Source organism: Anoplopoma fimbria, chromosome 2, assembly GCF_027596085.1.
Source record: "Anoplopoma fimbria isolate UVic2021 breed Golden Eagle Sablefish chromosome 2, Afim_UVic_2022, whole genome shotgun sequence".
Lineage (NCBI taxonomy): Eukaryota > Metazoa > Chordata > Actinopteri > Perciformes > Anoplopomatidae > Anoplopoma > Anoplopoma fimbria.
Window position 1 is genome coordinate 8,473,281 of NC_072450.1, and position 52,614 is coordinate 8,525,894.

Here is a 52,614-nt window from a genome sequence, read left to right on the forward strand (position 1 = left end):
TCAACTCAGGGTGTGTCACGAATTATGTGATGCGTTAACACTTAATGATCTTCAGCTAATGAACGCAAAGTTACTTCATACATTAATTCATATGCCCTGAATCAGCTGGAATCCAGTTACATACAACGGCATTGCTGGTCTGTAAAAAACGTGCATCTCCAAAACTTCTATTCTTTTACTCTAGCTCTTTTCATGAGCAAAGAAAAGCTTGTTTATCTACTCTGTTGTCAGCATTATTAGCTAATAAAATCTGTATTAAGTGGCTTCTTTAGCGTAATAAATCCAATTCATTTCCATTCATTCATATGGGCTATTTCTCCCTAAAAACCTAATACTCTACTGAAAAACCTATGAAGGTAACAGGAAAAATAAAAATCTCCCAATCTGGATACAGGGTTTACACGTTGGATAAGAAAGGATATTTTGTACCCATGCGTTTGATCAGCCTCTTTGCAAACAGAACAGTAGCTTTTCTTATAGAATAATCAATGCTAACGTCAGGATGCTAACATGCAGATGTTTATCAGCTATAATATTTATCATCTAAATTCAGCATGTTAACGTGTACTAACCAGCACTAAACACTAACTACAGCTTAGGCTTTTTGCAGACTTAAAGTACTGGAAATATTAACACTTTGGCCTGATGGAAGCACTAAAGGAGGCAGAGAGTCTGACCAAAGGCAGCTGGATTTATCCTCTGGGAACAATGAATGTCTGTACTAAGTTTCATTGTAATTTATCCAATAGTTGTTGAGATATTCAAGTCTGGACTAAAGTGGTGGAGCAACCGACCTGAACTGACCTCACAACAATACAAGAGATTATTTCTGATAAAAAGTTTCCTAAAAAATAAATAAAATAATTAGCTTCATATTTCTATAATAATGAATACTGCCCTTTTTCTCTGTAACTGGATTCCAGCTAATATGGTGTCAAATAAATTCCTGTGTGAAGTAACTTTGAGTTAATCATTCATTGATATTCCATTAAGCGTTAACTAAACGCATAAAGTCTCCCAGAGACTTGGTGAGCAACAGGAATTCATAATACATCCGGAGTGAATTCATAATGAAATCATCATGAGTCATTCACATATTAATTAAACATGTGCTTTGTGTCCTTATTATGCGTTACTCATATCAGCTCCCGAGAAAATACACAGAGGCATTTCCATGATGAACAACTAAACCGTACCCTTTTTGAGAAAACTGCTGTGCTGACAAAGAAAAATAATAAAAAATACATATTAAATAAAAAGAGTGAACAAAAACAACAGCTCCCGAGTGACAGTGACTAACACGCTCGCCCATGGAAATCAAACAATTTAGTAAAAATATAATTCTTAGAAATAAGAATACAAAATAAATTAAAATACTGCACAACACAGGAAATACACAAGACTGGTTCCGGTTCGGTGTGAGAGAGGGAGGTTGGTTCCCATGAGAAGAACAGGGAGTAAAGTAAGGGAGGGAGGGAGGTCATTTTGGGTGAGTCTCCCAGTTAGTTGAAGGACAGGACACAATGTCAGGTGATGCTGTCAGAGGTGATCATCTCATGGCGGTCGGGATAATTAGGCTTTGAAGTGAGCTGCTTGCCTCGGACGTCTGATGTGGATAATCGAGGAGAAGATGGAAAGAAGGGGACGTTTCAAGGACACAGAGGACGGAGGAGGACGTTTTGACACTTCGGCATCGCACGCCGACGAGCTCGCTACGATTTGTTCAATCACAGACGGTTCATGTATTTTTTAAAGCAGCGGGCTTTGTGCCCAGTCTAAGTTGGCGAGCTGAGATCTCCCTCTTTCACTGTGGCAGTTTCCCCCAAAGACATCAGTGACAAGTCAAGTCTTCAGCAGAGGTCGTTGGGTGACAGTTTAAGACATTCTTTTGAGTTTGACAACCGAAACATCCCAAAACAAGCTGTGGAGCATGCACACAAACAGGCACTAGTTTAAGCTTGGTCACATGCCGTGGACGCCTGTGTCTTTAAAAGGCTGCTACAACAGCTTGACCCTCATCGCGATTCCTTTTTCAACAGAAAAGCGAGAAAACGATGAAACTGAAAGACATTTGAAGTGTCGGAAACAGAAGAACTGGACACTCGGACTGGAAACACTGTGGCACACAGATTCAACTGCACTCTGATTATTGGGAGAATTTTCATAGGTACCCTATCTTCTTTTTGGCATTGTGCAAAAAAAAAAAAAAACAAATAAAAGAAACTCTTCCAGCTGAGAACTGTAAATTGGCAGGTATAAATAGTTTAAAAGTCTCCATTTCTAAATGCTTTATGCCGGCAGAGTCTCTGTGAGGAGTCGGAAATCAAGGAGTGAAAATGAAAAACCAGAAATGGCTAATTTCCACCGACACACTCCCCACACAGCATTAACCTGAAGGTCAAAGGGAATGCATATAGATATTCAGAACTGTTTAAATATACATAAATTAAAAGCTTAATAAAATCATTAGTACATGAAAAAACTTTAAAATTCAGTGTTCTTGTCATTGAACAGAGAAATAAAACATCATGAATTTTTAAAAAAATGAACTTGAGCAAGAGAGAAAGAGAAAGAGAAGGAGAATTTAAGTTTATGTTGTAGAAATTAAAAATAAAGAACATGTGAGCAGAAAAAAAAAAGAAGAAGAAAAAAAACATAACCACATGGCAACAGGCATATGTATAAGCTCTGTGAGGAAAAAACGAACCCTCAGTCACTATTGAAGCAGCTCACTAGACTGAAAATGTCCCGATTTAACATACAAAAGTAAAAGAGGAAAATATATTTTGTTCTCTGTACACGGTGCCACTCCTCGTTTTTGTAAAAAAAAAAGAAAAAAGAGCCTCCCTCCTTTGTGTTTCTCTGCTCAGGTAGCCTCTTTGCTGTTTGTGCCGGGTTCGTACCAGTATCACGGTTCACATGCTGGACGGGTTTCTGATCTGAAGTCAGTATACAAACAGAATGTCCACAGCGGACCCCTCTCAGTGATGACCCTGTACTGTTCTCAGGTCAGACTAGAGAAGGGAACCCTCAGGCCTGGATCCACCTCCTTATAGTAGTGCTCTTCTTGAGGCGGTCTTGGGGGGCCAGTCTAGTTTCTGGATCAAAACTTCACCCTGGAGTCAAAAAGTGTTTGTCACTTGATCACAGCTGGACCCAAAGTGTAGTCTTGACCCTTCTCGAGTCAGTCCAACGATATAACGTCAGGTATCCCGCCGTAAATAGCTGCCACCGCTGCTTCAGCGCTGCTCCGGCCGGCCACCACCCCGGGGTGCGTGTGCGAGGAGTGTGAGGAGTGTGAGGACGAGTGCGTGGAGTGGGAGTCCCGGTGGCTGCTGGACGACACCAGGCTGCTGCTGCTGCCCGAGTTGCTCGCCCCGTTGGTGGGCGCGGTCAGCGAGGCGGCCGAGGAGGCTCCCGATTGGTCGAGGAACAGCTGGGAGGAGGAGGAGGTGCTGTAGGGCAGGAAGCGGTTGAGGAGAAGCTCGTGGTCGTCCGAGGCAGAAGCGGCGGCCGCGGCTGCCATCACCATGTTGTAATGCTGAACCGGCGGCGGGAAACACAAGAGAGGAGGAAGTGTTGAGGTCACTCAGTTCAGATGCTTGTTTAAGAAAGGATGCACTTATGAACTAGTAGTTCTCTTGAATACCTATGTTGAATACACTTCCTGTAAGTCGCTTTGGATAAAAGCGTTTAAATGACTGTAATGTAACGTAATGTACTCAGTTCAGTTAGAGGATGTGAAAGTTACCGGGGGGCGTTTTCACCAAACAGCATAACACAAAAAGGAGCTCAACACTGGCTGAGTTTGGATCAACTCCTGAAGTCAAGTGTTTTTAGTCTAAGAGTAGCTCACAAATCATTTTAGCACTAAAAGTAAAAAAAATACAAAAATACAACATTAATGAACTTTTAAAGCATATAATGATGGATTCTGAGGTAATTAGATTCGAATCAGCTCACTAATAAATCAAAACAATCTAGTAAAACCAGAAATGATCATTTTAACAACTATGCATTACTTGTAAAATTATAAATGTTATTCATCAAACCAATAGTTTGCTATTCAGACCCCGATTTGTTTGACAAGTGTACATTAAATACACTGCTATAGACTGCTATAATTAAATAAATCTGATATTTGCTGGGTGAAATTGATCCTATATGTAGAATAACTTAGTCAAAGATTTGTTTAATAAGCTGGAAAATAAATATTATACTGCCAACATGAGGACGGTGTTGAAAGGGAAAAAGATGATGTTCTCTATGTTTCTGTGTGGATCTGTTGTTCTTCCTGCATTCAGTGACGTCGTTGGAGGCAAGAAAGAACTACAGATAATTTAGTTCTTGTTCTCTGTGCTTATATTGCAATCTAGTTAGACGAGGATTTTAACAAGGTATATTTTACAGTGTACAGTTTTACAAGTGTTAATTTCAAATAATAGAACTCAAACTGAGCAGAATAAAAAACGAGGATCCCAGAAATAAAAAGATGTCTGAATTTATGTTTACTGCCTCAGAGAATTCAACCCACCAGTAACCGTGGGAAGACGACCACCATTTATCAAAAGAGACGCTCTCAAGTCTCCAAGCAAAGACAGAAACAGTGAAGCAGATATACTGTGTACCAGCTGGTTGTGTGACATTTCATGGCCAATTCCACCAAATATCACACAGATGTTTTTTTTTGAATTCTTAAGTATTTGTCTCTGCGTGAGGGATCTTTGTTTACTGCAGAGAGGCAGTTTGTCATCAAGGACGGTTTGTTTGTTTCGTGAGCACAAGTAGAAAATGTGGTAACAGGTGGAGCTGTATTATTATTCTAAAATGAACCATTGTCTGAGGCTCCAAGGACTTCACTGAAAACAAAAGTGTTTCTGCTGGTAGATTTTGTGATGCACTGTTGACGTACCTGATGATTGTCGCCTTGAAGAAAAGAGAAGAAGTTCAACTCTGGAAATCAAGCACAGGCAGAGTCAACGGAGGATATCAACAAAACATCTGTATCACAGACGCAAAAACATGTGTTCTAAAGTTAGGGGCATATTAAACAGCCAGCGGGATCTAAGATTTTTTCAAATAGATGCATTTTTATAAAAAAAATAGCATAGACCTTTTATAGAAAACAAAATAATAAGAACAAAAGTCCCTTTGACATCTTAAACCTTTTAGTTTTCATGTCAAATATCCCCAGGAGTTAATACAGTAAAATAGAAAATACTTTTTCCACACTCTTTGATTTTCTCTCTAATTGTTTATCTGCTTGTTTGGACTCTTTATGAAGTCACTAATTCTTATGGCTAAATAAATACATTGAATAATAATTTCATAATTTTATATATGGAATTTGGGATCTTAAGTATAATATGAAAAAGATGTAGGAGAGTTAGCCTGGCTGCAAACCAATAGGGTAAAGATTTAAATATGGACTTGCTTGGTAAGAGTATTAGTAGATAGGTTCATAAAATGTATTATGTGTTTAAATGTCATCTCGCTCCATTAAATCCTGTTTGTCTTTACCTGACAGGTCGTTGGGTGTGTGGTAGTAGGGTCTGTAGTCCTGGATGAGAGGGGGGACAGGAGGGATGTAGCTGGTGTCCACGGCTGGCATGCTGGGAGTTCGGCTCACAGGGGAGGCCTGGTGGTGCAGGTTCAACACTCTGAAGGCAGAAACAAGGGAAGAGTTTTAGAGACGAGGAGTTAACGAGGACGCTTCATCTATAATTAGGCGTTTTTGTTTTTTTTCATGTCATATTCATTTGGTAAGTCACAGGGCGGGCTGTCTCCTCCTCTGACCTCGAAACACAAACCTCTGAACAACAACTGTCACAGGGTTCATTAAATTCAAATGAAGCAGCACACGTTTCTACACAGATGTACATAATTAATTTTAATTTGTCATAAAACTTGGGAGATAAGAGTTTCAGACAGTTTCTCTTTCAACAATATCCCCCGTGTTGTTTAAAGCAGAATGAGAGATGACATTTCTTGGTTGGCACTACCTCCACGGCTCAACGACACACGGAGCTCAAAGTCTGACCGATCCGGCCTGACAGGATCTGTCTGATGCTGACTTTAGGATTGTGCTGATGATCTGACACTTTTTTAATAGAGGATGACGCCCAGGAATGTCCCAAACAAAGCAAAATGAAAAGAGAAAAGAAAATACAGGCAGAGGGCAGAGTCTCTGCAGACTCAGACACCGTTACACACTTCTAGAGGGTCATAAGTGATGAATGAGACCGATTCATTTTAAATCTAAACATTGTTTATTTTAGGAAAATCCTCTCATTCTGCCTTTAACATAGAAACACAGGACTCCTCAAGCTGATGTGAAGATAATTTAAGTTTACGTTGGAGCCCCAAGTTTAAATGATTTCAACTTAGTCTCTGAAAAATAATCATCTTCATCAGATCTTAATCAGATAATTATTATTCGTCAGTTTGGCACGAAGGATGTCTCTCAATACTACGATGCCCAGATGAACCAGTCAGTCGTAAATCAGAAAAGTAGCCAATTAAAAAACGCTTTGTTGTAAAAACCATCCCACAGTTGATGAATTCAACCAAATTTAAATATTGAAACAGGACTAATTTAGTTTCCTTTATAGCATATTTTTGCTTCCACTGTTAGTGGGAGGTCATTTTAAGATCAGTGAGTGTATGTTTTCAATACTGAATTGCACTTTAGGAGTCGTAGTTAACTTCACCCACTCTAGTTTTTATGTACAGAAGCTTGAACCTTCTACTCCAAAGAACCATTTTCTAACATAGTTGCTATTATTTAGGCCAGATGATTAGCTTAGTTACAAATCCTTTCTGATCCTGAGAGATTTGTCAAGCTTTTAACTCTGTCTTGACATTTTATATACATGTGGAATTACGATTGGCTTAACTTTAATCCTCTGTTTTTTGTTGCTCAAAACAATTTTTTTGCAACCATTTCTAGATCTATACATCCAATTTCAAGGAGTAAAGACTTTCTCCGTCAGCACTCTTTGCTTACTTCGGTGAGTGCTGCAGATGTGAAATGGTAGAAGAAACTTGTGCGTCGAGTGCAAAACTAATTAATCATATTCTAGATACATAACTACCCGTCTGAGCAGCTAAAATCCGCCTATTTCCATATTTAATGAAAGACAAAACAGAATGTGGAGATGAAATCAGAGGGTCTTGGGCGGGTTTGAGTGTCTGACCCTTTGTTGTTGATGGGCGGCGATGTCGGTGACATGGAGGGACACGATCTTTGGGGCTGCGGAGGAAGCGGCGGCGGCGGCTGCGGAGGCGGCGAGTCCTGTCCTTCGTCGTCTGAGGAGCTGTCCAGTGTCAAGTCGATCACCTCCACCTTCTTGCTATTGCTGCCGTCGCTGCCGCCGTGGCTGGACGACGAGGAGCTCCGCTGATCCGAGCCGCCAGACGTCCGACACGAACCTGCGGAGCGGCAACAAAACATCAGTTTGTGTTTGTGTGTTTACGATTCACCGAGGCTGCAAAGTGAAAATCAAAGCAAAGCTGAATACTGTGAGGGGGCTAAAAGGCCCACATCAAACATCACCCTTCTCTCATATGAGATACAGTTTGTTACTATGGAGACTAGCAGTTGGCTGAGTAGCATCATGATTGATGCGTCAACAAATTAAAACTGACAACGCATAAACAAAGACATCTTACCTCGTCTCTGTAATCCTATTTTAATTACTTCTGGGCTTCTCCTGCTGCCTTCATATATAGACCTTCATATAGACGCAGACTTTCTGTTTCTTACCCACCCCGTCCCTCGTTCATCCCCCATAACGTGTCTCACCATCCAGTCCGTTATAGGAAGCAGAGGAGACCTCCTGCACTTCCCTCTTAGACCTCATGGGGGCCCAGCTGCCATCCTCCTTGAACTGGATCTCGTCGCAGTCCATACAGCTGTTGAGGATCTCCACGAAAAGCCTGAGAATAAACAAACACGTCATGTATTAACCCATCCCAAGAAAATGTACACAAACACACACAGAATATTTCAAACAAAGGCTGAGTGTCTAAAGACAAGAACTCTACTCTAAACAGGTTTATATCAACACTGTGATTCAGTGATCTGAAGAAAAACTCAGTCTTTTTGTATTTTAGTCTGTGAGTAAGAGTTTTGAACAAACTGAACATCAATGACAGAAAAGTGGATTGTGCTGTAACGAACACGTTTCAATCGGCCCATAGATTCTGCTGTGAATCAAAACTGACTACACACGTAGCTGCTGTCCTCCATAAAGGGAAAAGCTACAAACTTTTCAGAGCCACCTTCAAGCCTACAGGATGCTCATGAGAGGAATGTTCAACTCTTTAAAAGGCCTCACATTATGATTTAAATTAATCATGTAAACAAGTTATGTTAGTGCTTCTGTCAAGCTCTGGATTTTGAGATGCGTGTATATAAATCACAATGTATGAGTGCAGAATATCCTTTAAAAAACACATCATTTGAACTCTGTGGAGACTGTAGTCATAAGAAAGTAGTAAAAAGTAGTAATTACAAGTAAAAGTTGTTCTGCATTAAAAGTATAAGACAGGCATCAGTTTAGATAATGGAGTTCAACACTATTATTGTTTCCAAAATCAAGAAATGAACTTTTACGCCCAACAGCTAAATTCGGTTGTGTGTTTATTGCTAAGCATGCTTACATAAAAATAAATTTCCTTGATGTTTTAGTGCATTAAAATAAACAAAGAAAGAGAAAAGAAAAATAACTAGATTTACTGCCTTGCGGTTGTTTGCCTCGGCTAACTATTAAAGTTCACAATCATTTCAGCCAAAAATGGCACTTCATAATTTTATCCTATTAGACATTTGGGGGAATGTTCTTGTTGGCCAAAAACATGTTTTGCAAGTGAGCTTGACCTTTGACCACATTCGATTCAGTTCATCCTTGAGTCCAAGTGAGCGTTTGTGCCTAATTTGAAGACGTTTCCCCCAGGCGTGCCTGAGGTCACATTCACAGACGGATAACCGGAGGACATGCAAGTACGGCAACAGTCAAGATTCATACATATAAAACAGAAAAAATGACATTATAAAATGAAAAAAATAAAATATGTGAAAAATATCTGTTTTTAAAAGGACAAGAACTGTGCAGTGTTTGAAACGAAGAAACCAATTTATTTTTACTGATTGGTTCCTGCTTCCTGGTTGGAAGACATGACAACAAAGTCAAAGGAAGAGTTCAATATTTTGCCGAGAAGATTGAGTCCATTCTCACATGAAGCTACATCCAGCAGCTGATTAGTTTAGCGTAGCATAAAGCCTGGAAACAAGGGGAAACATCTAGCCTGGTTCTGTCCTACCAGCACCTCTAAAGCTTACAATTCAACCCCTTATACATCCTGTGCACTATATCCTGTCAGGTCATGAGAAGGATGGACAGATGCCGGGTCGGCTGTCTTACCCGTCGATGATGAGGTGTTCATAGGGGGCCTTCTTGTCACAGACAGGACACACCCAGGTGGGCTTCTTCTCGTTCATCTGGATGTACAGTGTGGCGTCGAAGCACTGCAGGTGGGAGCACGTCAGCGCCCGGCATGGGATCATCAGCCGCATCTTCCCCAGCTGCATGGAAAAGGTGCATGACAGGGGTTTGAGAAGAAAGATTTGACAGATGGATCGTGTGCACAACCCGAAGAAAAATGGCATGTGGGCATGTTGAGACACAAGCAGAGAAAAGAACGGACGGACACGTCTTGGCACGACTGAATCTCTAAACATTGGCTTAAATTCATGAAGAGATGTTTACCGGGCAGAGCAGCGACACTCGAAGGCTGGTCGTGGCTATTTCACTGTCTGGGTCTGCTGTAAGCTTCTCTTTGACTGCAGAAGGAAAGTTAAACACACACACACACACGAGTGAGAGAGAAAACAAACAGGAGACATGCCCAGTTTCTCATTTGAGACAGCAACTTCTCTACGCGTTTCAAATCAAGGTCACATTTAGTGTTCGAGAGCCCCACCTGCTCCTCTGCACCTGTATCTTCTTTTATTACTTCCCATACAGTATCAAACATATGTACATAAACAATGAATGTGTGTCGAGCAACTTAAGTAGGAATTCTTAGCTTATACCAGTCGCATGCCTTGTTGCAGACCACAAGAGAGTATTTATGTTTTTTAAATCTAAGACAAGAAGTTATGAAGCATGAACACATTTTTCAATTTTGCTCATGAAACACATTAAATATACATTTAAGAAAAAAAAAAAGAAGTAAAAATTTGATACTTTTACACATATTTCACCACACTGTCCTTAAAATCATATACATACATTGGCAAGCTAATTGTTATCTTCATAATGAAAAGGAGGAGCATTAAGACTTTACTCTCCAAATACCTCAACTCAGGGAATACTGAAATTGACTCCTGATCAAACATAAGTGCTCTTTTTTTCCGCAAATTAAAAAATGTGGATACATCATTGTGTGAAACTCATTCGGGCATATTTATGTAAAACAACATGAAGCCAGAGATCTGCTTCAAAAATAAGTTGTAGCAGAAACACTGAATTTTGTAATGAAACTGTATTTAATGTGCTTATGAATAATGTAAATATCAGCCTTGGTATTGATCCGGCATACAGGATCAGTGCATCTCAGTGCAAAAAAGAAAGGTTGACTGTTCTTACTGAGTGCTCTAGAGTGGTCCGGGTTCCTGATGCCTTTTGCTCGTAGTCTCTGTAACAACACTGTGGATGACTGCTGCTTCACCAGGTACACCGCCATGGAGTAACTCTGTGAACACACATGAACACCAACAATAATGAATAATGTGAGAACCAATACTTTAAATCTCACCCGGTGACATTTCTTTGTTAAATTCTGGGCCAGTTACAGAGAAGGTCCCTGAAGAGTGTTACTCAAGAAAAACTTCAGCCGGCAAGATGTTTAAATATAATGTTATTATCATGTAATGTTAAGTTAATCTTACTGCTCTGAGGGAAGTGTGTGTTCAGCCACGTGTGAAGATGCACCGAGGGGAAGGAAGCATTTGAGGCCAGTATGAACTTCTGTTGTGAGATGGTTCCTTCATCGCCCTTTACTACTACCACCCAACTTAATATAGACAATATATACTTTTTAAAGTTAAATTAACAGATTAATTTGGTCTAAAAAAAGGTGATTTTGTAATTTATTTAAATCCACTCAGCGTCTATTTTGACCATTACGGGTTATATTTAAGGGCTTTCCCTGACGTTTTGGTTTAAATGTATACTATACACGATTCTTCCTCGAAATAATAATAAAAGAATAATCCCTCTAAATCATCACTTATGATCCACCACAAGTGTGTGGTGATGTCTGTATCTGCAGAGACCCTACCCTCTGCCTGTATTTTCTTCTGCTGTTGCTGTGTTTTGTCTGTTTTTGGTGCTGGGTGTGTAGCCCCCGTGCATGTGCAGGCACACGTCCAAGAGGAAGCTACAAAAATAGTGCACACAGTGCCGAAAAAACACAAATATAGGGAGCTGCAAGGCCAAGACAGACCCCAAAAAAAGTGAATCCGGGGTTGGCTTTCACTTTGGCTGCTGAATGTGTTGCTGCAGGTGGTGAACTGGTCTGTGTTCTGGTCACAGCGGTCGGAGGACGTCTGCTTCTAGTGTCGTTCATACTTTGAGTGTTCCTGCATAGTATGCATTTCAAGTTCTCTTACTCTGCTCCACCATTTAATGCTGTTTGGGCTGAAAGAGCTTAACACAACGGCGGCCAAAAATCCCACTTCAAACTGCTTCTCAAACACATGAATGTGATGCACACACACATAAATTTAAAGCACACACACACACACACAAACAAGTATTGTAGGCAATGATGTTGAATTAATAGCGGCTATATTTATAGTGGAAGTCTGTGTTAAGTGCACATTTATTTCAAACTAAACGTTTGTAAGACTTTTTTGTTGGCGTGGTGGCGTCTCTGTGTCTGTCTCATTTATTTGAACACAATAACTCAAGAACATGTGATGATTCTCAATAGACAGTACTCGATCTCAATCAAGTTTGCAGCAAATGTTTGTATAAGTAGGCATATTCATTTTAAGAATGATTTTCAATAATATGATATAAAAACGAGTTAAAAATTAAGTCATATATTCATTATTGTCTAGCATAATTGGATAGATTAGATTAAAGATGATAATCAGGGCTGCAAATGATTATTTGTATAATCAATAATTCTTTAAACATTAAAAAAAAGCCCATAATAAGTAAAAGCATGACGTGATATTTCCACCAAATCTATCTATTCTGCCCCCATAAACATAATCAAGACAAGAAAAAAATAGCAAGCATTTTATTAGCAAATGTTCATTAAACTTTTACTTGATGACTCTATTATTTATCAAAACATTTATCATCAAAGAGTCCCTTGTTAGAAACCGTGACACTTTGGTTCTTACCCTTCCGATCTCAGCGGTCCACGACACCACGATGGTATTGGGAACTGTGGTGGACAATCTGACCAGTGAGGTAATGTTGATGGGCCGACTGGGCCGCTTGGGCTCTACGCCGTTTTTGGTTGGAGGAAGATAACCCTAAATGTCAGACATGAAAGTGAGAGGAAAAAAGAATATAAATTAGCCTTTTTTGTTGCGATTATTATGAAGTTAAATTCAAATGGGTTCAACAATAACACGAGGAACAAGGTAAAAAAAAGTGTAACAAGTGAAATTTAAATCCTGTCAGATCCAGTTAAACAGTGGTATGTTTTGCTGGTTGTTTATCTGATTAATGCAGAGTTCTTTACCGGCAGGTTACATGGCTTCCCGTTGACTTTCACACACAGATTGGGTGGAAAATGGTCTTCCTGAGGACAGCTGGTCTCCGACAGGCAAAACCGCAACTGGACTTGAACTGAGAAATCACATTTGGTCCCCGAGATGTCCCTTTGAGCACAGAAACAAATGTATCACCACATAGCTGCAGAAATCATGTACAACTTTGAATTATTCATGAACGTCATCCTGCGTCGACTGGGCTGACTGTGTTCGTCTTACATCGAGCTGCTGATCTGCTGGACTTGTTGTGGCGTTAATGCAAAGGCGAAACACGTCTCCTGAAATCGCTGGCTGCTGTCTGAGGCTGCAGAGGAAGAGGGAGACATTTTTTAATAACCAGGAAAGTCACATACATGCATCAAGATTTTCTAACAGCGAAACAAATGTCAGTGACCCCAAGACCGAGTGATAAATAAGACCAAGCGTTACAGTTAAGTACAGTAAAGCACAGCTTTAATCTACAGACGAGCATCAAACAAAGACTAAAGGAGAAGAAGTGAGTGCACAGTAATGTATCAGTGGGTGTCTCCTGTATAAATAGCATTATTGGTTAGTTCTTGTAGGCACGAATTTAGCAAAAGAACACCTGGACGTCAAAACCAGAATGCCTCACACAGAGGTGAAGAAAAGGAAGAAAATGTGTGTGTGGGTGTGTGTGTGTGTGTGCGCTCTATTTATAGGCCCACTGAGAGGAAAGTTGGCAAGAAAAGTTGGTGTGTACATGTTAGAAAGAGGTTAGCATGAAACAAGGAACTACAAGGGTTCAAACCCCAGTGTGTTTGACCTTAAAGGAATAATTCAACATTTTGGGGAAATATGTTTATCGAATTTCTGTCCGAGAGTTGAGGATGAAAAGATCGAAACCACTCGCGTCTCATGATGAGCTAGAGGTGGAAAGCGATTAGCTTAGCTTAGCATAAAGACTGGAATCAAGGGGAAACAGCTAGCTTGGCTCTGTTCAAGGGTAATAAAACTCACACATTAACACATTGTGCACCGTTTCTGTAATCTGTACACAAGAAGAATGAGTTATGTGTCGTGACTATTTCTGGATGGACAACTGTTTATTCATTTGATAAAACAAAATCTTGATGAACCTTCAAACTCAGTTTAACCTAATTGGCAGAACAATTGAGATGGTTGCACATTTTCGTAAGCCCTAATTTCATATACTTTACTTTCCCTGATAATATTCAATAAGATCCTTTTTTTTTTTTTTTTATTCCAACCCTGAGACAGATGTCCAAACTCATTCCCTGCAGGAAAACAACTTTGTTGTTTGCAACAGATTGTCTTCTCTGCTGAGCAAAAGCTTTTATCATTCACCACAAGAGTGCTGCGTTCACCGGTGAGATGGCATTACAGAACAGTCGAACCTTTTTTTGACGACAGAACTCCTTCTGTGTGTGCATGTCGTGTTTTCAGGGACATGCTGAATAACCTTTTGGCCCAAAGGCTAAGTGAGGGGGAGGATAAGTTACAGAATTGAATCATGATTGTTGCTTTAATTAATTAATATAATGCTGAGCCGTTGGTGAGTGAAAGATAAAAACACATGCAGAGTATCTGTGTGCATGCTCGATCAACACACACACCAAGCAGGAGAAAGTACAGGTAGGTCATTTCTTTCCATCTAGGGAACAATGAAGTGGATGATTACTGGACCAATTATGTTCCTCCTTTCAAACAGCCATTATTACTGTAATTACGGCCCAATCCTTCCACCAACATGGTATATGTCATTTCTATGGCATGTTTATTTTTTTATGAAATCTTCTTTCTGTTCCTGCATCTTTGGAGCAGCAGCCTGTGTACTGCAGAACAAAATCATACGCACCAAGTGTGCTTTCGAACTACAGTCTTCCTCCTCTCCGGGCACACGGGCTATAAATAGAAAGTGCTCTCTCACTCTGTCCTCTCTTGCTCTCTCTCTCTCACTCTCCCCCATCATCTCTCCATCGCTCTATAACTCACTCTCTCTCTGGCAGTGGGTTTTTTTCAATGTGTGTGGTTGGGAGAGATATGAGAAGCGTTGAAATGAGCTTTGATGGATGTCTCTCTCTCTCTCTCTCTCTCTCTCTCTCACACAAACTCCCTGAGTGGCCTCTTTAACTCCGGTGATTTAAGATGCATACACAGTGTTTTTCTATTTGTCTGACACATTGTGGTATTAAAATTATGGCTTGACATCAGACTGTAATATATTTCTGGTTCTGATCTATTGAGCTGCAACATCAAACGCTCAGATTATACTTTACATACCCAAGACCAGGCAGGGTCTGAGAGTTAAATATTTATTTTGCCAAATTTATCCTGTATTTTATTTTAGCAAAGTCCTTGTATGGCTGCTTATGCAAGTAATAGTTTGAGATTTGGTAAATGTGTTTCTTTTGCTTTCCTGCTGTTAAATATGAAGCCATAGCCGGCAGCTTAGATTATTATAAAGACTGGAAACAGTTAGTCTGGCTCTGTCCAAAATGTAACACAATCTGCCTACCATCTTATTTTAAGCTTATTAATTAGCACATTAGATCATGTTTGTTTAATCCGCACAACAACTACAGTGTAAGTTTTACTGTGGAGTTATGTGTCAGACTATATAAAGTCATTATGCTAAGCTAAGCTAACCGGCTGCTTGCTACAGCCTGATATTTAGCGCAGAGAACTCGCAGCAAGAAAGCAAACAAGGATATTTCATTAAGTGTCAAACTATGATTTTAAATTTGAAATGTTTGGCTTTTAATGTTAAGTCAAAATACTTTTTACATTCCTCAGTTTAATTTTTTTATTTTTTTTTAAACAATCAGTATGTTATTATTACTCCATCAGTATCGAAAAAAATTAAAAAACATACCCAGCCTTAGTAAAAAATGAAAATACTGTCATATGGAGAAAAACATTTGGCGTTTTATGTCTGTGTGAGGGAGATTAACTGAGAAATGATGGACAGTTTTTAGAACTAATATTAAAAAATGACTCCACTGACACATGAGCAAACAGAAAACTGAAAACTATCAGCAAATCCATCTTCTGCTCGTGCAAACCAAAAGGTTACGTGAGGAGAAACAGGCTTCAAATATGAATGATCTTATTCTGATGTGTCTAAGTCTTTTTTCTCTGAAAGAAGGAAACCTGATAGAAGCTGCAGTCTTTTTTAAATATGAAACATGTTTATCGGTGAAAATATAAATGCAGGTGAAGAAAACGTATTTGTGAACTGCATGTTTGACTTCAGATCATTTGATAAATTAAACATAAGACTGACATGCAGGATGCTACATTTGATTTTATCACATTTAATGGAGGCAGAAACTCACTCACTATGAAGCGTCGTTATAAAGAATGAGTTGATGACACTGAATACAGAATTTGTCTTCAATGAATAAAGTCTCTCCTTAACTTCACTGAAAGAAGACACAGATATTATGAAGCTATAAACAGAACTGTAATTACTGGTATCGAGTCCATTTCTGTCCCTGCATGTAATCTTATTTCTGCTTATTGCTGCTTATTAGAATATGAAAATGGAGGAACAAGAGTTTGTTTCCAGTAAAAGCCACAGCTGAAATTGGATATTACGATGCTTAGAAATGTATTTTTTAAGTCGTCTTGAAGAGAATAGACTTGATATGTCAATAATGAACATGTTTATTTTGCATTTGTGATGAACCGTATGCTACTAAAATCAATCCAACTGTTTTGAAATCATGCTTTAATCATTATGAATTATGCTAAACGTGTTGTCATGGACATTAGAGATCATATTGTATGACATGAAAAACCTGCGGACTCTCCGTCCTTCATGGTACACAGTTTGTGTCTCCTGCTGTCTGCTGCACCAGCCATTATGCTGCATATGACTTTGTTTAATAATATAAAATGTATGTGTTGGAGAGACAGATGGTGGTGGGCAGAGTGACAGATGGGAAAATGATCTCCAATGGGTTGATGTTTACAGTGAAGAGGAAATAAACCAGGGAGGACACAAAACATAGTTAGTTGTCATTTTATTAGGTTTCTGTATGAAACTATAGTCTGAGAGGTTTATTTATATTTAGTCAAATTAGGGAAAATAATAGTCTAGTTAATCAATTATGAAAATAATGTCTGGTAAAGCCGTAGTTTGTAGTGCTTGTGAATTGTATTGAGTTTAGTGTTTTTAATATCTAATCCACCCTCACTTATATAAATGGGGTTATATAAACACCTGTCAGTACAGCATTACAATATATAGAAGAATAAACATCTTTCTAAAGCTGTTTTGACAAAGACTGAACATTTCAACCTTCATGAAGGATTTATTGCCTGGCGGCTGCATTAGTTTTTACCTTAAATGGCATCAGAGTGTACGTTTACTTATCTTAAGGAATGTAAGAAAAGGCTCTATCACGGCAAGCGTACTGATTTGAATCATTTGAAGAAACACTGTGGGAACAAATACAAATAATGACACTTTTGTGATGAATGAATGCAGATGAAGACTAGTGGTGGACATTTACTGAAGTACAAATTAAAAGGTACTTGTACTTTACTTGAGTATTGAGTATCTATATTTTATGCAGCTCATACCTGAGAAAATGATCCTACTTTTAAAAGATAGATAGACTAATTAAGGTTAAGCTGTAAAATGCTTCTTCACCAAGCCAAAAAAAAGAACTGTTTTTTTTATTTTTTTTAGCTCATGCAAAGACGACTTTTTAGAGATTTGTGGTTCTCACAGGACAGCGACGCTACAAACATATAATCATCTTATCGAATATGATGAATTGCTGTAGATTAAACTACCCATCAGTTAATAAAGAAGGTAAAATAAGCACAACCATAAACATCTACAACAGTAAAGTGCAACATACTGTACACATTAATACAGCGGTAATATTTATCTTGATTTAAAACATTAATTGTACTTGTATCATAAATACTATAAAACACTGACCATTTTACTCCACAATGAGTACTTTTACTAATTATACTTAAAGTGAATATGCAGACGTTGCTTATATATTTTAACTCTGTTTGTACAGTTGAGTGTTTTCACAGTGTGGTATTAATACTTTTACCGCAGTAAAAGATCTAAGTACTTCCTCCACCACATGCTAAAGACTAGCATTACTGGTCACACTGGGATGAAGGGTGGGAGGAACTAAATGCTTGTTATTTACATTTTCAGGTCCAACTAAAATTCTCTACACAGAAAAAAAAACTGTGGGTAACTTGTGTAATATAACAAGACTTTGTACCCTGCACATTTATGTTCAAACTAGATTTTATGGTCCAGCTTGGATGAATGATGAACATAATTATTCTGACAATGCAGATTGTGACCCTACAGTCCGTAAAAAAAAAACCTTCGGTGCTGAGCTCAGTGCTCGTTTTAAAGAGAAGACGTGTGAGCTAAGCCACAGAGAATGTGCTCAGCTCTGAAGCTCCGTCTTCAGCGCAACAAAGCCCAGCTGGAGTTTATTAACTTGTTAGTGGGCTCTGCTACTTTTTCTCTGTTTGGTGCACCACAGGCACACACACACGCACACGCAAAAACACAACATACAGCAACATTCACAGGCAGAACAAAGACACAAATCCTTTCAACGTCACTCAAATTCAAAACTACAATGCTAGAAGGATCTGAAAACAAAAAGGCCAGATCTGGATGTTACACCCTCTCACACACACACACAACTTTCCAGAAGTATTACTTCCCCTCCCTAACAGCAGCAATTATCCTTTATGATATGTATAAGGGCGTACAGTTATATATTGACAGCGCTCATTAAGGCATTCCTGTGTGCTTAAGGGACAGCTAAGGCTGCAGCTGAACCTTTCTATCCTTATGAATGTATATACTATAGCGGGGATTTCACAATGTCTGTAGAGCTTGGCTTCATGCAGCACACGCCATGCCACAGTCATTATTTCATGGAACACGCCAACAGTAAAGTTACATAGAAAGGAAACAACAATGGTTTTGTTTGAGATCAGATACAAGAGCGAGTAATGTTTAGTTACAATCAGGGGTTTCGGGTCCGTCTAATCAGGGATGATGATGATGATGATGATGATGATGATGATGATGATGATGATGATGCGCCGACTTAGAAGAAAACAAAGTCGGTCGTATTCGCTGTGAGAGACTGGAAGCCATTTTGTGCAGCGTGTTTATAGTTCGGAGCAGCCAGAGCTCCTTTGTTGATGTTCATTTTGTTGTGAGAGCACCGGGTTGTTTACAGAGAGATAAAGATTTTGCTCGGGATCACGCGGCGGTCAGAGCGAGAGGCGGTTAAATCTCAGCTCGTGTTTTTTTCCGATGACGAGTGAAAAGGTGCTTTATTGGTTTCTTCCACCACAGCCTGTTGCACGGAGCTGATAAATGTATGCGATATCATATCTTTATTGATGCACGCAGGGGACGTACTTGAATCTACTTTATGTGTGACGCCTATTTGCTTGCAGAGGGCAAAACAAGACGTACAGAGCGACTTAGACCGAGTGTGTTTGCTCAAGGAGACTCCAGCAGGGAAGATAACTGCTTTCATGAAGAGAACAACTTCTAGATAAGTCTGATCTGGTGTCCCACAATTCAATCAAGTGGTGAAAACAAAAGTGTTTATGCGTCTGTTGCTTAGTTACTCTTGCATGGGGTTGATTAGATCTATTAATTCATCTTATAACCATACACTTCATGTGTGTGAACCACTGAAAGTGTTTCTATGTGAAACAGCAGAATGAGCCAATTAGCACAGCGGAGGAGAGCGGATCATAAAACAGAGAGGGTCCTTAGACAAATATAATCAAATATATATTTAATTAGAGATAAAGGCTCGTCTCTACTGGCAGCCGATAAACGCACAGTTTTCTTCACCTTGTTTTCTTTTTGGTTTAATGACAACTTCAGATAGAATACAACATATCATGCTTTGTCTAGGAACGAATGATTAAGTCCTGGACTTATTTTTGTTATTGTACCTTGTGATTACCCAGCAACCTTTACCAAGACAGACACAGGCCTTCAATGTCTGAAATATTACAATATAGGAACAGAAGGAAATACGAAAGGCAGAGGTACCAAAAAAAGAATAAAATCCAACTCCTCACTGGTTGGACTCTATGTTACGTTATTACAGGTTACTAGGGATGGGGGAAAAATCGATTCAGTTACGAATCGCAATTCTTGTGTGTGACGATTTTTAAATCGCCACGCTGCCTCCCAAATCGATATTTTGTCTGTAGCCTACTTTTAATTATTTTATTCAAGGCGGAAAAAAACGTTGCTGCTTATAATCCTACAGATGGCGCAATGCAATCTATTCGTTCATGATTTCCTTCCGTCTAGAAGCGCAGCTTCACACGTAGTAGCTAGGTAGGAATACAAAGGCTAACATGTTGGACAGCAAACATGTCAGACGAAAATAAAACTTGGAAAGCTCCAAGTGAATTTGACTGTGTTGTATTTGAAAGTATGATTCAACTGTTTTCCATGGTCCAGTGTTTTAAAAAAAAATAACCAAAAGAAATCGCAAGAAATCGTAATATCGAATCACAATACTTACAGAATCGCAATACATATCGAATCGCCGCCTAAGTATCGTGATAGTATCGTATCGGGAGGTCCCTGCTGATTCCCGTCCCTACAGGTTACACATAAAAAGTACAAAGGACAACTTCGAAACACAACAAGAATGAGTTCAGATTTTTGTAATCAATTAATTCAGTCGTTTTGTGGCAGCTCAAGAGGTACTTGAGCTATAATCAGCATGATGTATGTAACATTACTATTTATGCAAATCACATCATTCATTTTGCTAATGAATATGATAATTAGAAATAACGTAAAGCAAACATGCAGTATGTTAGATAACGACACGTAGCTGCTCTTAATGTGAACTTTATATCTTATGATTGTGTTCCAGAAAGTTTCCCTTCCATGAAGACCGTTTGAATGAGGGACTACAAAATAGAGCTGCAACAATGAGTTGACTGATCGATAACAGACAGAAAATGAATCTGCAACTATTTTGAAAATCTATGAATTGCTTTAATCATATTTCAAGTACAATGCCAAATATTCTCTGAATGCTGCCTCTCAGATAATGAGGATTTTATATTTTTTGCCATATATGGTGGAACACTGAATATATTGGGGTTTTAGGGCGCGTTCACGTCAGCCATGTTACGTTGGTTCGGTTTTGTTGTTTTCGGTTGGTGTGACGCTGGTCTCAAACTCTGGTGCGGATCAAACAACTGATCTTCGGTCCGCCTTGAGGGGCCGCTCGTACCGCCGTCAAGTGACCTCCAGAGCGGCTCATGTCTGTTGTGAACACCATTTGAACCGATCAAAGGAAGTGTTTAATTTTATGTGTCATTTAAAAAAAAAAAATGTTGTTCCTGTTCTGATGACTGGTACCTGAACTAAAAACCTTTTTGTGCCTTTGCTACCAAATGTCGGTTCGCAGGAGAGAAAACTGGATTCACAACAAAGTGAGATGCCTCCTGAATATTTAGTTCTTGAGAACTTTTCTCCATTAAGGCCACAACTAAGTGTTGCATGAAAGCCAGCAGTACATAAAGTATGCAAAGCTGTTCCGGAAAGTGGTACCTTTGTGGTAAGCAGCTTGCACCAATTCCTCGCCTTCTGGCCTTGATAGTCGAAGTTCCTTTGCTAAAGCAGGAACGTTTTGGGTTAAATGTTTATTTTGCAGGCATTGTTATATCATACAAATATTTACACCACATAACTTATTTTACAATTTCTGGACCATTTGAGTTTTGTGTTTGTTAACGCACACCCCGACCAGCTCCATTGGATAATTTCAGGAACTCGCCCTTAGACTATTTGTTAAATAAAAACAAGCAATGTGAAAGAACAATAAATTAAACAATCATGAAAAAAATCTGATAAGAGAAAATACTTGTTTCTTCAGTCCAAAATCTAATGAAATCCTCCGCATGCAGAGAGACAACCTGTTTTGTCGGAAGCTTGTATCAGGTGTCATGAGTTAATATGTTATTGTGTTCACAGAGGAACTGACAGGCAGATGGCACCAAGCTTCATGTCCTGCTGCCACCAAACTGTCCCTAGAACTGAAGATGGCTTCCTTTCTTCCCTGGGCAACATTATTAACAATGAAACCCTGACGAAATCACAGACCGACTCATCTCTGTACCAAACACTTGATTAGACATTTTTGTCGCCACACGATTTTTCCTCCATTGTACGAATATCACAGCAATCTTCTCATGTAACAAGCCATTATGCACGAAACGCTGATCAAATGCGAAATGGGCTTGCATCCTTTTCCTGAAGATATGGTGATTAAATCATGTATAATGCATGTGCACCACAATGATATCCATAATGAGCACAGAGGCAGCGTTTCTCCGTGGAGGACGGATAATGATGGAGAGTTCAACCAGCGAGGTCGCCATGGTAATAAAGGAGTAGCCGGTGCAGCCCAGACTGCTGACCGGTTTAGAATGGAAAGGCTGAACTGTGGCCCGACTAACCTTTATCCCACGGACTGATAAGACTCAGCAGAGAGCACAAGACTGCAGGGGAGGGAGGGGAGGGATGATGAGAGGGAGGGAGGGAGGGAGGGAGGGAGGGAGGATGGTGTGAGAGAGATAATAACTAAGATGACATGCACTAGTGAAACCAGGTTACTGAGAGGAATCAGGTTATGGCAGGAAATCTGAAAACACGGTAACACGGGCCGCAAATCCTCTGTTACCGTTAAACTTAATATACATTTTTTTCCCCAACCGCTCTACCAAAAGGCTTTCATCTTTTAAAGTTTATTAATGATACATGCTGCTGCAGCTTTAAGAGTGGTGTCACAGTGAGAGAGCAGACCGTTTTCATATGTGCAGTACTGTACTAGGTTTTCTTAAATCAAGCTATATTACACTTTACATTGTTGTCCTATAGAATACATATATACACTACTTATTGTGTGAAGTGTTGGGAAATGCATGAAAACAAATCCAAATCAATAGCCAAAAGAAGCTAATAAGAGAGGAATATGCATGTTGAAGACACAAAAGGTCAGAACTAATTTGCAAAGATCCTTATATCTCAGTTGAAGGGGTGAATGCATGGAACTGTTGTGTGAAATGAGGAACTGAAAATGTGCAGCAGCACTTAATGTCAATTCTTTACACAATTATTTCTGTCACTTTTGCCGTGGAGAGACGAGTGCAACAACGTGCATGTCTTCAAGGAGAGACGCTCTGAAACTGTGCACCGTTAACCCCATATTCAAACAATTACATATGGGGATAATATGCATCTAGCATGAACCAACCTTTTATGCTGTACTGCTTCTTAATGCTCTGTATTTGGCATTAATTTCCTTAGTTATTGTCTCTTTTTACTTGTATGCCAATTTTTTGTGTACAGGCTTAAAACTATTTTCAGAATTTTACAAAAAAATTGCTCAGACTTATTTATTCCAATTTCAGATGCAAGGACGCACCAAACAAGTCATAATCTTTCCTTTCACTGCACTCGTAAAAAAAAACCCTGTCAGAATCCTGGTGAAGCACATTCATGGCCAACAAAATCAGCTTCCACCAGCAAAAAAAAAAAAAGAAAAGAAAAGAAAGAAATGTAGCAAACCAAGAGAGCAAGTGGGGGAAGGGAGAGAGCGAGCGAGGGAGGGAGAAAACTGGAGGCGAGGCAACAGGAGAGGCAGCAACAATGGGGGAGAGAGCGAGATGAGAAAGAGAAAGAGAGAGAGAGAGAGAGAGAGAGAGAGAGAGAGAGGGATTGAGCAGCAATCAGAAGATCAGAGAGAGAAGTAAACAGGCAGAGAAGAGGCAGAGTATGTGAAAGGTTGTGATCAAGGAGAGAGGAGACTACAGCAGTATGAAAGCAAGGGAAGAAAATCTTATCTTCTGCCCATGAGACGAGACTTACGATTAATCAAGTGGTTTCATTGCTGCCCTCCATTATTATAAGGATAAAGAGGGTCATTTTTGAAGCAAATTAAAATTTTCAGCTTTGTGAAACGATGTGCACCATCCTCCTCTCGAGTTTTCTCCCCCTCTCATTCATTCCTTCACGCTCTCGCCGCCTCTGAGAACAATACGATCAGCATGCATTATTTATTGGAAAGTACGTTTGTGTGTTTTGAAAGTACTGTATATGCAGACGTGTGTGTGTGTGTGTGTGTGTGTGTGTGTGTGTGTGTGTGTGTGTGTGTGTGTGTGTGTGTGTGTGTGTGTGTGTGTGTGTGTGTGTGTGTGTGTGTGTGTGTGTGTGTGTGTGTGTGTGAGGGAGAGGGAGAGAGAGAATGATATGAATGTGCGATTCAGATTCAAATGAAGGGAGGGTATGTTCTGCGGGCACAGGTGTACGTCTGTATGATTCTATCACTTTGCATGCAAATTTTAACCGATGATCGCCGCAGAGACAGAGTGGGAATGGAAGACGGAGTGGGGGAGAGAGAGAGAGACAGAGACAGAGAGAGAGAGAGAGGCCGAGAGGGATGGGACATGTGCAGGAAATGGATAGAGTGAGAAAGGGCGAGGGAAGAGGAGAAAGATGGTGTGATGACGGAGCTGCGGGCACTGTGTTTGTACATGCATCTGCAGGCAAATTAATCATGAGACGGTCTCTTGCTCCATTAAAATGCTAATGTAGGAAAATCTAGACATTTCCATATATTTGCAATATATCCCTGAGCCCAAAGAGTGTTATTATGCTAAATGCAGTCTGGGTGCTGGATGCACACTTAATATAATGATGAATCTGACCAAGACAAAGATTAAAAGTCTCTAAGGAAGGGAATTAAAGGGCAGAGTGGATGTAAGATTCTAGAAAATGTGGACTCATTAAAGTAATGGAGTTTTAAATGAACACTATTTTCTGCAAAAGTTGGAGCAAGTTTTCTGATGCTTTGAGATATTCTTGGACTGTTAAATTACAATATTATCAACTTACCTGCTACACCATTAGTTTATAAATATGTTTCTGAGTATAAACTACTTTTGTTTAACTAATCAAGTGCTGTGCAAAACAAAGGAGACTAAATCGAAATTAAAATATTTAATTTTAAACTTATTAAGGATCTTCTCTACAGCTGTGTGTCGCTACATACGAACAAGTTAAGACGTGATGGCGTTATAAACTGTTTTATCAGCAAAACTACAGAGTGATGGGAAGTAGAGTTTTACTTCTCATCATAAAAGTCTCGGCTCTCATTGTTAACTTAACAGAGAATCCTAAGAGACCTGTGACTTTGTGTACATAAATGCAGTAATGTCAACACGTGTTGTTGATGGTCAACATACAGAGATCCTCTTATAGTCAGAGGCTCAACACTGATGTGAAATTGGTCTCACAGCAAAAACTATATACGTATAAATCAATGTATTATATAATATTCATCATGTGTTGCCGTTGCTTGGCCCACCTGAAATAAATTCGAGCATAGCAGTCCATATGTAACAGCAAAGATATTCAAATTAGAGCCATTATTCACCTATAATGTCCAGTGGCTGAATGTCACTCTCAAAATGACCTTCAGAACCACAAATAAATGAAAACTATATATATGATTAATTGTTTAATGTTGGTTTCAAGCCTGTGTCTATACTGGGGATTCACAAATCCAACTTTCTTCAGTCCCGATACTGATACCTCGGCTTTAGATACCGGCCGATACAGAGTACCGATATGATACCGGTGTTTAATTGATTTAAGCTCTATGCCTCACTGTGTGGAAGAGACTGAGAACATTCTCTTATGTGTAAGGCAGCATCAGGATTGACCTAAACAATGCTTTCCTAACTTTGTAAAAACCAAATGTAAAAAATAAATACATTGATATAACTTTATTAAATTGTTATATATTAAACTAATAAATAGGACACCAGCAACTTGGTTAAAAAAATCTTGAAAATTAACAAGAATTACAATTCAAGTTTAAACCGTTTTAATGCAGCACCAAATACGTAAAAACTTAAAGAGGAATTACAATTCCAGTAGTTGATGTACATAGTTTATAAACAAAGAATTGAATTGAACAGATCCGCCCTATTGTGACCTTCAGCCGATCCAGCTATTTGAGTCATTTCAAACCACTATTAGAGAAGTTGTAGTCATAGTAGTAGTAGTAGTAGCAGTAGTAGTAGCAGCAGTAGTAGTAGTAGCAGTAGTAGCAGTAGTAGTAGTAGTAGTAGTAGTAGCAGTAGTAGTAGCAGTAGCAGTAGTAGTAGCAGCAGTAGTAGTAGCAGTAGCAGTAGTAGTAGTAGCAGTAGTAGTAGTAGCAGTAGTAGCAGCAGTAGTAGTAGTAGTAGTAGTAGTAGCAGTAGTAGTAGCAGTAGTAGCAGTAGTAGTAGTAGTAGTAGTAGTAGTAGTAGCAGTAGTAGTAGTAGTAGTAGTAGTAGTAGTAGTAGTAGTATTAGTATTAGTATTAGTAGCGAATCTGAGATGGAAACATCTTTTGTTTCTAAATATTTTCACTAACACCTCTCCTGAACCAACAGTGGCCTCTGTCTACTCTGAACTCTCCGGGGGGGGAATCTGCAAATTTTCATTTTTGCAGTACCATTTCGGTGCCGTGTAAACGCGTTAGCAGGCAGAACGACAGCAGCTCTGGCAGGGAGCCTCTCCACCACCGCGGAAAACACAAATGTCAATGTTTTCTGTGACGGCTGCCATGATTATTATGGGAATGTCACACTGACATAAATATAACCTTGCAGGGTTATTATTTTTTTTGGGGGGGGGGGCATTTTCACATTCAGTGGATTCGGTCTGACAGTGAAGATACAGACAGGACACATATGGAGAAAGAGGGATGACGTGCACTAATGTTGCTTCTCAGTTGCAGTTACTGTATATGTCTGAAACCTTCCTTTTTAGAGTGTTTTCTTGCATTTCTAGACAGAGTTTGTCATATTAAGCAGCCATGGAAAGTCAAAAGACAAACATATCCTAGTGATACACTTTATTTGTTAACACCAAACTGTAAATATTAAATAGTGTTATTCTTTTAAATAGTGAAACCATGTTTGAGGCATTGAACTATTACTGAAATACATTTTTCCCACTAGCTAATCTGATACTCCATTCAATGCTTATACTAATATATTTTATCCTGCAGTGTTATGATATATAGTGCTGATATATAATGTGCACACATAGTGATTAAATGTACCCATCCACCATTATTCCCCCTTTTTAATCCGCCTTTAACTCGAAACACACTCACTTGTGTCCTCACCTAGACTGGTTGGCTTGATGAGCTCGTCCAGCATGTCGTAGAAGGGCAGCCTCTGCAGCTTCACATCCGGGTGGACCGGGTGCAGCGAGGCGGAGCCGGACAGGTGGTGCGTCAGCCCGGTTAGCTCGTGCTTCCCGGGGCCGAGCAGCGAGAGGGGCAGTAAGGCGGCGGGCGACGGGGCTCCTCCGTGACCCGCGTGGCCCTCGTACGCCAGCTGTGTCAGGCCGGCGGGCAGTGCGGCGCCCCTCCCCCGACCACGCCGGCCGTGGCAGGGTGGTGCGGCCCGGGCATGGCCAGCTCTGAGTGGGAGATCATTTTGGCGGGGAAGCGTCGTCGGTAGAGCTCTTTGATCTTCATGTGCACGGCGGGGCTGCAGCCGGCCTTCAGCAGGTGCAGCGCCTTGGTCAGCAGCTCGTGCTTGCGTCCGTGCTTGTTGCGCCCGGCGTATCCCAGCAGCACCTGCAGCTCCGACACCCGCAGGCTCATCACCATTTGCTGTGATGAGAAAGAGGAAGAGGAGAAATAAACTGAGATGCCATTTATGACGGATGCAAAACGGATATAAGCACCAATCGCTTTTACAATTAAGTTAGTTGGCAATTTATTTAAATCTGTCAGTCGACTAATTCCGTTGCAAATAAACCATGTAAAATTACACTTTAAAAAATGAACACTCAATTAATGTTATGCCCCCTGTAAGAGACTAAAATGAAATGAAATGAAAATAAAATGATGGCTTAAGTTTATGATTAGGCCTTAATACATTTTAAAAATGAAGAATTTTGCCCTTTATCTCCATTGATTTCTGACACTTATTGTGAAGGGGCCCTGGCATTGCAGCCTGAACAACAAAGATTTTAAAAAGTTCCAGGCTGCACAAAAAAATTCAGAAAGGATAAACTTTGTGCTAATGTCCTAGGGTAAATCACGCTAGTTTTGATTTCCACAGAAACATAAACACAGAGATTTTTACAACCCTGCTCCAAAAGAGGAGTGGGGGGGGGGATCGTCTGCAGCCCAGATAAAAGGACAGCAATGCCGTTGAGTCTTTCCCGCTCAGATATAACTGTTTAACAACTCTTCAAACAACGCATAATGTGTTAAAACAGACAGAAGACAAAGATATTCTGCACTCTGGAAACAAACTGTGCAACAGGAAATTAAAAATATCACAGTGGCTGTCAGGAAACAACTGTCCAGTCCCAGCAGAGTCCAGTATGTTAATTAGTGTGAATTATGTGTTCAACGTAACGCACCCACAGAGCTGCAGATTTATGAGCAGCCAGAGACCGACTACTACTTTGTGTGAATGCAGCGGAAAAGCTTAAGAAGTTATCATGAAAGGAGACTTCTGGGGGCTCTGCTGGCGCTGTCAGCCTGACCAGGTACGAAGATAAATGGACGGATTTCATTTTAAACGCATAATTGGATGATTTGCATCGTTATTCTGTGTCTTCGTAAAGGTTCAATGCTGGTATGTTGCCTCTGAGCAATGCCAAAGTCTGTGCTGAATCTCTCCCTGCATTGAGATACCTTAACACGGCACAGCTGGCGGTTTGCCTCACAGATGTTTAAAAAAAAAAAAAAAAACTACACACACTGTAGAGGTTTCCTTCTGGCAGAAAAGCACTTCATTGCACTACAATGCATACCATAAAAGTCTTAGCACAGCTTAATTTCCTTACATGTGTAAACCGTCAGCTGGTTCATCACCTGTTTGGATGATACAGACACCACTGACACTGGGGAGCAGTGAACTCGATGCAGCAGGTTTTTCGTCTGTGTTGGGAGTGATAAAAAAAAAAAAAAAAATGCAAATGATTTTTCTCTGGAGGTTGTGGGATGGAGTAGCTGCAGCATGACCATGGTGAAAAGTGTTGCATGCACTGACATCAGGTTTAGCTTCAGGTTTGACCAAACTACCATGAGGGGTGGCTGTGGCGTAGTGGAGAGCAAGGTAGTTTTCTAATCAGAGGGTCGGTGGTTCGATACCCGGCTTCGGCAGTCGATGTGTCCTTGGGCATGACACTTAACCCCAAGTTGCTCCTGAAGGCTTGCCATCGGTGGACTGGATGTTGCATGAATGTTAGTTAGAGTCTGATGGTGGCACCTTGCATGGTAGCCTGTCATCAGTGTGTGAATGGGTGAATGATATGTAATATACTACTGATTGTAAGTCCTCTAAATGACTGTAATGTAATGTAATGAGCAAGCAGCTCTTCATCTAACCAGACAGATTGTGGACTAACCTCTAGGGCGGCCCTCTTTGAGTGGATTAGTAGACTAATCGGTTGATTTGGTCTTAGTCAACAAAGGTTTTCTTTAGTCGATAAGTCGTTTTTTATGCTTTTTTTCATGCTGAACATTAAGATCCTTTCCAATAAAGTTATGTACACATCTCTGGTAAGCACAGAATTTAAAGTGGTGCTTTATCACTCGCGATTCAGTCGATTAAATAAACAAACTGATTTCTTGACAACTAAGTATTTCTTCTGTCGAGGACAGTCCTAATAACTTCAGGTAGAAGTTAACAAAGAAAAACAAAATAAGTTGTACCCTCAGCACTTCCTGCACCAGTTTAAATGTAAAGACCATGATTAATTATCATACGACGCCGCTGCACCAAATGCTGAAATTCCATTACTCAGCTCAGGTGATTAAAAAAACAAACACGTAGAGAGGCCAGCTTATATTTATATAGAGAAACACACCTGCGTGTATAGTTGTTACATGCACAGTAATAACCAATGAAGAGTGCCCTTGAGCAAGACTCTTAACTGTTGGCTCCAGGTGACTGAAGACGGGTGTGAATTTGATTTACTTTAAAGTTTGAAATGCACTCAAAAACTCACCTCAGTTTTCCCCCTAAAATGTCACCAGAATTGAACTGTCGTCCATGGTGACGTCAAAGGAAGCACTAGTTCCTTGTATTAAAATAGTCGAGATTGAGAAGCTTTGCTATTTCACATAATCAGCTACCGACAGTCATCTTAGTCTAAGCATGTTTGAGGCTTCAGATATTTAACAAACTGAGTAAAAAATAAACCAATCCTTTCTTTAATAGTATTTCTCCATTGTTCTTTGATTAGAACAAAGATACAGAACAAATGGAAACAGGACAAATTAGGTTTTTCATAAACAAGAATCCTCAGCTCATTAACGAGCAGACATCACTATCAGACATTAACCACATGGACAGAACTGTGGTTAACTATAGCTATGAGACAGACCTTTAAGTAAGACAAAGACAAATAGAGACATGGACATATATGCATGTTGGAGGTCTGCACAGTCTTTCCTGTAGCTAATATAAACTGCACACACACACACACACACACACACACACACACACACACACACACACACACACACACACACACACACACACACACACACACACACACACACACACACACACACACACACACACACACACACACTCTGAGTAGCCTGTAAAAATGTCTTGGACAAACATCCTCCCCTTTAATGACAGAGCAGGGATGAAGAAAAGCGCAGACACACAAACACACGCCCCTCAAATGAGAAAGCACACGGCTCTGTTAGTGCCCGGTGTGGCAGTTTCCAGATAATCAATTATATGCACACAGTTATAATTGTTATGTGCAGGACGTGTGTGCTGTGGTGTCCATATAAAGGATTAAACCTTTAAGCCTTACAGATTTTCTTGTTGTTTTGTCTTTTTAATAATGAAGCCATTTCCTCTTGGGCTATACTGGAGTCTTGCATTTAGTTTACATTTAAAAGGACATATATATATATATATGTGAGTGCTGTGGGCTATTTCCTGTGGCCTTATCATAACAGCTACTTTTTAGACTTGAAAAACAAAAAACACAAAGATGCACCAATACTAGAGATGTTCCGATAACATTTTTCTTTCCAGATACCAAAACATGAAGTTGCGTTTCGGCAAACACCGTGTACAGATTCGATACCAGTGGGTTGAAAACAACAAAAAAGTTAGAAGTCTTAGTCTTATTTAGGTCAAAAGCTCCTCCAAACACCTGTAGCCATCAAGTTTCTCGCCAAAAACATTTGAACACATCATTATAACGTTTAATTTTACCTTCGCTTAATACTCAATGTACCTCAATGGACCTTGAACTCATCATAATGCACCTCAATGCAATCTCCGTTAACGTTAGCCGTTAGCTCTGTTAACCAGTTAGGACTGTTGCTGTTGTTCTTCTGTAACGTAAATGAGCTGATCATTTATGTAATATTGTGATATGGGATAGACTTGCATACTCGCTGATACCCAATCCAGCATTTTAGGATGTATCAGAGGCGGTTATTTCTTAGGTTATTTAGTTATTTTAAAGGAATGGGGCCAAGTCAATATGTTACTTGCAAGGTTGATGAGGAAAAAAACTGAAGCTTATTCTTCTGCCGTCCTACTTTGCTACGAGTGTCATGTAAATGTTTAAATATAACCAAAACATCTTACAGGACAAAAAAAAGACTTTCATTCTCAGTATGCGCGGCCCAGGTGTGACTTAAACATCTCACTCTAGTCCCACCACAGAGCTGCACTGCCTCACTAAAACTGACGTATGAACGGTACTTTTGGAAGGAACTGAAACCTCAAAAGTGCTGCAGGTTACTGTAACTTGTTCCACTTTTGCACATCTAGCTTCCAGTGTCAAAGTGCAGCATAACAATACGTGCTTCAAGTTACATCAACAACACTTGAAACGTAAGAAATCATCCATAACATTTTCTGGTAAAATGTTTTGGATGACAATACTTGTTCTTTTTCATTCATCGAACACAACGATTAGAGACTTTTTAAATACTTTTTCAGAAGATATGAAAGATGAATTACCAACAGGTATGATTAGATTGCTATTGAAGTATTATTTGTCACCAACACCAAATGTCCTAAGTTATGGATAATTACATGAGCATATTTCAAAGATAAAGAAGTCTTTTAGCGCTTTTCCACAGCAGGAACTTAATAAAACATAGTTATAGTTATATTGTAACAGATTCTCTTTTCATGTCCACTGTAAATGCAAGTTTCATATACTTTCAGACAGATTACAGAAAAAAATTAAAGATCATGATACGTGCATTGAAACAAACCGAACTACTACGAGGTGCAGGACGCCGTCTGATCAGCTTCTTGTCGCCAAGATTGCACTTAATAAACCGTCTCATTTTCACATTATTGTAAATAAGTATCCAAATGTAACAAATATCATCACCACCTCTTCCATTGATTTATATATTGCAGCCAATAACTTCACTAGTACATTAAAATAATGAGGTCAGTCCCGCTGTAGCCTCTTTTAAACACACATACGCTTTTGTGAATTACAGTCAAAACGCAAGACTGAACCGAGAACCAAAACCTCACAAGGAACGGTACCAACCAATTTTCTTGATCAAATCTATTTATTTATTGGTCTATAATATGTCAGAGGACAACAAATGTATATCCATCACAGTTCCCAGAGATCAAGCTGATGCATTCTGTTGTCTTGTTTTATCAAACTAACAGTCCAAAACACCAAGATGTTCAGTTTACTCACGGAGGCACAAAAAGTGCAACAATTATTCACATTTATGCTGCAACTTGGGTTTTTTTGTGCCAGTTTTGCATAAACAATTTATTTATTTTCAGCACAGATTTTCTGTCAATCAACTGATCGTTAAGTGTTTTTAGGTTCCTGCATTGAGAGATTTGAGAGAACAAGCTCCACACAGCTCGAAGTGAGAGAGCAGAGGCAAACACTGCATCTTGTGTACAGCTGTCACATATGCATACACACACACACACACACACACACACACACACACACACACACACACACACACACACACACACACACACACACACACACACACACACACACACACACACACACTAACTAAGAGGCCGATATAGTCAACATATACACATCTTTACCAGTCAGGACAGACACCGGTCCTTGTCCTTTGTCACTACAATCCTACGTTAAAAGGCACATTCATGGAGGGAAAAAGAATAAAGAAAGTATTTCTGATGCCTCGGGGGCTGAAGCACGCTGCAGTAATAAAAACACATCAGTCAAACACAGGCGGCTCGTACAGCAGGAAGCTCCATCACAGGTGCAGCACGCAGGCTGCAGCTGTCTGTCTGTGGGTTTTCAACATTTACAGATACTATTTAACAGAGCAATTATGTAGATAATTCAGTAGTATTCAGATGGAGTAACCCTAGACTTGGACAGCGCACACACACACAGACACAGACACACACACAGACACACACAGACACACACACACAACTCTCCTGCTGGCGACATAAACGACCAGTTCCATGAAAAATGCATGCTGTAGGGAAGAAGAGTGTGAAAAAATGATGACACTGGCTGCCCAGCATTTCACACACACACACACACACACGCTTACACACACACACACACACACACACACACACACACACACACACACACACACACACACACACAAAGTCCCCCCTCCCCCACACTCTCTCTCTTTCTATAAAGCAAACACACACTAAAGAGAGAGAAATACACTCACAAACTGGCTCAAATAAACGTGACACAAACGACACACACACACACACACACACACACACACACACACACACACACACACACACACACACACACACACACACACACACACACACACACACACACACACACACACACACACAGCACACTGCAGATATGTGTAACATTCCTCTGGCTTCAACCAAAGAAATATGAAAACAGAAAAAAAGGGGAAAACAGTGGAGCGGATGGAGGAGAGAGAGATGAAAAGCTCTCAGTATCTCCTCTCTTCTGCACTCGCCTCCACCAGCCAATCATTCTTCTTCCCCGGACAGGTGGCCCCTAAACACCTCCATCTTCCTGGTCAACAGGAGGAGGAGGAGGAGGAGGAGGAGGAGGAGGAGGAGGAGGAGGAGGAGGAGGAGGAGGAGGAGGAGGAGGAGGAGGAAGAGGAAGAGGTGGAGGAGGTGGAGGAGGAGGGGGAGGGTTTCAAAAGCTTTTCAATCATCCAGCAAGACATTCTGTCGGAGTATAGTAGCAGCTCAACAGTTCAAACACAATATATATTCAGTTTACTGTCATATAAGACAAAGAAAAGCTGTAAATCCTCCCATTTGAGTATGTGGAATCCGAATGGCTGCCACTTCAGCTTGAAAATGACTCAAATAATTAAATTAATTATTGAAACAGTTGCAGACTAAGGCATTATTTGCTTCACAAATTGGGTGAAATATGTAGCGGTGCTTCTGCAGCAAATCCTCCTGCACTTCATGGGGCATTGGAAGTAGTGAAACAACCAACTGTGCCTGGTTAAGTTGTGAAAATACAACATTCAGTGTGATAGATGTTGCTTACTGATCCACCGACGACATAAGAATAAAAATCATCTTAACTAAATGACTTTAAATATACCTTTTGGTTTAATTCAAACAAAAATGACGCCGTCACTGATTGGACTGCGGTAGGAAAAGGCCGGGGTTTGAACAAAAACATGTTTGTGTGTGAATGTGCTCTATTGTGTTGTTTCACTGAAACAACTTGACATGTAGGTGCAAAGGGAAGCTGCAACAAAGGAAGGAGGGTGAAAGAGGGAGAGAGAGAGGATACAACACAAAGAGAATAGCTGGTGGTAACAGGGGAGTTTCTGCGCACACACACACACACACACACACACACACACACACACACACACACACACACACACACACACACACACACACACACACACACACACACACACACACACACACACACACACACACACACACACACACACACACACACACACACACACACACACACACACACACAGCATGCAGACCAGTGTGTGGATTTTAAAGAGGAAGTTTCTGCCTTCAATTTACCAGCCTGTGACATTTTGGTTTCCAAAGAAAAGATGAAGATCAAATGTGACCACCACAATGATATTCTTGACGGACTGGAACGGCCCATAAAACAACATTTTGACCAACACATGACGTTAAAACTGAAACCCACCAAAAAAAAAAACAAAGAATGATGAAATTTTCCTCAGGCAAGTAAACCACTGCACCAAAAATTCATTTAGGAAAGAGCAACACACTGCTAGAGCTGTGCAAACAAAGGTCCCTGCAGAGTTACAGACTGTTGTCATTCAGCTGTAGTGAAGAATGTAATAAAGACACTAACTGGACAATATATCACTACATTTTAAAGACATTTAAACATTTATCGCCACTCAAAGACACCGATTGATGACTACAGTCAAAATTTTGGGCATATAATATATTTTAATTTACTTACTTTGAGTAATATAATTCTTTAGAAAACAAAAACTCTACCATAACTACTACATAAAGTACTGTATACATCTAGTTATGCTTTAACTTTCCTTTAAAATGAAGCGTTTTGTGCTTCAGCAGCATTGTTTCTAATTTAAAGTCCTGAAAATTCATGTCACCTTTTTTAATACAGGAGCTTTTCCTCCTCCGTAACCTTTTGGGGAACTCAGGAAGTTTATCTGCTTTTCCAACCAAGTTTCAGTTTTGCTTCCTGGGCGTTGTTACTCGTCCACCAAAAAGTCCCTCCTGAGTTTGTAATGTTTGATGACTCATGCACCATCCAGGTGGAGTTTTCGGTGCCTGACCTGTTGCTGAACGGCGTAATACAAGACTCATGAGGCGTTCGGACTGCAAAGCTAGCACTTCATTCACGTAATCACTAAAATAATAACTATGAGGACTTGGTATGGACATTTCTTGTGATTGAATTGAACTTGAAATAAAGCCTTAATTTGACATTCTTTTTCGTGGAATGACTGGAAATGGGTAATTTCACTTTAAAGAAAGTTTGCTTTTATTCAATCGCACTGAAAATACTCACACAGATTTCATAAGTAATTGAAAAGGATTTAGATTTGATAAAATGCTATCAAAACCCAATACCAGGGCTTAAAGATATATATCAGCATATATCGTCAAGGCTTATACAGTGGAAAAAATCAACGTATTGCAAATACATCTGTAACAGTGTGTATATCAAATATAAGGGATCTGATCTCATTGGATCTATCAAAAGTATCCAGTCTTGTGTATGCAAAGCAAATAAGTTATTAATTCTGGAAACCATGCTTCCTGCAGGAGAAATGACATGACACTCAGTGGAGCAGCTGTGGAGCAGCTGTGGAGGTATGACAGCTCCAAATGTTGGCTTTTTCACCGAAAGTCAACACAACTAACCTTTCCAGAAAGTTCTGAGCAGAGCCTGAACAGATGGAATAGGATGTTCCATCTCCACTGGCAGAGCGGTAAACACCACAAAGCATCATTTTCACACAAAGACGTTCTTAAAAAGCAAATTGACTGAACATAAACGTCTCTGTGCCTCAGGTTCATAAGTCACATATCCGCTCTGACTTTTGGTCTAAGTTTAGATGTTATTTCAGCCTCATGCTGTTTCTCTCTTATGCTTGCCGAGACTTGTTGCTTCCTTTTTTTTTCCAAAACATTTGTAGCCGACTCTGCGTCCACACCGGCCCCCCCAAAAAAAACTTTGAGAAAACACCGTAAACATCGCAAAGCCTGATATTAGGAGCTTTCACAGATAGATTTCCATCTCTGTTGATCCTTCATAGAAAGTTCTGCATTACAACCACAACACATTACAAGAAGCAGCTAGTCAGGATACAAGACCTCTATTTCAAGACTACACCCACAGACGGATCAATCTTAAGATGCATTTCCTTCCTCACAGTTGTGTCCGTCTGTCCCTTAGCCAGTGTTTTTGACACCTCACAGGTGAGCTTTTTCTAAAAAAAACATTCTCCAGAGTGAATAAAACCAAACAGAACTTTAAGTGTGAGAAAGGAAACAGAGCTTTTCCAAACATGTAACCTACTTTAATGAGCACAGATATGACCAGGTTGATGTGGCAGTAAAATCATTTAAACTCATTTTGTGTTGCCGATCACAGGCTGCACATGTTCTTCGTCATCAAATCACTTTTTCCATACTGGTGCAAAGAGAAACAGGAGGAAGATATTTCACCATATCCTGTTATTTTGGCGTTTCAATCATTCAAAAATGGCAGCGTTAAGAGACTATTTAATGGCTTTTTTTTCTTTTTTTCCAATTAGCCGGTTAACTGCGGAAGGTCGTCTTGATGTTCACTTTGAGCTCGACTTAAATGATTGTAACTACAGTCTCATCTCTCTCCGTATGTTTGGTAGATTCTGGTCAGAACAGAGAGAGGTGGTGTGTGGGGTGATAATTTGCTTTGTCCTGAGCTGTAGAGAATGACTGATGGAGGGATAAAAGGAAGGGGGATGGGGGACGGAGAGAAAGCAGCTGAGCCTCTGAACCAAATGAAATTGTCCACGGCTCCAGTTTTTGCCATCAGTTCGGTACGGCTGGTGATGTTACTGTATGTAAGATACCCATGAGCCTCGTCCAGCGTTGCTATGGAGAAGAAACCTGACAGCTGAACAGAGCTCTACCAACTAGAGATGAACTGATACCAATACCAATATCTGTTTGATACTGACTCAAATAGCTGGATGGATCATCATCATCATCACCATTGATCATAAGCTGATCTGGTATCAGAAACCATTATTTTGTAAAAATAACAATTCAGTACGTTTATATCCGTTTTCATTTGTTACGTTTTAGTTAGCAAAGTTAGGAAAGCCATGTTTAAATCAAGCTGGATGTTGCCTTAAATATAAAACAATGACCTCAGTCACTCCAACTCAGTGAGGCAAACTGTTTATTAATTAAACAAATGTATTGGATCGGTACTCAGTATCTGCAATAACCAAAGCACAGCTAAGGCTTTGTCATTGCAATTTGGACCAAAACATCTCACTTTGGGTGCCAAATCATCCAAAATAGATTCAGAATCTGAAACTGACCATTACTCTCTAGATTCATAATTTGACCAAAATAATGCTCAACAATAGTGAGATCTTCAATCGCCTTGCTTTGTCTGATCAACAACTCAACACTCAATGATATCCAATTAAAAATGATACTACACGAAAAATAAATGAAGCAAATCCTCATAGTTAAGAAGCTGAAACCATAGAATATTCTTTTTCTGTCGATCATGATCAATTAATCCACTAATGTTGCAGATCTAGTCTCTAGAAAGCACGATCTTGAGCTTCTACTTCCTGTTAGAAGGCAACATTATTCTGCTTGGTAATTGAAGGTTTCTTGACAAAATGCACCTTGGGCGTCGTAGTTCACTTCTCTCCTCAGGCTTTTACTAATGATTGCCTGTCCAAGCTTTGAAAAGGCTCCACACGTCTGTCATTTCACATTGTCTATGCATAAAATGAACAGGACTTTTACTTCCAGGACGCCTTAAATAACGCCTCCAGCTTCTCACCTCTATGACAGCAATATTTTTAGACTTTATTAAAACACTCGTACAGACACACACACACACACAGCTGAGCGAACCGCAATATGCAAACCAACTCTTGCATGCCGATAGACAATAAGATCAACATTATTTTTCCCCTGCTGATATCAAGGAAGTAGATTATCAAGTAAAAAATCCCCCTGCTGCGTGTTTACACCTCCAACTGTGAAATGTCAAAATCTCTGCAGTGGAAAAAGCTCTATAATTGTTTTTATCAGTGTGTTTATGTTATTTAATCTAATAAGGGGGAAAACAGCAAACTCACAAATGTGAAACGCACCAACACACAACAAATACTTCACGGATATTATGCGAGGTGCTTCAGTTCAAGTGAGCACACACGCAGGACAATCACAAAGACGCCGCCTGCATGCCACAAAGAGTTGGCATGCGAGGGAGAAGATGTTCTCACACACACACACACACACACACACACACACACACACACACACACACAGCATCAGGACCCACGCACAACACGCAACGATTAACTTTGCAAGGATCACACACACACACACACACACACACAGTCAGGACCAAATGGCTAGTTAACTTTGCAAGGATCGCGTGTGCAGGCCAAATGGCTAGTGTGTGTGTGTGTGTGTGTGTGTGTGTGTGTGTGTGTGTGTGCAAATACCTCAAATGCACCGTTCAGTCATATGATTATCGTATGACATGCACACGATGACACTGTCTGCATGTTCATGTGAATAAATCTGCTAAACTAGCTCAAAACCTTCCTTTTCATTGGGCTCATGAAGATAAAAACTATGTTTGATAATGATTAACTTCACCAATGCTCAGGAAAAAAACTGCCTATATGCCTGGTACAAATTGTCCCTTCATTTGAAAGACAAACTTTTTTTCTCCATTGCCTGAGGCGACACAGTCTATCATTAATATTTTCCTTCATGACGACACTGAGAAGTAATGCGGTGAAACAGGAGTCTCCAGACCACACCTTGATTCTGACTGCAACTTGCAGCCTTTAGCTATATCATGATATTAAACTTAAAAGGTTAAAAAAAACAAAAAAAAAAAAACACTGGCAGTCAGCTTAACGTGCACCTTAAACCTGTATTTACTGATTGAGGATGCTGCTGATGTTTTTTTCAGGTCTCGAATTGCAACTGATCAGCGATAACCATCCAACTGTGGCGTAGTTACACCACAAGTGGTTTTTCATTTCCTATAAGATATAAAAATGTATCACACAAATACTGAAATGCGGTGCAGAGCTTAACGGCTGGGAAAACCTGCTACTGCTTTGAGAGGAAACGCTTTAAACTGCGTAACCTTCTCACTCACGGTTAAAACACAATGACAAATGACCCACAACTGACTCGCTTTGATAGGTTAAAACTCATGAAACTTGTTAAACTTATTATGATAATAACTAGAATTAAACGTCGGAGTCGAGGCCAGCAGTAGTGAAACAGCAAAGCCAAAGAGTAAGACATCGCTTGTAGAATTATTTGCCCGATGCACAGCATATGACAGGTAAAATCAAGCGGTGTAGCAACATGACTAACAATCCAGCTATGTGAGGACATGGTCCCGCTACAGACAGCTGAGAGAGACGGGTTCAGATCAATGATTAAAACACTGGATATGAGGTTTGTGTTGCCAGGTTGAAAATAGTGGCCAAACTGTTGCCCAGTCAACAGTTGCACACTTTTCTACAACAACAGACCTGTGGTCAGTTTATAGTGTTTTGTCAACCATCTTAAAATATGTTGTTTTGAAAAGAAAGTCATTGGCATATATCTAACTCGTTTATTTTTAAAGTTGTTTTTTACTATGTAGCAGTTTGCACAATAATAAGAATTGTTTACACTCTGCGACTGTTTCATGCATCTGATTTCTTCGTATATTATATCATTTTATGGGGCAAAGCAAACCCCTAATGTTATTAAAGCCTTCAGTGTGACATTACAATGTTTTTAATATTCTATTTACTCCTGACTGTAGAATAAACCACCATAAATCTAAATAAACGACCAGTCATGCAAGAAAATAACATCAAATAGCATGATATGCCGTGAAACTGCAAGAATGTTTCTTATCAACATACTGTGCCACAGTTTTTTGAGTACCGCAGTACTTTATGAGAGTAACAGGACAGGAAGGTGGGACTGCAAACCACAGAGATTCAGTCAGACAGAAGCTACAAAAGTGCTGAGAGCTGAACACAGAGATCTGCCACAGCCACACATCTGTACAGTCAGGGAGGAGACCGATGTGTGAGCTGCTGGTGTTACCTAGCAGGACCACAGCAGAGCAGCGCGGCAATTGGTTTGGCACGGCGGGGCTCAAGTGGGCCCACCCATGCTTATGGAAAAAACCCTTATTGATGCACACGAGACAATCAAAACAGAAGCGCTCACATCTGGGGTTTTTTTGCTCCCTTTTAGGTGTGTATTCGGTTAAAAGACGCATAAAAGGAAAAAAACAAAGTCAACATGATTAAATAACATTTCCATCAACAACAGAGAAACCCCGATGACCGAATGCTGCCATTGTCCGACCTGAGTTCAACCCCGGGATGGAGAGTCACAAACAAACATCAGCTGACAAGCGTGGGTCTAACCCGTGACACGGCGTCCGACTGAAGAGGTTTTAGTAAAAGTCTAAAAACCTTCATTAGCGTCCCCTAGAGGCGGCGCTGTCTGATACACCTAAACAGAACCAAAGTAGCGGCTTTTAGCGGCCGCCATTGTTCCTCCCTTTGCGCTCCACGTTTGCAAGCAGAGCTAAAAAAAAAAAAAAAAAAGAATCTGCTGCCTCTTTACATGGTTCTGAGGAGGTGAACAGTAATGCAGTTCTTTTGAGTCCCAGGAGAACGGGGAGATGGTGAGGCTAATAATGTTGTGCCAAGCAGTTCCTGCAAAGAATGTGTGTGTGTGTGTGTGTGTGTGTGTGTGTGTGTGTGTGTGTGTGTGTGTGTGTGTGTGTGTGTGTGTGTGTGTGTGTGTGTGTGTGTGTGTGTGTGTGTGTGTGTGTGTGGTGTGGGTGTGCGGAGGATGTGTAGGCAGATTGGGAGGGTTGGGGGGTGCACACAGTACCTGGCCATTATATAAAGCTCCCACTCTCGGCTAGAGGGCTCTGTAGTGAGTGCCAACTCCCTCCCCATCCTCCTCCCCTCTCTGTCCTCCCATCCCCCCACCTCTTAGCCTTCCAGCGACTCTGACTCAGGCTAAACTCTGAAATACCTCCACCCGTTGTTTTTTTCTCTCCCTCTCCCTCTCCCTCTCCCTCTCCCGCCTCGGCGGTATCACGATCACGGGTGCGCGCTCATTGTGGATCAAACGCAAGACAGAGTTCAGGACTTGAATATGGATCTGGCCCAGTCGACGCAAAAATCCAGCTGGACCGAGTTTTTTGTTTTTTTCTTTCTTTGAATCATTACCACGTTAAAAGCCCTGCCATCACACCCGAGGCTACAGAGGGTCTAGTCCCAGCTTGCCACAGGCAGATGGTGTGAATTTTGAAACGCGTCCCATCTTCCAATGCTTCGAAAACGCCACAAAGATGCGATGACAAGGGAGGTTTGTAATCTGGTGCCAAAAACAGTGCAGGTACATGCTGCTGGTAGCAACCAAACAACACAGATCTGACGCCATGTGGACAAACACAGGTGGCGGGGGGAAAAAACTCTGATTAAAAAGAGTGTGATGGCAAAGAGGTACAAACAAATCACCTGTTAGATTAGCAATGACCTCACCCTCCTGTGAGAAAGAAAGAAGGAAGGAAGGAATGGAAGCTAAGTGAAGCTGAGAGTAAATACATTGGACACTAAAACCTCACTGCACTGGTCTGGTGAAAAAAATGACGGAGAGTAGGAAGAAACCCATTAACTCGTCCTCTGCACCTTTTTTTCTCCTGCAGGTCAGGGAGACATCGAGTTGAAGGGGAATCTAGACACAGTAGCCTGGAAGAGGAAGTATCCCGTCTGCAGGCCGTGTAGTAAACATGTTGCGGGTAGAATGAAGAGCACAGAGCACAGACGCCCTTTAATCATCAGAGTGGCCTCTGTGATGATGAGCGCACACATCAGGGCCGCGTGGGAACTGAGACTGCTTTACTGGGGGTCAAGTCCTGAGCTTCATTAAGCAAAGAAAGAAGGGAAACCTAGATGGGTTCTTCATGCTGGTCTGTGCTGAATAAAGTCTCCAGATTCAATTTCACTCCAGCTGCATGATGGGAAGAAAACATGCTGTGATTAGTTCACCACCTATGATGCAGAGAAAAACTAATTCAATCTAATTATGTTTTTCTAAATTTTAACATAACAAAAGGGAACAAAAAGGTGCTCATGATAGGTTACACCTCAATACTCCCCCCCCCTCATCAGGGCTCAACAATTACTCTTAAACGTGGTTGCCAGGGTGACAACCAGACATCAGTCTTTGGTTGCAAATGTGACATGTATAAATCTCATGTGTATGTTTTAGCCCTTCTTGCTTTGAAGTATAATTTTCCGTCCAGCTCAGCTTGGATATTTCGCCTCCCAATACTTAACAGATACTTGTACTTGTTGTTGTTTGTTCAGGTTCATCTGGTTCTTGGTCAGTTGAAAACATTTTTCACCCATACGACTAAAGAGTTGCTTAGCTTTGCCACTGTCTCTGAAACAGATGCCTGTGTCTATAAGAGGAAATGCAACACCACACAAGCAGCGTTGTTTGACTCTGACGTCAACATTTAAATATCAATAATGCAACAAATATAAGAAAATCTATTTATTTTGTCGGTGCATGTTTTGTTTTTTTTGTTTGCTGTCCCTATATTTTATATGTTACAATGTGGTTGCCACTGACAACCAAAGACCCAATAATTGGTTGCCAATTTCTCAAAATGGTTGCCAATTTCATTCTTAAGCTTTCTTCCTCTTCAGCTTAACAGGAATATGTTTTAAATGAACATGAACGTTTGATTAAATATATTCATTGATACTTTCATGTCATATTTTTTGCACCAGTGTTAACAGTAGTGAGCTGTATGTCACATGACAGACTGAAATAGTTTTACCAGCTCTACTGAAAACTGAAAAACTCATTTCTGGAAATACTTTGCCTCTGAGGCCATTTTCACTGATTGACAGTAATGATACTTTACTAAAATGGTACATTTCTGGATAATGACTTATATAAATATATAAATATCTGAATAGGTATGGGTCTGATAGCGTTCACTGAAAACGGTATAATGTATCATGGCACGACAAATGAACGCTTCTGGTAACACAGCTGGGTATTGTAATGCACAACAATGCTTAAAACAGGGATATTTTCTACAAGACTATTCTTTTTAAATGTGTAACAGACCAAACTTCTAACATTTAAATATTAACTTGAACTAAAGGTCACTTATATTACTCTCCTACCATCATCTCGTCAACTGTGCAGCCTCCCTTCACTCCGCTTTCACTGCGCACACTGAACTAATGGATAAGTCAAAGAAAAGAAAATGAAAACCACAATCATAGGAAATAAATTAACTATTATCACAGGCACTATTGTAAAAAAAAATGGGGATTTTTAGTTTGGTTCCCAGCAGTCATCTGCTGGTTACACAGAGAGCTGATAACTTGTGTGTTAAATGTGTTTATTGCATTAAAAAAAACTGAATGCAGAATCATCATTCCACTAGATCACCAGAACATTTTGTTTTTATTTTATCCTTCAGGGTCAAACATACAAAGCTGTTTGCTTAAAAACTCAGAGGGATTTCCCGCTCGCAGCAGGCTACTTCCTACAGAATAAGGAGTGTTTGTGAATCAGTGTCTTAAGCCGCCGGCCTTCAGGTCACAGGTCACTGGAGAGGCCACAGCATGCGCTCACTTCTATTATTAACCATTAACCCTTTTACGCTAACTGTAACTCAACAGAAACATCTTCACCAGTCCGTGGAAGTTTTTCCAAGAGATTCGCAAAACACTCCATCGCCTGAGATTAAACACTGTGGGGCTGCAGGCGTCGTGATATGATGTTTAACAGACATAAGAGAGGAAACCACTTGACAAGAAAGACAAAAAATCTCTTTTCTTTTGATGACATAGCCTGATGTTAAATGTATTTTTCTTTTATCTTCAAACGTAAGAAAAAACGTCGATATCTTAAGGTAACAGATACATTTTATGTGTTTATTAAAATAAGACGGCATCGTCCTTTAATCCTGGTTGTTTCCTTGAGACTTTTACCTGCAGGAAGGCAGACACATCTGGGACAAACACCCCAGTAAACACACATAACAATAACCAGTTATGCAAGCCAGGCCATTAAGAAAGTTACTGTAAATTTGAAAATGTTTCATACATCCATACAGCAACTATACAAAGTCTTCCCTATTAACTTGCAAATATATGCAGCAAGGTGTGCCTTTAAATTATGTTTTCTATTTGGTTAACCTGCAGAGTCTTTGCTATCCGGCAACACAACTTTTAACACACTGCACTGAGGTTCTTACTGAGCATAAAAATAGATTTATTGCAAAACGGCAGCTAATCCTGATGCATGTCAAACAAAAACAAAAAAAACAAAAAATCTGCCACATCACAAGTGAGTTATGAGACAAAAGAGACAGTATGACTAAACTCTGGTATTTATGGACTTCAAGGTGAGGGTCTGACAAACACCAGACTATTAAAGCCTGCAGCTGGATAAAGAAACAAGATGACAGGCTTCTCACAAGACATTTATTTTTACAAAAAAAACAAACCTTTTTTATTTAAACCGCTTTGATATTCCAATATTTAAACACATAACAAAAAAAATTGATGTAGCCAACGAAACGCCCGTCTTCCTTCCTCCGGTCGGAAACACAGTTGAGCTTCAAACTGCTGCCTACCCGTGTCTGTCTCAAATGTGACACGTTTCCACGGCAACGGGACTGGGTAACAAAATCGCCACAGGAGTTAAGAAAAAAAAAAAAAAAAAAAAAAGCTCCATCTCGCCGAAAGCCTAAAAGAAGTCGGTGGCTGCAGACAAGATTTGCTCTCACGGGGCAAAAATATGCCACAACAATAAGAGCTTTAATGCTGGTTTGACCCGGCTGAGCATATAGAATACATGTAATATATAGAAATATATATTTATGTATGTTTGATATCAAGAAAAAAGGCAATAGATTCTCTACAACTGCTGGTTTTAACGCTGGAGACCTCTGACATCTGTGTAGCAGACGAGACATGCAACATCTGCATCAGGTTTCACATTGGGAGCGTTTTACATTCTGCCATTAAATCTTAGACAGCCACCTGTCATCAATCAGATTTTTTACATTTCCAGTCCTTTTTTCCTCTGAGATGATAGCTTGAAATGCCACAAAATCTATTTCTTAATCACAGAGGATGAGCTTTAAATACACCAACAGTTTTCAGTCACTCCGGTGACGTCGAATTCTCTTTAAACTGAAAATTAACTGCAGCGATAATGACAATGACAAACAGAGCAATAGGCAGGTGTAGAGAGGATGTAGGGGAGTAGAGACTGGGGCCTGTATCATTAGGGATTAACCTCGCCACAGGCTCTACAAATAGACTGTCTCCACCTATAAGCCGCCAGCGCACAGACACTTATTTGTATTGCCAGGTTGCTGCTGCAGCAGCTCCAGAGAAGAGAGAGAAGACAGTTCAAAGAAGCTCCGGCGGATCGGGACTCCTGTGAAACTAAATGCGATGCAACAAAGGACACTTTTTTGGGGGGGGGGGCCTGGCAACATCAGAGGCTTTTTCACATGCATAGGTTTTTGTCTAAGATGAATGCATCACAGATTTATGCACCAATTCAGTGTACACTCTTAAATAATATACAGCCTAAGGCAAAACGCAGAAGTGCCAACAGTGTTGAAAGACCAGATTGACAGCTTCCAGCCCAATCACAACTGAAAAAACAGTCCGGTTTAATAAAAAACAGCCCAAATCCTTGTCACAAACCACTGAAAAACCATTACATGCACAATGGAATGGAAACCACATCATAGGCTTACAAAGCGTTCAATCTGCATCAAACAACCACAGATGAAATGTTAGATAAACTGGCAACCCACAAAGAGACAGACAACCAAATTCACAAACTCCCGATGTCAATGATGACGACGTCAACGTAAGTAGGTCCTCTGTTGTACCCAACAACCATTGAATGAAACTCAAGTCAATCAAATATTTCTCAAATGAAATGAGTCAATAATATCATATAACTCTGTATGTGTATTTTTGACAATAAATGACAATTTGTTTGGTATTATTGTTGTCAAAATATTGTAAAGAAACAGCCGAATGTTGATTTAACAGCCCAAATTCCATCGACAAGACCAACACTATTCATCCCGGCACAAATTAATCAGAAGTTGCCCAATCTGGCATCATTGGGTGAAAAGCAGTAGATATTGAGAATTAAAACTATTTTAAATCAAAAGTTTTTCAAGCAGAAATACCAAACATTCCCTCGTTTCAGCCTCTCAGCTGTGAATATGTGCTGCTTCTCTTTCGTAAACTGAATTTATTCTGGTTTTGAACAGTTTGTCAGATAAAGAAAGCATTTATAATATGTCCCCTTGGGTTTTAGAAAATTGTTTTCTGACATTTAAAAGGCCAAACGATTAATGGTGTTTTTGTACTACGTGCTTAATTTGATAATTTTGCCCAAACCTACACTGAGGACAAACTCAATAAAGCAGGTAAGGCCAAATTACCATCTTACTAGAGATGAATTAATTAGCTTATGAACTGAAGCTCAATCAGCAACTATTTTCACAATCAATTTATCATTTCAGTAATATCTTCCACACCTAAATGCCAACTATTAAATGATTTAGGCGTCAAGTATCGGAGAATTTGCAGATTTTCTTTGCTTGGGGGGGTTTATGACAGTTGGACAATACAGAACTATTTGAAGGCATCCCTTCAGAATCTGGAAACATGATGTTTGTTTCACAGTTTCAAAATAAACAGCAGATCAGTCGAAACTTCCCTTTTTATTAATCATCCAAAGATTCTGATCTCCCTCTGTCTCTTTCTGGTGGTCTGTTGACTCCGGCCTCTCACTGTCACTGTTGTATGTTTAAAGAAGCAAAAGCAAGGCCAGTTTTTTATATTTAATCTTTTCACTTCCTAATGTGAAAGTTCCCATTAAAAAAAAAAGGAGACAGAATGGGAAATGTATCGTTGTGATTACTGTAACATTACAACATGAACATTCCCCTAGTTGTTGCATCAGTGTTACTGGTGTAACCACAATTAAAGACACAAAGTGTAAAGAAAACTGACAAATGGATACGAACTTAATCTGATCAGTTGTGACTCTGAAAAAGTCAACATCTTATGTTTGCAATAAATTCAAAAAACGAAAAAAAACAAATGAATTAAGACCATTTCCCCACAAAAAACACTTCTATCCTCAATCAAATTAGAGCCGCAACAATTACGTAAACCATTGATTATCATTTTTTATCATTCAATTCATCTGACGTTCATCTAAACATGACGACAAAAGTCCATCACACCTTTCCAGAGCTTTTTCTTTTTGTTTGACCTGCAGTCCAAAAACTCCCAAGTTGGATTGAAACCATCAGAAAATCAACTGCAAACTATTTAGATTATACATTAATTGTTTAAAACATCCAGCCCCTCAGCTGTAAGGATTTGCTGCTTTAATGATTCTTAAGTGATAGAAAACTGTAAGTATTTCTGATTGTTGGTCAGAAAAAAATGCAATTTGTGGACACTTTGGAATTGAGTAAATTTCTATTGTCTGACATTTTATGGAAATAGAAAATAACTTACTGATAAACTGACAATGAAAATATTTGTCGGTTGCAGCCTTCACCCCAAAGATGAAGCTTACGTTATGAAAATGAGAAGTTTAAGGCGCAGTAACCATCTCTCCTCAAAGAACTGTGCTTTCATTAATCGGGGAAAACCCTATAATAAACCATAGTGAGACCACATCTGGCTTTTCAAAAGGAGACAGAGGGTGGAGCTTCATTACAGCCTGTATAGCAGCAGAACAGCAGCTGGCACAAAAGGAACATGTATAGATCCACAGATCCAGCAGGCTGTGGAAACACAGCGGGGGAAAGTCTAAAAATAGCCAAAGACTCTGATCAATAACTGCTATTATATATGTTCCAACTCTGCCTCATCACTGCGCCTTTAACTTAAACATAATGTAAGCTTCATCGTTGGGGTGAAGGCTGCAACCGACAAATATTTTCACTGTCAGTTTATCTGTACATTATTTTCTATATCTATAAAATGTCTACCACTAAATTCCAAAGTTCTACCCATTGCATTATTTTCTGAACAACAGTCAGAAATTCTTAGATAGATATTAAGTTTATTATCCCATAAAAATAAGAAAGGCAGCAAATCCTTAGTTTATAACGATTAATTAACGGCGTTTCAGTGCAGCTACAGAGCAAACTCAGTGATGTAAAAGACAAGATGCACCTGGGAGGAATAACCAGACAGAACATTTACTCAAGTACAAATTTGAGCTTCTTGTTCTTATAATTTCCATTTTATGCAGCTTTAAAGTTACACCTATGCGTCAAATATATATTCCCTGTCTGACAGCTTTAGTTACCTTTCAGATTACAATATTTTCATACCATTCCTGTCCAGTGAAAACCACGCAATCTCCAGATGTGTCGACTTTAACTGAAGGATGATCCTTTATGTGTTCAGGACATTCTCGTGCTTCTTAATCTGAATAAACTATTTAAACTCTTGGATCAGCTGGAAAATGCATCCTATCAAAGCTGAACACAGGGCTGTTATTTGAGTTGCATTTCTTTTTAAATACATGCTTCTCCCAGTACAGTCAATCTACTACAATAAGATGATTTTATAGAATATGATGCATCACTTTAGATTAAAACCAACCAATTAAACTGTAATAATCCATTACACCCTGCTTATAATACTTTTAAATGTCTAAATACAGTTTTTTCTCTACTAATGGAGTTAAATCACTGTGTGTCATTCCTACTTTCATCTGAATAAAGTCATCTTCCTCCACCTCAACAAATTTGAGCTTCTTGTTCTCATTATTTCCATTTTATGCAGCTTTAAAGTTACATTCTCGTGCTTCTTAATCTGAATAAACTAATTAAAAACCCTCTTGGATCAGCTGGAAACACAGGGCTGTTATTTGAGTTTATGACAAGTTGCATTTCTTTTTAAATACATGCTTCTCCCAGTACAGTGCAACTACTACAATAAGATGATTTTATAGAATATGATGCATCACTTTAGATTAAAACCAACCACTTAAACTGTAATAATCCATTACACCCTGTTTATAACACTTTTAAATGTCTAAACACAGTTTTTTCTCTCCTAATGGAGTTAAATCACTGTGTGTTATTATTTAGAATAAAGTCATCTTCCTCATCACCTTTGGACACTTTTTCCTGTTTTTCCTGACATAACGGTGAACCAGCTGCTCGCGCACCGTTACATGTGTATTCTGCACGTGTCAACAGGTAAAGTGCGTCACGCAGGTGTGAGTGCACGCGCCCAGGTAACTCCAGCTGCAGGTGTTTTTACAACTTTATCACCATTCATAAATCGGAGCAGCCCGTGCATGTGCATGTGTGTGTGCATGCATGTGTGTGTGCATGTGTGTGTGCATGCATGTGTGTGTGTGTGTATGTGCATGCATGTGTGTGTGCGTGGAGCCGCTGTCACGTTCAAAGACGCCCTCCTCGTGCAGCGCAGACCCAATATCAACATAAACACGCTCGCGTAAAAGCTTTTGGGCGCTCGCAGATGCAATTAAGTTGCCCCAGTGTGTGAGCGGCCACCTTTCACCCCGGACAACAGCTCCGCACAGCGGGGCGACCGGCCGCCCGACGCGCAGCGCGGCCGGTCGCTCCCGTCCGTCGGTAAACCGAGTAAAAGCGGAGTGATTTCAGGCTGCGCCTTACCTTCAGTTCCGCACTCTCCGCCATCTTGTTTTTTTTTTTTGTTGCGCATGCGCGGTGAGGTGCTGTCACATGACTGGGACGCGCAGAGAAGCTGCTGCGTGAACGTGCAATGCAGCCAAGAGAAGAGGCGTTCAGGAACAGAGATGAAGGGAGGAAAACAGAAAGAGAGGATGTAATAGTAAAAGTAATAGTAATAGTAATAGTAATAGTAATAATAATAATAATAATAATAATAAAATAATAACAATAATAATAATAACAACAACAATAATAAAATAATAATAAAATAATAATAATAATGATAATAATAATGAAATAATAATAACAATAATAGCAACAATAATAATAACAATAACAATAACAACAATAATAACAATAATAAAATAATAATAATAATAACAATAATAACAATAATAATAACAAAATAATAACAATAATAATAATAACAATAATAATAACAACAACAACAATAATAATAATAACAATAACAATAATAATAATAAGAACAATAATAATAACAATAATAAAATAATAATAATAATAACAATAATAATAATAAACAATAATAATAATGATAATAATAATAATAACAATAATAATAACAATAATAACAATAATAAGATAATAATAATAATAATAAGAACAATAATAATGATAAAAACAATAATAATAATAATAACAATAATAATAACAATAATAATAATGAAATAATAATAACAATAAGATAACAATAACAATAATAATAATAACAATAATAACAATAATAATAATAATAATAACAACAATAATAATAATTAAAATTAATAATAATAAAATTAATAATAATGCAATGTGCTCACATTTGGTTTCTTAAAGTCGCCTATACATTGTTGACCATCAACAAATGTCGGCTAGAAATTAAACTTAAATTTATAACTTATCTATAAAACAAATTTTCCTAACACCTGTTTTTCCGTTTGCTATTGTCACACAAGCGGCCATGTAATTGCTCGTTTATTTGCCTGAGCTGGAGTTCTTCAAACATTAAGAGCTGATATGATTTTGAAACTTTCATGTAAGAAATTATTCTATGAAGCAATTCCACTGGGTTTTGTTTAAAACTAAACAAAAAAACAACAGTATTACTGAAAAAAGCAGGTCATCTCTGGCATATAACAATGTGGGCCAAAGAGTCAGTGTCTCAAATATCAACAAAAATAGCTTTATCTTGTTTGCCATCTTAAAAAACTGTGCTAGCAGTGGCACACCTCAAGATCCTCGGCTCATATTCCATATTCCAGTGCTTACAAAAGGCCTGCGTTGCCAAGTTGGACACAAATCTGGCTCAGATCGATCTGCATGTGGGTTGAATCATTCTTCACCAACAACGATTTAAATCTATTCTTCCATCCAGCCTATGAAACGGCTGGTAATCAAATCGTACCGTCTGGATGATTAGAATAAGTCTGACAAATTGCAAAAGATCCACTCTTCCTCCCTTTGTTCTAATGGAAAAGGCCTATATAAATAATGCACATAAATAATGCATTTGTCTTAGGCTTCTATTAGAAATGGACTCATTAGTTGGCTCTCTGTCTTGCTCCTCATAGATGGGAATCCTTCATTCCCACAATCAAAGCTTGATAATGTATTCTTACAGTGGAGAGACCTCGGAATCCACACAATTGTTTGCTTGAACCAGAGTGGAACCTTTGACTTGTAATAAAAAAAGAAATAATAATTATTTTCAAGATACAATTATCACACTTAATCTCTATTATTTATAAAAAACAGTCCCTTTGAACCTAAAACATTTTTGGAAACCCAGTGTTTCAAAGGAGATATATGCATCTGGAGGCTATATTTAGATTTTGAGCACATTTCAACAATCTGAACTACATTGTTCTGTCATAGTATAGATTTATTGATGTCACATAAAATACTGCACGTTAGATTCATGTCTCTACAATGCATAACCATCAGCACTGTTCATCTGGTCTCATCAGAGGTGTGCAGGGTTTAATTAATACCCCTATAATTAAAGCTATTTCTGAAAAATGCAATATGAATTAAGGGGAAGAATGGCTTTCAGAGTGATTAATCTGGTATTTATGAGAAGAACAAGATTCACACTCCAAAGTCAGGTGTTATTAGACCTGCTCAAGTGACCCTGACCTTTGACCCTCCTTAGGAGCAAAGGAGAATTTCCCAGGAACAGAAACCAGAGTATCAGACATACAAGCATGTTTTA

At 39.5% G+C, this 52,614-nt stretch overlaps 1 protein-coding gene across 1 annotated transcript; it reads right to left on the reverse strand.

The window, feature by feature from the left end:
- Positions 1-2,689: 2,689 nt before the first annotated feature.
- Positions 2,690-50,447, reverse strand: LOC129108423 (E3 SUMO-protein ligase PIAS1-like). Its single transcript, XM_054620237.1, is given in 14 exon segments — positions 2,690-3,541; positions 4,913-4,953; positions 5,521-5,660; positions 7,197-7,431; positions 7,805-7,938; positions 9,426-9,586; positions 9,771-9,844; positions 10,653-10,758; positions 12,422-12,556; positions 12,769-12,907; positions 13,019-13,103; positions 27,025-27,268; positions 27,271-27,519; positions 50,385-50,447. Coding segments are annotated over 14 exon segments (2,124 nt in total). The 5' UTR covers positions 50,409-50,447; the 3' UTR covers positions 2,690-3,184.
- Between the last annotated feature and the right edge of the window lie 2,167 nt (positions 50,448-52,614).